Source organism: Frieseomelitta varia, unplaced genomic scaffold (assembly GCF_011392965.1).
Source record: "Frieseomelitta varia isolate USP_RPSP 00005682 unplaced genomic scaffold, Fvar_1.2 scaffold_862, whole genome shotgun sequence".
Lineage (NCBI taxonomy): Eukaryota > Metazoa > Arthropoda > Insecta > Hymenoptera > Apidae > Frieseomelitta > Frieseomelitta varia.
The window spans coordinates 151,048-223,136 of record NW_025110659.1 but is presented as its reverse complement, the minus strand read 5'-3'; the positions used below and the strand labels follow the sequence as shown (position 1 = coordinate 223,136).

The 72,089-nt window shown below is 26.0% G+C and overlaps 3 protein-coding genes across 5 annotated transcripts in view; 2 read left to right on the top strand and 1 right to left on the bottom strand.

Annotated features, from left to right (window-relative positions):
• The window catches only part of LOC122536663 (probable serine incorporator), a 5,685-nt gene extending 5,042 nt beyond the window's left edge, over nt 1-643 (top strand). For both annotated transcript variants that reach the window (XR_006308452.1, XM_043669172.1), the window contains one exon: nt 402-643. The gene's annotated coding sequence lies outside the window, so the exon portion shown is untranslated. The remainder of the gene's footprint in view (nt 1-401) is intronic.
• LOC122536662 (nose resistant to fluoxetine protein 6-like) overlaps nt 1-28,875 on the bottom strand; it is a 29,072-nt gene extending 197 nt beyond the window's left edge. Inside the window, exons 1-12 of the mRNA XM_043669170.1 lie at nt 28,233-28,875; nt 6,945-7,100; nt 5,650-5,870; nt 2,073-2,281; nt 1,682-1,937; nt 1,422-1,582; nt 1,172-1,340; nt 887-1,080; nt 669-798; nt 387-579; nt 164-309; nt 1-93 (exon numbers count right to left, since the gene is read on the bottom strand). The exon at nt 1-93 is cut by the window's left edge and continues 197 nt beyond it. Coding sequence (XP_043525105.1) covers nt 1-93; nt 164-309; nt 387-579; nt 669-798; nt 887-1,080; nt 1,172-1,340; nt 1,422-1,582; nt 1,682-1,937; nt 2,073-2,281; nt 5,650-5,870; nt 6,945-7,100; nt 28,233-28,497 — 2,193 coding nt within the window. The 5' untranslated portion in view covers nt 28,498-28,875. The remainder of the gene's footprint in view (nt 94-163; nt 310-386; nt 580-668; nt 799-886; nt 1,081-1,171; nt 1,341-1,421; nt 1,583-1,681; nt 1,938-2,072; nt 2,282-5,649; nt 5,871-6,944; nt 7,101-28,232) is intronic.
• A 10,192-nt stretch (nt 28,876-39,067) lies between these two features.
• LOC122536664 lies at nt 39,068-64,289 on the top strand. 2 transcript variants are annotated; one of them, XM_043669176.1, is made up of 4 exons: nt 39,068-39,504; nt 54,261-54,363; nt 58,684-58,968; nt 63,172-64,289. In XM_043669176.1, the coding sequence occupies exons 1-4, from the start codon at nt 39,502-39,504 to the stop codon at nt 63,237-63,239; spliced, it is 459 nt and encodes a 152-aa protein (XP_043525111.1). In that variant the 5' UTR covers nt 39,068-39,501; the 3' UTR covers nt 63,240-64,289. The 2 variants fall into 2 exon arrangements, with proteins under 2 accessions (XP_043525111.1, XP_043525112.1); XM_043669177.1 differs by having other exon boundaries at nt 39,082-39,504; nt 63,178-64,287.
• Nucleotides 64,290-72,089: the final 7,800 nt, after the last annotated feature.

Sequence of the window (72,089 nt, the reverse complement as noted above, 5' to 3'; positions counted from 1 at the left end):
TAAATAACTTTTAATATTTTGAAATGGTGTATCAACTAATAAAGTAAGAATTATTGATAAAACAATAATGCATAAAAATTCATTTAGGTCGAACTGTAAAAAAAAAAGAAATATATTATTAATAATTACATTTATCCATAAGTTTGTATTATGCTAAACTTACTTGCATGCTAAAGAATGCAAAATGTTCTGCACTTCGAGTTCTTCCAACATTATAAAAGTATATTGGAAATTGAGTTAAATATATTGCATAACTCAGCCTTGTGGTAATCAAAAATCCTTTCCATGCTAAAAATCTAGTGAACCAATCTAAAATTTCATTCATCAAATTCATGTATTTATTGTACATATTATTGTATGTATAGCAATTATTTATATTTTTTTACCGTTTGTATTTCCAGTATGGTACATTACAGTTGCCCATGCGAAAATGGCACACCAACCAATAGGTGCAAATGCATTATACATTGCTGCATCTATTGGGTTGTATATATAATTTATAGATCCCATACCTGCAGGTCCAAAAAATGCACAGCAGCACATTATTGTGCATAGAATCCAACCTGTGTAAAGAACTACCTAAGAAAAGAAAATATGAAAATAATTAAACGCAAAAATAATATTACATGAATTTATAGATTGTATCTTAGATCATAATCTTTACTTACTTTATTTATCTTATAATCCTTAGGTAAATGTCTTAACAAATATCCCATAAAAATTCCTATTATATAAACTGTCAGTCTATGCGAAGGTAGGGTATATGAAAAATCTGCAGTATCGAATAGTTGTTTTATTCTGTAAATATATAAGTTTATAAGTATTCTAATAACGAGATATAAAGAAAATTGCATTGCAATTGAAATTTGTAAACTTATTAACTTACGAGGTACCAAAGAAGATATAATTACTTAATTCTCTGTAATATGTTACAAAATATCGAAGTGCCGTTGAAAATAGAGCAAACACAGTAAGAATGATAGCTCCAATCTTTGGCTTTTTATAAAGGAGAAGCACCATTAAAGGTGAAAAAATGAATAGTTGAACATCTATGCCTAAGTGATGAGTATGTGTGAGGCACTAAAATTGAAAAATTTTAAATTTAAAGAAAATTATTTAGTTAGCCTGTCTCATCTGTTAATTTTATAAAATTTAACATGAAATACCATACCATAGATTCAAATCCAAAATAATTATGGATGAATAGAAAATTTCTCCACCATGTATTTTTACAAATATTTGCATGTTCAGTTATCACCAAGTTCCATTGTGGTCCAGAACCGATGTAAGGTATTACATAAGTGCATAACAATATCAAAGTTGCCAAAGGTGGTACTATTCTAAATACAAAAATCAATCTAATTAGTAAAAAATTTTAAAATTAAAGATAAGATATTCATTCTAAAATTATCTCTTATTACCTGATCAAGCGCGATATATATTCATCTTTTATATCCAAGTTGCCAGTCTTCTTTAATTTTCCAATAAAAGAATATGATGTCAAAAGGCCAGAAAGCATTATAAATGGATCTGTGTAAAGACTGGCAGCTCTTCCTATGACTGTCCATGGTTTACCAAGATACTGAAAAAGATTAATTTTATTTTTATTATATCTCAGACGTGATTATAAATAAATCTTTATTTTATTATAAATTAATTTCTTTAAATAGCGCAATCATACTTCGCTCATCTCCGTTCTGTTTGCATAAGGATTAAAAAAGAGAGCCATGCTTTTATGAGCCAAAAGCAGCATTAGTGCATTTATAGCTCGTATGCCATGAAGTGTAGCTATGTCATTCTGCCTTCGTTCTAATGATACAAGCTTTTTAAAATTACGTTTCAAAGAAAACGATAATAATAGTTCACTCGCTGGTATTTTGTAATGATCATAAAGTGCTGCTACGATTGTTAAGACAAATATAGCCATGACGAGCAAGCTGAAAAAGATATTAGTTACCACTTTAATACAATACTAAACATTATTCTCTGAACGTCGAAATATTATATTAAGAATTTATTTCCTAATTTTTTCTTTTCTTTTCTTTTATAAATGTCTTTCTAAGTATATTCACCTAACAAATATAGTTTCGTTTGGTACAGGTTCTTTATTCTTTACTTGACACATATCTTTGTTCACCTTCACTGTAACTTTTAGACCAGTTTGTGAAGTGTATCTAGTAAGCATTTCGTGAATAGACGTTTCAACGTCTTTGAAACTACATGATGCTGGTGTACAGACTGCCCAATTTACTATATTAAATCGAGGTACACGATGTCCAGGCTAAAACCAAAAAAATAAATTATTAATAAAAGTATAGATAAGATATATTTTAACATACTGATTAGGAAATATTTCATTTTTAAAGTGTAATGAAAGCGTATATTTAATAGTATTATCTAATTATATCAAATAATACTAATATTATATATTATATATATTTAAAATTTCTTTATGGATGATCTTCATTTTATTTTAAGTGTTTTAAAATATTTATAAATATATGTAGAATTAAGAAAACAGCAGTTAATTAAGAGAAATACAATGTTATTTGTAATATACAATTTGTAATATAAATTCTTTATTCTGGAACTTTAATTAACTAATGATATTTTATTGTATATAAATTTTCATTATACTTAATATTTAATTATTTATTTTGTAGGTTCAAACAATTTTTAATTGTAGATATAAAAATACAAATTATTATAGATAAAGATACAAATATAAAATATTCTTATACTTGATATAAGTAGAGAAGTGTTATAATAATTAGATATATATATATATATATCTACAACATTTTTAATTTGAACATTTCATCACATTGATTTCTTTACTGCACGAGAAACAATAAAAATTTAAAATTAATTCATTAACAAAGAAGAGATTGCATCTCCTAATTAGATTCAGAAGAGAGCAATTCAATATTGAAGATTTTGTTACATATCCAATTGAAAATCTATATAAAAACACAATAATGCGTAACAATAAAAATAATGTATCATCGTATTTTGATATTTTCGTCACACTCTGAAGTACAGAGTGTAATTCCAATGCGAGACGTGTTACAAGTAAGAACACGAATCACTTTCTCGAATTACGTTACGTTGTCTAAAAGTATTGTATTGATTGTTAAACTTGTACAAGTTGTCGCAATGAGAAGATAGTTTAGAAATGATATGATTCTGACATAATATCTTCATGAATTTTATCATGATAGAAGTATGCAATTATTTTACTAATAGCTTTATGTACTATGTGAAGAGCATAATTGAACATCGATACTTTAAACTGTTATAACTTTGTAAAAGAGAATCATACAACAATCTGTTTGATCTCATTTTAAAGAGTAAAGTTTCTACTTTGATAGTCTTGAGTTCGTGTTTTACAAAGATGTTTTTATATTACAAAAAAAGAAAACGGGTGAGAAAGTACGAATGCTTTTATTCTCGAAACTTGTAAGAAAACATTGAAAAATTTTTTTCATGGTAAGATTAAGCTCTTCTTTACAACAAGTCCTTAAAATTTGCTGTATGGTATAAAATCAGCAGATATTTATAGAATTTCATAATTAAAGAAATAGAGGCTAAGCAGAAATTTGATTCTCTTTCATTATATTATATATATTCATACTATACAATATACTCTACATACTTTTATATTATTATATAAAAATAAATGCATAAAAATCTACGATCTAAAAGTCATTAAACAAAAAGTTGCGGAAATCTTTACAACTTTTTTTAAAAATGAAATCAAAAACGTTCGAGAAATTAATATTAATATTTTTACATTGAAATTGTTAGAGCTAACAAACAACATGGCATATAGAATGACCTGATAAAATGTATTTGGTGTTACTATAAAAATACACAGAAGTATATCTAGAAGTATTAATTTTAGAACACATGTTGACTTATTTTCATTTTTTTTTTTTTTTTTTTTTTTTTGATAAATACTATAAATTTTTTATATAATCATGTGATACATGTAAGAAGTAAGCGACAATTTGATAATCAAAAATTGTTTCCATAAAGCTTTTGATTCCGATTTTGGGTTTTCAGTTTTCAATTGTAGATACACGGTTTCTTATTAGCAATTGTTTGCACGTTTCACGGTGGCAGATGCCTTCTTTGAAATTCATAGTACATTCCTGTTTTCGCTGCAGCTGCGAAATTAAATAAATTTCTTTTTTTTTTTTTTTACTCTTTGACAGATTTCTTCTAGCGTATCTCAATTTACATAGATATTTACATGAGAACTGCTGATCAATTGTGTATTCGTTTACAATAACATTCGTTTACATTCGATCAGCATTCTCACGATGTAAAGTCTCAAACGCAGAGCTTCTCTCTGATAACTCGCGTCTAAATTTAAGGAAAGATTTATATTCACCTTCGTCATTGTTCTCTAAAGTGAGTTTTAGAATTTTCTATTTTTTTTTTTTTTCGTTTCTGAGAAACGAATGAAAAATGCTAATGATTCAAGAATACATTTTATTATATAAATTGTACAAATAAATTTTCGTTGTAATACCTACTAGTAAATTTAATGTCTGATATTTTAATTCTTTTCCGAGTAGTAAATTTTATGTCTGATACTTCAATTCCTTTTCCAAGATGCAATATTTCAGACGTTCCTAAAATCGTGGACCATTTCAAATTTTCCAGCGTTTTAAAATTTTATGCGTGAAGATGGATTATGAAATGAAATAAATGAGATAAATGAATATGAAAAAAAAAGGAAAAATTTGAAATATTCTTGGATTACATAAATGAAAAGAAATGATTTATTATATAATTGTAAGCCATGAATTTAAAAAATGAATAAGTTCATTTCTTGACATTATACGTATGACTTTTTCGTACGAATTTTTCCAAAACTCAGATGTTTTATAATATTTAATTAAATATTTATAAAAATCTGAAAAATTCCAAAATTACAAGATTTAAATAATTTTTTAACTAATTTCTAATAATTGCATCTTTAGTGCATATGTTGTTGTATGTATTATTATACTAAAATTCGAATTTTTCATTTTAAATTAATTATTATAATTTTATATATATTTTTTTTAAATTTGATGCTTGAATAAAATTGAAATAAATCAAAATTTTGATATTGTTACAATTAATTGCAGTCTATTAATATTTTATTGTATTATTTATTTATTTACTGCATGTTATACTTATATCTATTATTTATATGTTTACCTTTTTTTATAATTATATAAATATCCTATTTTATAATTCTTTCATTAATTCTTTAAATATTCTTAAATATATAAATAATATGTAAGTAATACATAAGTAATGCAAACAGCTATACGCACAATTATTTTGTAAATATTAAATGTTTATGTACGCATGTAGTGAGATACTTGTAAAAGATTTTACTTCATTTAACTCAATGTTAAGGAATCAATGTTCAATAGGTATATATCTTTAATTATGATAATTCTTCCACAATGTGATTTTAAATTTAAAAAAAACATACATGTACCTTCGTCGACTTCACTGATATTTTCATTCTTGTATGCAAAAACCGCAATGTTAAATTCGAATACGTCAGCATCGTAAAAATATTATTGCCTTTTGCTTTTGCATTATTGCGTTGTGGTTGACAACCACACGTACCTACGTACTTACATCGGTAATGTTGCTTCTGAACGCGTAATGAGAATGTATCAGCCGATGAAGATGCTTCAAATCCAGACGCGACTCGTCGACGCTTAACTGAAGATACGCCAAGCAGTATTGTCCTTGAATCCCGTCGTTTCCTTCGATTTCAACGCACTCGTCGTAGTCGCCAAATTGATTTACATTTCCGTTTAGAAGGCCAGACGGTATTTTCGCCGTTGCATCGTACACTTTGAACAAAGGGAACGATTACTGAAAACGAATACGGCGAATAGAGTTTCTTCTTTGATTCTTTTTAAATGCATTTTAACACTGGAACTACCGACGACCAAACTATTGTATAAACATTTCAACCAGAGAAATCAGAGTGCTTTATTCACATGTTTTGCAAAAATTCATTGTGAATCATTGTAAATGCAGCATTGTAAAAATGCAATCATTGTAAATCTGCCAAACTACTCTAAAAAGGAGAAATAAATTAGTTATAGCTTTGATGTTAAAGAAATTTATTTCTATGAAGTTTAAAGAAGAGAATTATGAAAAGAACATAACAAATGGATCTCGTTGATTTTTTTTTTATTTACTTTAACTGATATGAATATTTATATTTAAAAGAGAAGGGAATTATTGGAAATGAAGATTACAGAAGAAAAAGAACATGACGAGTAGATTTCCTATGATGTTTTTAAATATATTCCAAAGAAACTTACTTTTGTAGAATTCAAAGAAGAAAATTATTGAGAATGAGGATTACAAGGAAAGGATATGACAAATGGATTTTCGATTCTTTAAAAGGAAAACAAATTATTGAAAATGAAGATAACAAGAAGAGAACACGACCAGTTCTGATGAAAATCGAAACAATATCTAATGATACTAACAATAAGAAGAATGTTTTAAAAATTAGAATTGCGAAATATGTGGATATGAGGATTTATGGAAATCTAAATAATGCGGTTTCCAGTAGAATGATGTAACAAAGTAGTAAAATTGGAAAGAAGGTACGTTTCTCGTTTCTCAATCTTCATTGAACATATGACAATAAAGTACAAGTGAAAGTACGCTTTAATTGAAAAAATTCTATTGTTTAGATGATCTACGATGTTAGAATTGTTGAGAATAAAATGAATATTGGAAATGAAATATTTTTTACTAAATGTAAAATATATGGGATGATCTACGCAGTTGGATAAGTTGAATATATGTAGGTATAACAGTGATAATAATAATATTAAAGTTTATATTAATACAACTTTTCTAATTGCAATACAAAAACAGATATGATATGATATTATTATACTTACTTTTAAGGGCCCATAAAGTGAACTTGGCAAGCTCTCTGTGAAAGATTTCAGTGTGCCTCTTGCATTCTGGACTTACTCGTCCAACGCCAGAGTCGAAAGCTGGGAGAACTTGCAACAATCTCCTTGCTTCTCGATCAATTTCCTCGGAGTAATCATCTAAACAATAAATATCAATGCTCAGTTAACGTATCTACGTGTATTTTCAACATTTTCATTATTTTTTCATTATTTCTTAACTTGGATTATTTATGATTTATTAATTTAAATAAATCTATTTCAATATTAGAGCTATAAGAGACAAATATCAATGCTCAATTAACGTATTTACGTGTATTTTCAACATTTCTTAACTTTATTTATGATTTAAATAAATCTATTTCAATGTTAGAGCTTCAAACGAATTAAAAGCATAAAATTTCCATCAGAGACATTAAAGATGGAAAAACTTTAGAATTAATTAACAAAATAGAAAAAAATAGTACGATAAAGTTCACTAAATTTTATTTATGCATTTTACGAATAATCATTTATTTTAAATCTTTAAAAAATACACAAAATACGTATTTTGAAATATAATGTATTTTAAAAGTCAACTTTCTTGGAAACGAAATCTTTATTTCAAAAAATTTTATTCTTTATTTCTGATCTTCATTTTTTTTCTTTTTTTTTTTATAAGGAACTAAATTTGATCGTACTATAGTTTGCGGAATAGTTTCGTACATGGTATACATTTGCATAATCTTAAAGAACGTTTTACGACTACTAATATTACATTTAACGGTAGATGTCGTTATAAACAGGTTTAAGCGATCACTGCGAGCTCGAGCGACGTAAGAATTTTGTTGTTGAATAAACAGATGATGTCTGCGTTACGTGAATTTTTTTTACAAAGAAGTTTTATTCAAATTTCGTCGTATATTTTTACCTAAATAGTTAAATAGTTAAATAGTTAAAATTTTAACAATTTCTTTAAAAAAGTACATATAACGAAATTGCTACTAGAGGATCTTTATTTTGGATCCAAGTCGAATAAATCATTTTCAAATTTCATATTTTTCTAATGTTTTTTCTTATTAACTTTTCATCATATATTGTGCCATTAATGGCTCGAGGTAAACATTTTTGTTCTTCGACAAATGCCTCCCTTTAGCATGTGCATTTTCTAAATAAAAATTTATTTTTGTTTTTAATTTTAATTTATTTTTATTTATTATAATTTATTATAATTTTTATTTATTTTAATTCTAATTTATTTGTATTTATTTTAATTTTAATTTATTTTTATTTATTTTAATTTTAATTTATTTTTATTTATTTTAATTTCAATTGATTTTAATTTTAATTTATTTTTATTTATTTTAATTTCAATTGATTTTAATTTTAATTTATTTTAATTTTAATTTATTTTAATTTTAATTTGTTTTTATTTATTTAACACTAATGACAGACCATTTTATCCTTTCTACACAACCTTCGTTTGCACTTACAAATGGCTCTCGCATATTAAGACAAAAATGTCCACAGAATCCTTTATATAACATCATTTATATTATAAATTTTATAACGAGTGAACTATGTAGTCGAGGACAATGAACTTATTACTATATACTATAAAATAAGAACTTATACTATAAAATAAGTATATCCACAAAATTTCATTTAGATATTCGAAAAATGGAATAAGTTATATTTTGACAGAGAGTAAGAATGAAAAAAGTTGAGTACTTTGAGTATATTATCAGAAAAATAAGGTCATCATGATCTACGGGTTTTTATTGTGCATGATAATTTTAGCGAGGACTGAAAGATTAATAATAATTTTAAAGTGAACTTGTAAGTTTAAGATGATAATAACAGTATTATACAATAGTTAATAGTTAATAATAATTTAAGTTTAAAATGATTAATGATAAATTAAACACACAATTAATTTCTTTATTTCCTCTTTCACTACGGTCCTGTGAATAATTACATTGACAGTATACCAAAAGTTATCAAATTACGCAGAAATTTAATAAAGAAAGAGAAAAGAAATTTAATTCCAGACATGAAGGGTTAAATCAAGCTCTTCAATAAAAAAAATTTAAGACATTGGAAAGAGAGCAAGTCCAAGTTCAGCCCCCGTCAGAATTTTTCACACTCTTTCGACACGCGAAATCAAGATCGAGGCAAAGTTGATTCAAGAAAGACTTTCACTTTCCTTCTAGTCGTCTCGAGGATACAGGTGTATCGCAATGAAGTAACGTGTAAAATACGTGTTTCGCGTGCAAACAGAGATTACAAATTGAAACACTTCACATCGGGAACTTCATTTCGAGTGGTGTGCCCTGATTTATGGGGGACTATAGTTTTGAATAGAAAACCCAGCCTTGCCGGTTCGTTCGAACCAGAGGGTCGTGTTGACAACAGAACGTTATGTCCATTTCAATAGCATAACTATTGAGACGAAAATATTTAAACAAAACGCGGAATTGACAAACGATGTCAACGATTTGTAACCATTTTGAGGTTAAAGAATCTCCGAAGCTGATGGAAAGAGGAACAATGGACTCTTTCCCAATTTTCATTGGCTCAGAACTCGTCTGACGTCGCAAAATAATCTGAAAATTGCGTTTTTTCGGACAAAACTCGATTCTTCAAGTTAATATTTTGATCAATAGAAATAATTGAAAATAATAGAAAAATTTCGATAGAAATTTTTTTCTATGAAACAACCGTTAAAACTCTGGAATCCAAGATATTATTCATTTCAGATCAATTATGCGAACAAGTACAACGTGCTGAAGAAAAAATTCTGAGAATTAAAGTGAAGCCAATTCGTTTAATTATTAATTATTATTAACAGTAAATAAAGAGTTCAAATTATTGTTTTATGCATATCAATGGTGGCGTGTTTTGACTATTCAATTGTATTTTAAGCATATTTCAATTCACGTACAAGCTTTGAAAAGAGTCTTAAAAGAATAATTAACACTAGAACTACCAAAATTAAGACTGATTCTACCAAACCAGTCAAAATGACTGGTCTTTAAAAAATATGCAATAGATTATTTTATATACTTATTGATTTGTTACTTTCTTACAGAAGCAATTCCATGTTATGTAGTACGTTTTTGGTTAATTAATAGGATTAACGAAACGTTGTACCTGTTTAATTTGGTTGTGTTATACAAATTTTTTTGACAAGTACCAGTCATTTTGACTGATATTGGGATAAGTAGCCACGATACATTTATTTTGATTTTGAGCAAATAAAAAAAAAATTCATTATATTATTCCTTTAGTTATTGTTACAAAAGTCAATACATCAATGTGGGTAAAGAATGTAACATGAAGTAGGAATTTCAAGACAATTGTCAAACCATTTTAAGACAGTTGTCATTTTAACTGGCGTGGTAATTTTTGTGCTAACCTTTAAGCTTTCATGTAAAATCTCTATGTCGATCACTCTTAACACTAGAACTACCACGCCAGTCAAAACGACTGGTTTGACAACTATCTTAAAATTCCTACTTCATGTTACATTTTTACATGTTACATTGATCCATATTTACTACAAACATATAATTTGATAAATCAAATTTCTATTTGCAATATAGAAGTTCCAATAGCTCCGTTTCTTCCATTTTTTTAATTACATTCATAGTAGTGTAAAAATTTAAAAGTGCATAAAAAATCGACAGTCTATTACACAATATTATTAATTCCTCATTAATCTTTTAAGATTCACTTCTGTAATATTGATTGGCATTCATAGTTGTATATTCTTCAAAGTATTTCGTACAAATTGACAAACATCTACAAAATAATAAAATAAAAAAAATCTAAAATAATAGAATAATAAATAATAAAATAATAAATCTAAAATAATAAAATAATAAAATCTAAAATTCCTTTCTGATACAGTTTTATAAAATTCAGAAGAACTTACAGGGATTAATTATTATAAGTATCTTGAAATGAATTAAACATATTTCGATAACCTCTTGAATGTTAAATTATCATGAATATCTAATAAAAATTCAAAAACTCAGTTAAATTCTTACGATTATAGCCGAAGGTGATTAACCATTTGCTAACATGCAAATGACGACTAATTCAAAGTGCAAAATATTTCTTGGAATAGCTTTATTTCCACGAATTTCTTTTATCTCCTTTTGTATCCTTGAACGAAACCATCGGAACGGTTAGAAACGGTGCTTTGACCTTCTCCAAAATGCTGAACCATCTTCCGTGATAGCTCGTAGCGTCGGTCATTGATCAAGTATTTAAGTGTATAGTAGATAAACGTCACGTTTGTAGAAAAATTCCTGAACGTGAGCAGCACATCAATGACAGAATCTCCGCGAACTTTTGATACATACTATATATTTGTTCGCGCGCTAGTTTGTTAATACTTTTACAGCGGGTGTCACACAATATAAATTAAAATAAAATAACAAAATGATCTTATAAAACTTCTGTAATTCTGATAATTTCTACATAAATAATATCTTTATTGCCTTTTATCAACAAAATTTTGTAACATTATAAAATAAAATTACATAAAATTTCATTCATAATAATTCATCTATAATTCATTTATCACAATCCATAAAATTTTATCTGTAACAATCCATCTTGTTCGTCCATGATCTATCCGTTACAAAAATTCAATAATCTTCGAAGGTTAATCAAGCTCGTTATTTCAAGCTTAACTTTTATCGCGAATAATTATTCAAACTTATCTGAATTTTAACTATCGCCCGGACGAAGTTGTCGCTACAGATAAAACCTAACCTAAACACGTGACAAAATAGTAAAACTTATGTAACATGATCGAATTAAAAAAAAAAATAAAACGTCTAAAACAGGTAAAATAGGCGTAGCATATGTCATGCCACAAAATCTCTCGAGGTTTTGCATTCCGTTTTCTGATACTTTTTTTCACGTTTTTGTTACACGAGAAAAATCGACGCAAGCATCATGCGGCGAAACACGTTTATCGGACTAGCATCGATTAGGACACCTGCCTCCGTGTATTAATTATCAGGTCACTCTCTTGCAAATCTCGAAGCATGCAAATCAACCGTGAGTGAAAGTCATAGCCGTTTTCGCAACAGTCTGCTTGCGAATATTTATTCGGGGTTTTAATATGATCGAAATGACGAGGATGAACTAGATTTCCGTCACTTTTGTTGCAATAGAAGGTTGGATCCAGACTGATATACTGATAACGATTTTCTCGATTCAATTAACGATATTCTGAGTGTAAAATGATCAGAGAACGAACTGTGAAATTTCAGATGTTATGAATTACTGCTAGGGTCAATTTCTAGTTTAGCAAAAGTTTCCCAATTTCGGTTATTTTGCTGGCTTACAATTTTTTTAAATATTTTATATTAATTATTCAATATTTTAATATTCTTTTAATATTTTTAATTTTTTCAATCTTCTCCGATTTCTTGTTTTAGCGACAGAATGAACTTCCTCTTAAAGAAACGGTAAAAAAATAGCCAAAATTGGGAAAAGCCGGTAAACTAGAAATTTACCTTATCGATTCTGTTTGGCTTTTTATATTAATTGAGATATCTATGAGATTTTTAAGTTTTTTATGTTTCTTATGAAATTTTATTAACTTCTTTATGTTTCATATGAAACATTGGAGACACAAAAATGTGCAGAATGCAAATAACGTGAAAAAACATATGAAATATCTTTTATAACATTTAACAGGTAAAATAATTCTTCACCTTGGTCCCATTTCTTTAATTGTTTTCGTAGAAATGTAACATTGCATAAATATTCGCTACAAAGAAAAGTAAAAACTAAGAAGGCAGAATTATATTGGCATTGTTTGATTTTAAAAATTACTGATCACAAGAAGATGAAACTTGTTATTATCAAATTCATAGATTAATCAAATAAGTCTACAAGGAATGTTACTTGAAATTTAATATTATTAAGAATTTAATAAATTCCATGTCTGATGGAATTCAGAAATTGCATAAAGTTAAAGATTTAAGCACTAGGGATTAAATGTCTATATTTTAATAATAATTTTTTAATTTTTCTAATAAATGATAGATTAATAAAACAAATGTTCATTTTATTTTAATGTAGATTGCCTTTACTCAATAGTTGTTTTTATGATATTCTACAAGTTCAAGATAAATCTTGATATCTAAAACTTTGAAGTGCATTTAATGGACCAGGACAATTCTGTCAATGCAATACCAATGAATGACTAACTGTTCTGATTCTAATCAAGAAATTCACAGTCATCAATTTCCCAATAATTATACTATTGAAAAATGCAAATGAAAAGTCTTTAAACATTAGACGTGGCTTTACAAATCTGTTTATAACAATGGTTAGCAAGAAATGAGAATAAGATCGGATACATATTGCCTGTGACCATTTATTTCTAAATAGTAACTATCGTTTTAGCCTTGAACGATGTTTTTAATCGACATTGCTCGTGCAAGTTTTGCTTAAGCAAAATAGTTTATGCTGATCACTAATGAAGTTCTGAAGTGTTACAATTCTAATCTAGGATATACAAAGATGTAATTACTTTATTTTTTTTAATTTATGACCTCGTTATATTCAATTCATATTACGCAGAATACTCCAGTTTTTACTGTTATTAATCCTGCAACAACAAACATTTCGAAACGGAGTTACACGTGCATTGTAACACACATTCATTTTATATATCGTTCTTTTTCTTTTTTCCTTGCTTTAGCTCTTTGATAATGATTCTAATGATACGCTTTTACCTTTATGTGACATTCTTTTTTTTGCGGATTTATACCGACGATACTTAACTGAAAAAGAAACTGGGACACGCTGCGTAAGTGTTAGAATATTGCAATTTAGCCGTGTTTAATTCTCCACATCCTGACGATACTTCAAAGTATCATTTTATACGAACGTTTGTTTCTGTATCGTGCATTTTATCATCAATCTGCTCTGTTTTCTTATCTTGTATATGCAGCGAAAAAATGATAGGACATCTCTGTCAAGGATTTTTCGTATTTCTAACAAACAACGTTGTGAAAAATATCTTTTCTTCAGTATGTCTGATTTATTCAGACAAATATTGCTATTTTATTAATTGTTGAAAATATGAAGGAAAGCTTCAAACAGTCCAAATTGCCTTTAACCTTTATTAAAGATGCTAATATCTAACATTACTGATTAGGATCGTAGTTAATAATAATACGTTTTATGCTTCGTATCACATTTTGTCAGTATTTCAATATTATAGTTGCAAAAATATAATTCAACGAAGTATTTCAACATTTTAATATTATAATATTATATTGTTTATTACTTATTTATTTCAACAGTTACATGCGCACGTTGTTCAAACTGTTTTGCGATTATGTTTGCTTCAATGCAGCTATATACATTGCAATATAATACTTTCTAAACAGAACTCGATCCACGAGGGAACAAAATTACAAATTAAAAATATGTTACGTTACAAATTAAAAACATGAAGTTAATCTTGATTGGATCTTCGAAAGATTTTCCTCGGTTGAATACGAATTATATCCATATCCTGTTTATTTTGTATCAGAAGTTTCTCCGTACGATCTCAGAAAATTCTTACATGTTCTTGCATGTGAATATGTATTTATTTTAATTTAAGTTAATCACATGACTGCGTTGTCTACCGACCGATTTTATACTATCTCGTTATGTAAATCCATAATATTATCATATAGTATTCGAACCTGTGTGTTACTTGAACATTGAAAAATAATTAAACAATGATTATTTAAGTGGTGCAATGAAATAATTGAAAAACGATTATTTAAGTGGTACGTCATTTTATTTGACTCGACGTCTTGAAATGAACTTGCATTAATTTATTTGAGCAATAACAATAATTATCTTATTACTTGGTCATCAAGTAGAATAATCTTTTGCCACATTTTCTCTCGTTCCGTTTTGTAATAATATACACATAATTTGCAATTAATTAACAATAATAATATAATTAATCACAAATTAATATTATATTAATTACATCAATTAATAGGGCAAAATAACTTATCACGTTAACTTATTTTCGCAAACACAACGAAAAAAATTAAGGAATAGAAATTTGTTTTCTGTATAAACAGTCAACTTTATATACTTTTATGTATTTCTATACTTTTCTGTAAGTCTATACTTTTTTTTTTTTGCATCGTTTACTATTAAGCTAATTTTTACTTCGCCGAAATCTTCTGTTTTCAACGTAGGTCGTTTGTATCGTGGTCAATTATTTTGATATTGTAAGAAATTTTATATATATAATAATAATAATTAATATATTACATATATTATAATAATAATGATTATATATATATATAATGATATAAATATAATATATAATATATATATAATAATATTATTATTATTATATTATAAGAAATTATATATATAATAATAATTATATTAAATAACATAATAATAATATCATTATTATATTATAAGAAATTTTATATGTACAATAATAATAATTATATTATATAAAGTAATAATAATAATAATATTATATTATAAGAAATTATATATATATATAATAATAATAATTATATTAAATAACATAATAATAATATCATTATTATAAGAAATTTTATATATATAATAATAATAATTATATTATATAATATAATAATGANAATAATTAATATATATATTATAATAATAATGATTATATAATATAATATAATAATAATATTATTATTATTATAATATAAGAAATTTTATATATATAATAATAATATTATTGTTATTATATTATAAGAAATTTTATATGTACAGTAATAATAATTATATTATATTATATTATATTATATTATATTATATTATATTATATTATAATATATTATATTATATTATATTATATTACATTATATATTAATTATATTATAAAATAACAATAATAATAATATTATATTATGAGAAATTATATATATATATATAATAATTATATAATATAATAATAATATTATTATTATATTATAAGGAATTTTACGTTATGTTGTTACGTTACTGTTAGTTCTTCGTCCTTTAGTATTTAAATGCAGTTCTGATCGTCTAGCAAGCAACGTAACTATTGGCAAACTCGGGATAGTTGCACAATGGGAGCAGCTGGCTGCCCGATGTTTCTTCAGTGTCTCTATTGCGCTCGTTAATGTGTTTGAATAATGAACAGTGTTACAATCGCGTGGAAAACCGATCGCCGTTCATTCACACCGCGGCTTTAGTATTCACTTGAAGTTTTATTGATCAGGAATCTCAGGGTGTGCAATATGTAAATTGGGAAGCATATTTTAATAATACCGGGCTTCATCACTGCTGAGGGAAACGTGTAATACGGTATACATTAGATCACCATAAATTTTCAAGTCAGATTGGCAACATTTTTCTTTCGATTGCGATAGTACAATAATTTCTGGTGTAACCGGTATTTCACCTGCCAGAGAAAAGGTTTGTAAACTGCGGTTTCTCGGTTGAATTTCGAGGATTAAAACTTGATTACCATTGGCGCCAGTGTGTTACTAGAGCGACAAAATAGAACGGTGAAAAAAGAGAAAGTAAAATGTAATGATTGACGTTAAATTAAATAACCGGAATATATTATGATTAGAAGATCAATTAAATAATTGAATAGAATGATGAATAATTGAAGTAAGATAAAATAAGTTGTCTTATGTATTTTCAAAATTTACAGTAACGTTTCTGAAAAATTATTTAAATATTATTCGATTTATATTACTCTTTAAATGTTATAATTATAATTGTTTATAATGTACAATATACATTAGAAAATCTCCATTCGACCGATTGATTAAAAAGAATAAAATATGTAAGACTTAAAGCAGCTATGTCATATTTAGTTGTGAATATAATAAATTTCTATGATCGATTTTATGCTTGACCAATTGACAGAAATAAATATCTAATACTTTTACTGCTTCATTTTAAAAAGTATAGCTTCTTTTTTACCTCTGCTGAAGCATTTCACTTGAAGAATATTTGATCAATTTTTATTTTCATTATTAAATGACAAAAATAAATATCATTGATATATAATGTACACCATATCAATGTTATTAATAAATATAATAATTTAAAAAATATTTTGCATACAAATTTAATAAATTTACTCGCTAAAGTATAAATAATGTATATTATACATAGAATGAAAACACATGAGTTTAATTATATTTAAGAATAATGAAAAGATATAGTATAACACTTCAAAGTAGAATATTAATATATCTAGTACAAAAGTGGCTAATTCTCAAACATACCATATCATATCTGAATATCTCACAGATATTGATTTCAAACTTTCTTTTGTCTATTACTAGTATTTTAATTGTCATGATTAAACAAACGATTCGTTTCAAAAAATTTACTTTGATTCAAATTAATTTAAACTCAATTACTCTAATTCGAATTTAATTTTAAATTAATTTAGTGATATAGCTTCATTTTTTAAAAAGTTCTTTTACAATTTTAAAATATCTAATTTTTCGAATATCTAATAGTTCTTCTATAGCGAAATAATGTATTTTTACGTTGATGTGAAACTCGAAATTTACAACAATATGCTTTTTTTTTATTAAAAGAATAGTGTTCATTTGCTGATTAATGCATTCTTAGGATTAATGCATAATGCATGCTTTAGGGAAAGTAAGTTGAATTGGAATTTCAAAAAATCTGTCAAGCTGGCCGCGTATAAATGAAAACTGAGAAGTTTCTGAGCTACCGTATTTACAACAGAATATTAACACAGCTAGTTAAATAGTAAAGTGTATAAAAGTTAAGCAGTGATATGCTTCGCTATGCATATTTCTAACATAAATAAATCATGAATAATCAATGAAATTTCTCGTATATAAATGCGGATAATTTTAATCATACTTATATATGTGTTGTATATTTCTTATTAGTTGTTTGTCTCGTATTATAATAATTATTATTATATTGTAGTATTATTAATTATAATGATTTAATTATAACTATTACTATTACATTACATATTTATTATTATTTTAATTATTATTATATTTATTGCTTAATCTCTTATAAAAATATATTGTAAAAATGCTTATTACAAAATAATTTGTAATTATTGTCAATTATTTACTATAATTTTCTTTAGTATCGTTTCCATTTTTTCGGGACCACTTTATTTATCTTACATTTATCTTCCACGGATTCACTTATAAAAATTTGTAGCTCGTATACTCGTATTTGTATTCGTATGCTCGTATTTGTATTATTTATAAATGAAGTTTTTACAGTTAGAGTTTAAGTTGAAACGTGTTTGACATACAAATAAATGCAAATATTATCGTCTTTCGCAGCAAGTGCGAAATACCCTTGATCTTGTTGTGCACAGCAATTTTTAAAATTAACGATTAATACCAAAGTGAAGATTATACCTGGGATCATTAAATATAATTTTCGTGTACATCACTTCAATACATTGACAAATATGGAATTTAATCTTGATATGTACATATGACACACCAAAAAAAAAAAAAAAAAAAATTTCAATTGAAGATTTTACTTTTTAAATCTAAAATCTAAGTTTAAAAGATTTTACTTTAAAATGAATTTATTTGTTTTATTTCGCGTAAAATGGATTTATTTATTTTACTTCATTTAAAATTAATTTATTTATTTAACGATAGAACAACCGAGCTAATTAATTAATGCGTATCAAAATATTCTACACATAAATAATTCTAATTTAAATGACAAGAATTGAAGTGAATAGATCTACATGTCTAAACAGCAGTGTCAATTTCGACAAAAATTATAAAACTGTAAAAAAGAATTTGAATCCGGTTATTTCAGTGTTAATTTAAATAAATAATAACATGTAAATTGCACGTATATTTCGTAATACCTGTACTTTATAGATTTTTCGTTATACAAACTATTATTTTACATTTCCAGTTTTGAAATAAATATGATACTTGTTCTAAAACTATGTATTATATACATGTACGAATATTATGTACATGTACGCATATTATGTACATGTACGCATATATCATTGATAAACGAAAAGTAAAAGGGTATTACGATATTAAATATTTGTCTCATTCTGTTTCACAAGAAAATTTCTTTTTACCAATTGTACATACAACTTTTTACAACTATGTTTATTATTGCATTTATTATTATTATATATAATATATATAAAATTATATATAATATAAATTAAACATAAATGTCTATTATTAAACTAAAATCAAAATGAATTTTAAGAAGCCAATTAAGTAAAACAAATAAATTGTAGTATCTCTGAGAAATGGTTCTAAAATGTATCCACTGATAAATGTATCCATTAAAATGTTTGAAATGTTCAAACTTTCGAAATTTACGTATATGTACACTGTCGCGACAAACTATTATTTACAACTTACAAGTTCAATCCTGTCACCGGACATTTATCGAACTGCACACATGGCAATTGCTCTGCGACGGAAAATTATAACCATTTAAAATCGTTATCCTTACACTTACACAGTCACGCTTATAACAAGAAAATTAGATCAGTTACACAATATATATTCTCTGTATCAAGATAGTTTTCATGTCTCTTTAGGCTTCAATCAACATACTATGTTGAAATCTAACGTACTATGTAGAAACCTGAGTGTTATTCATTATCGAACACAAACACTTAACATAATAGCACACACCCGTTACATATGCATTTACATGTCGTCTCTCACTGACTGATAACAGTTACGGTATTTTCACTTATACTTATGACAACGTTACATAATTTCCACCTACTATTTGCATCTGAGAATCTTTCAGTAAGTTGTTTTTCAACTTCTCGACTGTTGAATGTATCCGTGGCCTTGGTTGTCATTGACTTCTCACAACCTGTTACGAATTCCCACGAAAACTTCTACGATCACATAGTAAGTATAAGGGGCATTCACCTTTTTCCTTCACCATTCTTTTTTTTTTTTTTTTTTTCTAATATGTTTCTGATTGTGGACTTACTAAAGACCGAGCAATAGTTTATCATAATTAAACTGCGAATTTGCGTGCATCTGTAAGTGATTTTAAAATGCAGGAAGAAGAATGATACAAACAATTATACAAAGAATACAACACCTTTTATAATACTTGATATTGTAATGATTTTCTATCGAGATACTACTTTCTTAATAGTTACGCACGTGAACTTTTGAAATGAAAGTATTCATGTGACTGGACTGTATCACGTGACATCTGTGAACTTCTGTTAGTTTATTATAGTATATTATAGTATATATTACTATTAATTTATACTATTAGTTTATACTATTATAATACTACTATTAGTTTATACTATTAGTTTATACTATTATAATACTACTATTAGTTTATACTATTAGTATATACTACAATTAGTTTATACTATTATTAGTTTATACTACTATTAGTGTATACTACTATTAGTATATACTGCTATTAATATATACTGCTATTAGTATATACTACTATTAGTTTATACTACTATTAGTATATACTACTATTGTATATACTACTATTAGTTTATACTACTATTAGTTTATTATAGCATGTTAGAGTATATAGTATGTAGTATATTATAATATACATAGTATTAGTATATTATACATATTACACATTTTTTTTTACAAACAAATACATATATTATATTTATAAATTTAATCTCAAACTTATATACAGTTATAAAATAAAATAAAATACTTGTACATACATATATATAAATGACAAGCTGCAATTTTGTAAAAGAACAATTACACGCTATAAATTACACACTAACAATATTAATTAGTTTCGTCAGTTTTATTACGTAAGCAGTTCATTCTAAAACTCTAGTGGACGTTGATTCAGCGGTCATTGAATTTTCGAATTATTACTCAACTGACCTTGACATTTACAGTTGTGGACGCTCTAGGGTGAGAATTTTAGAACAGTCTCAATGTCTCGTGTAGCTTCACAGCATTCTGATTGACATGGTATTGACATTGGTATAATCAAGCAGAAATGATTCGTCATGGAACATAAAATTCTTGCGTAGGTGCAAGGTTTCGTTTCCAAAAAGATATTATTTTAAGGAAAATTTATTGTAGTAGAATTTTTAGTATCCGAAATAATAAGGAGACATGACTGATTGAAAGAATTTTCAGATAGCAGAACATTCTTATTTTCTCATCACAATATGAACATGGATTCTATGAAACTAAATATATTAATAATATATATACAATAAATATATTAATAATAAAATATATTTTAAATTAATAGTTTTATCAGATGTTAAATAGGTTAATACTTTTTTTTATAGAAAATAAAAAGACGCATAAAAAATATTTCGGTTTCGTTCAAGAGAGTTAAGTTGGCCTTGATATTCCTCCACCTACAAACAATTCAACTTATTTATTCCTTAAAACACAACAAAATTTATCTGAAACACGTTTTCGAATAATGAATAATTTAGATGATAATTCCATTGATAGATCAAAACTGGACACCCTGTGCCAATAAAACAAAAAGAAGTATGCATTCTGAGTATTATTTTTTACAATTAAATTGATTCTTTGAAATACAGTATTGAACGCTGAATTATCACATGTTACATGTTGCATGAATGACGTAAACCCGAAATCTTATAGACTTCGAGGCACGAATATTTGTAGTTATTATCGGCCTATCGATAACATTGTTATCGTTATCGTATACAAAATATTCGTCTGTTTAATCATTACGTGTCTTTAATAAAACATGTTGAGTCACGATTCGTGAGTATCATTATCAGAAATATTCCCACAGTAACAATTAACGATAATTAATTTTGTTTCTTTGAACTATTGAATTGAATTGCAAACTATGTGTTAACAAGTATGTAAGTATGACTGCATTCTATACTGTATTATTCATCATTATAGTACGAAATAATTGATTTTAATTTTATACAACTGCCCACGAAAATATTTGCAGGAACTTTTTATGAATATATTATGTATGTTGTTACAAGACATAAAATATTAATAATTAATATTAATGGTACCTGAAATCAGTGGATACACGTTTCAAATTTTAATGATTACCAGTTAATTTTTAAACAAATCAGAATTAATTGTTTACAAGTCTATTATTTATTTCATTATTATTTTATAATTTCATTATTTATTATTTTTTATTATATATTTAAATAAGATAAAATATAATATATTATTATATATTTATAATATATTTATTATTTTTTATTATATATTTAAATAAGAGTGATAAGCATTGATATTGATTATTATTTTCTTCTTAATCTATATCTACATTTTACTGACATTATTACTATTATTATTATTACTACAAATCAAAGTTAAAACATATAGCCATTTATAGTCATTTAAGTGATTAACTACCTATGTCATTAAATTATGAGATGGGCTGAGTCGAAAGTACAAAGAAGAATTTCTAAAAGTGTTGAATCATTTTCAAAATAGCCAAAAAGACTTTGCTTGATGAACTAGGCATGTTCTGTATCGTTTAATTAACGAGTTCTAGTATTCTATATATAATTTTTATCTCGTTTCATAATTCTAGATTTCTTCAAGTTAACTTTTATATTGATGTTTAATTGTTATGTTAATACAATGATGTTAGATTAATATTAATCTCTTTGCTTTATGTTAAACTTTTCAGAAGATTTTATAATTCAAAATAAAATAAATATCTAAAGTAGGATTTCTCAAATGAAATTTCTCCAATATGGGATAGAAATTTTAGCAAAATTAAAGAATTATTATGAATATTTGACCTTGTCTTTGATATATGGTAAAATATATTTAATACATGGGAAAATATTCGTATGTATACCAAAGAATTGCTTTCGAATAAATTTTCTTTATGATTTATGTGATAATTATGATTTTCTTGTGATAATCAAAGATTAGCTAAAATCACATATTTTGATAAATTTTAAAATTTAATTTGCTCAAAACTAAAATGCAATTTTGCCTTCCAATGCAATTTTCTTGGTCTATAGTTGTATATTATTTATAGCCTGACGTTGCAAGTTGAAGTATAAATTACATTCGTTTCACAAATTTAAAGTTGTAGATGTATGAACGTATATGATATTAATATGAATATAAGATAATGATAATAATCATACAATTACTTTTTTAATAATTGTAGTTGTATCAAAACAATTTTAACAATATCTAAATTTTAATCTCATTTAATTAAACACCTGATAAAAATGAATATTATATATTATGAAACTATACTGTGATTTATGAATAGTAAATTTAAAATAGTATTTTAATTTTATTTTTAATTGCAAAGTATAGAGTTTCTAATGAGTGAAACATACAATAAAATTTGAACAACATGTATATATTATATACACATATATATGTGCGTAATTTGTACACATTATATGTTATATATATGTACGTAAAATATAACATATTATATATGTGTCACATAATATACATTAATTTGTACCTGCATTGAAATAAAAAACTGTACACCTTATATCTTGCTTATACAATTAAATTTATGATTAAAATGAATAACATTTAACTATACATTAAACTTGATCGAATATGTAACATCTTCTAAGTAATCTAGTTTCTAAAATAATCTTTTATATATATATTTGATATATTTAATATATTTTTATACTTATATACTTTACATATATTTTTATATTTAAATGTATTTTGTAATTTTGTATATTATATTATATTATATTTTGTATATTATATATTAATACGTAATCATTTAATAAATGATCATTTCACAAGCGTGTAATTTATCTCACTTTTCATTAAGTTATAGTGACGAAAGAAACGTGGACTTGTCAGGAAACGATTAGATTACTTGTCTAAACGACAAGTTTCGTTTTATTATTTCTTTTTTGGCAACTAGTTACAACATGTGGTGAACTTAGATGCAGCATGTGATGAAATTGACCGCATATTTCTGGCGAGAAATTCTAGATATGATGAAATATGAGATAGTAATCTATATTTTTTATTATTTGCAATATTTCGATTGTGAACGGGGAATCGTGAGCAATCTCTGTTAATTCTGCACAAGATTTTCGAATTTCTATGTTTTGACCTTGTTCTTACTTTAGCGAACAAAAAACGGATTTGTGATTCTTATAACATTAATGAACTTTAATTTGTTGGTTCTCGTAATTTTAAACTGTTAATTTAATTTTTAATTATAATATAATGTAGAAACGCATTTTATTGCCTTTAATATATCTCTGATAGTTGTATGGTGGGCTTCGTGATTCTTTGTCCACAATTTTCGTTTCTCTCTAAATTTATCTGACTTTAAATAATAAATAGAATATTCAAAATCTTATTTTTCATTAAATGTATTACATACGTATATATTACTACCATATTATTTAATATATACATTTATATGTGTATCCGTAGACATTAATTTACGTTAATACAAAAATCATAAATCATCATGTTTAGGCTCTATTTCTGTAATTGTGTTCGCAAAAATGTGAATCTGCATAAACATTCATAATCCATTTATTGGCAAAATTTAAACATGTATTTAAATTTTGTTTCAAAATGTATAATGTTTAATACAAAATTAAAACGAGAAATTATATTATATTAACATCATGTAACATTAAAAAATATTCAGATTAAAAATAAAAAAATATAAAACTAGACAGTTTTATTAACATTCGGAAGAAAAACCAATTAGATTAAAAATGACCGAAGAAACGATAGCAAGGTTGAACTTGATGCATTTTTGACACGTTCGGTTTCATTGTAACGACATGCACGCTGTAACAAAATCGTGCGAGGTATACAGACACTGTACACGAATGAAAATCAGACTTTCAGTAGCGTGCATTTCGAAATATCGAAAGTAGTTTTACTTTTTTCTGTCATCTGATCGATCCGCGCTCGACTTTACCTCACTTATGTACTTCTTGAACGAGTGGAAACAAAAAAAACAATAATGTTCTTCTTTATATTAATCGAATAATAGAACCTCGTTCTCGTGTCTTTTTTTTTTTTTTTTAACATTGTAATAGAGTGATTTACTTAAGTAAGACCATTGAAAAAAACTATTTTTTACGTAATGTGAATAAGAGTACTTCTTTGCCAAGTATTTATCGCAGGTTCGAAGAGATATTTAAATGGCCTTATTTAATTAAATGGATTATCTGTGTACTATTTATACAAATAGTAATATACTCCATACAATGATAAGTATTAAACTGCGGATTTTTATGCATTTATAGGAAATTTTGAAAGTGCGAAATTTGTGCATTCTATAATATGTCAAATTATTGTACATTGTATAATATCTGATATGTTAAAAAGATTTTCTATTCAGATTTTAGTTTTTTAATTATATTATATCTTTTAATTATATCAAAGATATTATTATATGTTTTAATTTAATTATATTATTTATATAATTATAAAAGTATGAATATCCATAAAGATCGTTTTGTTAAATTTAGGTGATGAAAATTCAAGAGAACTCAACATTTTGTCTTGAGTCTAATATTCAAGGTTCAATAAAAAGGCGATAAAAGAACCGTATATTGAATTTTAAAAGATGTAAAGGATGTAAAGATAGACTTAGCCAGGAGAAACATTTCTGAATGCTTTTTTTTAAATATTTGAATTTGGCATTTTTGGGGAAGAAAGCGACGAAGACATTTCTAATAATAAAACTGTGCTACTTAAGCAGAGAGTTAATTCAACAACAGTGAATACATAAATAATTAAAACAATCAAGAAAAATATATTGTAACACCAGATCTGTCATTTTTTTTTATGCATTTAAAGGATATACATATATCCAAGATATAAATATGTATATGAAAAAACGTAAAACATCTAGAATATAAAAAGATATGTAAAATATCTATAGTACAGAAAAAATATACAAGATATCCTAAATATAGGTCGCCAATATAAAGCAATTTGCATAAAAAATCTAGTCATTTTATAATATAAAAAAATACAGTAAATATAATAAATATAACAAAAAATAGTGTTTTAATATTGATCTAAATCAATTATTTAGATAAATTATTGAGAGAATTAGATCAATTATCAATTGTTGATGTAGTTAATCTACGAATTATTTTTTAGAAATTCGGACAAATAAGAAAGAAAATAATAAGGGAAAAACAACTTTCTTTGTTAAATTGATACCTCTTTAATTATAAATAGAATTTTTGGACTAACTCCATTTATTTCTTTATCTGATATAAGGTATGTAAGTATAAACTAATTTATTATATAAACATATGTACATACAATATATGTAATATATATTATATAATATATATTAGAATATAGTACATTTATAAGCTTATACATTTATGGAATTTCAGATTTTTCTGAATACAACTAATGAAATTAAACTTGAACAGAGATTGCATACCACAATTAATATTATGCTATAGATATTTTATATATTATGCTATTAATATTAAATATTTATATTATAGTTATAGATATTTTAGATATTTACATATATTAATAATTATTTATTAATTATAATAATTTTTTATGCCATTAAAAAACATTAGCATGGTGTTAAATTGTTATTGAATTAACATCTCAGATTTTTGTAGAATCTTTCAGACTGATTTCATTTATACAATAAAAATAGATACCATTTCTTTAAGTAATATAATCCACATATAATATAATATAATCATATGAAAAAAAATAACTATGTTTCATAATCATAAGTATATCAAACTATTGCCAAATTAACATCTTTCGAATTGTATAATCAATAATATATTATATTAAAAATAACAATGTACTTTTAGAGAAATTTAACTCGGAATATGCCTGCATGAACATTTATTCTCAGAGATAGAAATATTTTCTAATACACGGGTGATCATAAATAATTCAAAATGTGAAGAAACACCAGAATCACTTGAAATTTTTAATTTTACAAAAAAAGTGAATACGTGTAATTACAATTTATAATAGTCAGTCGAAAGATAAGAAGAATTCCTTCAACGATTGTGCAAACGAATAGAAATTGAATGTATTCTTTCGAATGTCGCGTCCTTCCGATTAATATAATTAAACGATTGCAAAATTGTACAAATCACGTGTTGCACTAATGGATCTGTATGGGTATGTATATTTGTTTGAAAATCGTTTCTGTTCGGTAAAATGTTTACTTAGTTTTCTATTCACGTGTTGATACTCGTGTTCTATTAGCCATTAGTTAATCTACCGAACAGTAAAAAAATAATGAATATTAATAAATAGATTTACCTTCATTAATATGTATTATATGAACTCTTTAATTGACCTATGTATTATATGAACTCTTTAATTGACAAGTGAATTATGTAAGTCTTTTCTTAATATTGTAAAAATTCTTTCGTATAATACTTTATGACAAATTAAGAAGAAATTAACTTTGTAATTATAAAAGGAAAATAAAGTAAAAAAAAATAAAGTAAAAGAATAGTAATTATGATAACATAAATTAAAAGAAATATATTTCTTTAAATAACAATGAATAAACAACTTGCAATGTAAAATTGGTTTTTATTTTTTATTAACAATCGAACTATCGATATAAAACTTGCATCAATTTAAATCTGAAAAATTTCTTTAAAAAGTTACAAATTGATCATTTGGATCATTTTGGTGATTTTGGCGTTAACACACAAGAAAATTAAATTAATAAATTTATGTGTTTATTAAATTAATTAAAAAAACGTGTATTCTTAATATTTATTATTTTTATAATAAATTTATTTTTCTTAATTTTGAATTTATTTCAAATTAATATATATATATAATTGTAATTAGACTACGGATTTTTATAGGAAGTGTGAAATTACACAAGCTGTACACAGTATGAAAGGACATGTAAAATAGTAGCGCTTTCTGTGACATATATTTAATATTATAAAATAATTCTCCACCGGGAATTCTACGTTTTTAATTACGTTCTTGAAAACATGCATTCGCGTAAAAACCCGTAGTAATATATGAAGTAATGAATTCATAATAATTAAAATATATATTTATATATACATAATTATATATTAATTATCTTTTATCTATCCAAAATGAAAACTTTTACCCATGTATCGTAATCAATAAAATATTTCTATTTACGATCTATATCACACGAAATCAATTAATCTTCATTCGTTGACATAATAACGACACGCTTTCTGACAAATCGAGGTTTAACAAACAAACCGGATATTTGAATATTAATATTCCTTCAAAAACTCACCATAGTAGAAATTGGTGTGTGGAACACTCAGCTTTTCCTCGTGCCATGTGTCCTCCGTCTCGATCGTGCGATTCCTCCGGTTGTCGATCAGCTCGATCAGCGTGAAATTGTTCACCGACGTGCTCTCATTTTGCGACAAAACTCGAAGTATCTCTTCCTCTTCTAGGGTGTTCAAGCTGCTGGACGTTATCACGTCGACCGATTTCCCGGCGTACGAGAGTTTCACTAGCAGAATAATCGTCCATGCTTTAACAAATATTCCCATTTTTGTAATAAAAAAAAAAAAAAAAAAAAAAAAAAAAAGAGCTACGACTCAAGCCGATAAATTTCTCTGTGTTGCTCGACTTTGCGAACGATCAGCGATCACAGTAACTCTACGCGATTTCTTCAACAGTCATCTTCGATCTTGAAAATACGAAATTGAACAGAGAAGTTGCTTCACAGACGAACTTCACAGTATCGCGGTCCTGAGTGCAGCGTAAGTTGCAGTAAGGCGTTTCTTTTTTCTTGTTTCGCGGAGGAGAAGAAAGTGCGAATGATCGAGAACGAAAGACAATTTTTAGAAGTGCGCCACCGAATGTTTCACGGACTCTGTAATGCTTGATCGTCCGAAGGCGAGCTTTATGAGTGATCGTGAAACGACGGAGTCACCTGTGGTCACGAATGGGGCGATCGAAGAGGGGTGAATGCCGCGTTCTTCCTCTCCCACTCTGGAACCGTTTTCGAAGGACCTTGATAACTCGATATCAAATTGATCAGACTAATTGCATAACCGATAGTTTCTCATATTTCTTTTTTTCTAATGTTCCTTTCCTCTGTTTTCCGTTTAACTCTGTGTGATTATTTTATTTTTGTCTTTGATTAAATGATGTTTAACTCTGTTTACTTTGAATTAGCAAAGCTTTTAGCACAGTTTGCAGATTACGCTTGAAACTATGTACGAAATGATTTTTCATGCTTAAATAACTTGCTTTAATTCATTTAATAATTTGATAACTCAACAACTTAATAATACACGAAAATGAAAATTGATTTAAAAGTGACTGTAGCATCTGAAATTTGTATATTATGTATCATTTTATTTATTTATTTTATCGTTAATGTGTATATAATTATTTAATAATAGTATTCAATAATACGACTGTTGTTTAATAAGGGATAAATTTTCAGTAGAATGTTAGTTGCAAAATAATTTATCGGTTTTGAAAAGAAAATTTTAACACGAGAAAGTTTATAAATATATTATTTATATTTGTATTTGAAAATTTTCAAAAAAATACGACTTTTTTCCTTTTTTGAATTAATATCGTATCATTATTTTATTTATATATCATTAATAATAAAAACAAACGTTAATGTAAACCAGAGATTTGAATGATAAAAATTTATATAAATATTCTTGAACATTTTGTAATAAAATTAATATTTCTAACACTTTCAAATGTGAGATGTTTCTTTTTTTCAAGTTTTGTGATGTTAATAGCAATGGTCCATAAAAATGTGAAATATTTTTAATTGCAACTGAATAAAAAAATAAATGTATAAGAAACAGCGAATGCAAAATAAACAACTAAATCATTATTATATAGAATCTAAATACAGAACGAAATCGTGCAAATCTTAAGTAACATTTAAGTTTAGAAAGGAACAGAAGATAATATTCACATTTTTTATTGAATTGATCAAGTACCGGAAGATAGTGAAATGACACAAATTCTGCATCTTTTCGCAGATTTTACGTTTGATACGTTGAATTCCACTGGCATAAGTTATCTACTGTAAACAATAAGAGTATTGAAAAGAATTTTAAATGCCAATAAGAGTATGTTTAATTCCAAAATATCATTATATCGTCACATTTTTTTTTCTTTTTATATGTTTATCATGTCTGAAAGAACGAAAGAATTTCATATCAAAGTTACGCATAAACACGAAGTTACGTGTGAATTATTGAGATATCTTATTGTAGCTTATATACATAATTGCACGTTTTAGTACGTACCTTATTTCATATTATTTAACAATCACACGTAGATTTGTTTAATTTAATATTCCTCATCCGTCGCTCTTAAATAAATGTAATGTAATTACTGTATCATTAAATTTAATATTTCGAAGAAAGCTGTGTTAAAAAAGTAAATAAATAAAGTGATGCATAAAAATAACGTTTACAATTATTTTTCATAATATAATACATATTAATACAACTTGAGTAATTAATTAATTAATTAACTAGTGATATTTGTTTTCGTTTCTTTAATTAAAAATATTTTTTCTAAGTATACTATACTAGTATATTATTTCCGAGACAAAAGTTAGGAGCAATAATAATCAAATTTCAATACATCGATTGTACAAATTAAAAAATTATAGAAGATTATAATCTACTATATATAATATATAAACTATATAATAATTATATAGATTATAATTAATAATTATAGAACTTGTTCTAGCTTTTAATTTTCTTTTCCTTCAATTTTAATTTCACATATGACTTTCCATATTCAATTAGATAGTTACTAATTTAATGCAATTTGCATTTTTTTAAATAACTTAATTATTACTCAAAAATTAATCAAATTATATCGTTACTACGTGTATGATTTCATTCTTATGAACGTAGATTCTACGTATTTAATTCATTATTTGCTTTACACCTGCTGCTTTTTGCAATTGTGCACACGTGGCGTTTAAAATTAATTAAATTATATTATTGTCACGTGACTTGTATGGTTTTGTTCAGTATTTAGATTCGACGTCGTCATTATTTATTTGCTTGGCACTCGTTTCTTCGCAATTACACGTGACATACCAATTCACCTTTGTTCATTTACAGTCATCATTGTAATTTAATATTTGTACGATTAAAATTTTATGAAAAGAAGAATTGCTAAAAATATTCTATAAAATTTAAAAAATACACATATGTATAATTTGATCAAAAACCGTGAAAGACTTTACGGTAAAAGATATTTGATTATAGAAAAACATGTACTAGTTGAATTTTCCATTTTTATTCATAATTGTAAGAAAAATCTGCTTACGTATCCAGAAAAGAATCTCGATAGATATACAAAATTCTAATATTCTACATATATAATGAAATAATCTTTTATTATGATATGATGCTAACAATAATATTTTGTAACTTATATATAAAATAATCTTTTATTTTATTCCTATGTAACATCGTGCGTTTGTGAATATTATACTTTCTGTAATTTTACGAATTTTGTACTAAAAAATTAATTTTTTGTTATTTCCTGTTATTTATTTTTATATTATTTTTTCTCCTTGTTATTTGCTTTTGTTACTATTTTGCTATTCTTCTTGTAGTTCTTTTAAAGAGATTCTTCTCTCGGTTATTTGCGTAGTTTGTTACAACGATTTTCTTTGACGAAACCGATTGTAAATCATACATTTGTGAAGAGCACGCTATCTTCGTTATACACGTGTGAATTGCAATAGAGAGTGGGTCGGGGTCCTTTGTGTGTTGCATTCTTTAGTAATCGTTACGACACGTTCTATGCGTGCTCTCCATGAATTACGTTTTTGATTCTTCATTTTCGCCAGTCTGAACTACAATTCCTTTTCTAAATACTTTTCAATATAACATCCCTACATTATTGGTTTCAATTTTCAATAATTTTACAATCTCCTCTTACAATATTAATTTATAAATTAATTATAGAATTTTTCTACAATATTAATTTCACTTTGCAACAAGAAATATTTACTTTTTTAAATAAAATTGTCAACTGTATCGTAAAATATATGAAACCAAATTTACATTGAATTAGAGTTTAACATGAGTGTATGATTTGTTACATTACATGATTATTCATATAGTTGAATGTATGTTTCACTGATAAGGAAAAGGAAGTAGCTCATTGTTATAGAATACCATCCAGACGTCCTTAAACTTGAATTCATTCATACGGTGAATACAAATAAAAATTCAGGCATCCAGCTGCATTTTAATTGCTACTTTTGAGCGTACGAGTATGGTATAGTCTATTGTACTGATGCTCAAAAGTATGTAGACACTTGTTTATTTGTGACACGATGTAATTTAATTAGAAAACTATGATATAATCCTTTATTTAAATCGGCTACGTTCTTTGGATCATTTTCGATACAATTATGATTTTCCATTATTAGCATTAGAACTACTACACATTAGTCAAAATGACTAATATAAATTTTTTTAGAAATTACAGTTAAATTATCTTTTATTTTTCATTTTATTTTTATTCAACGTCTCATGTTTACGAAAGTTGTATTTTTTAGTTTATTTACACAATTTACTGCACTATTACTTTATTATTGTTTGTAATATTAATGAAACCGAAATATGATTATATAATATGTAATATTGGTTAATTGGGTAATTTCGAATAGCAAAATGCATATATTATAAAATAGTACGTACAGTATATATATATATATATATATATATATATATGAACATTATTTTATATGTGGATAACCTCTCGTTTTAATTCTGACTAACATATTTAAATATGTATTTAAAGTGAGTAATTCTAGTTTCAAAAAATGCCTTTAGTTCCTGAAAAATGTACAATCATTATGTCATGATTTCTCGTTTTCATTTTAGTCCTGGTAGTCCTAAGTGATGTTAAGTTGTAATATATTCACCTAACGTGCAAGAAAAGATTTAGCATCTAAAGGTTAAATATTATGAAATAATTTCTATATTTAAGGAAATCCTTATTCTTAGCCCGTTTATCCATTTATATAAGATAGAGAAGGTTCTTTCCGATCGATAGAAAGACTATCATGATAAATTTAAAACAGATTAGTAATCCAACGAATTTCTATATAACTTCTATCTAACTTCAATATATTATTGATAAAGTTTCAAATAGACAATTTAAATTCCATATAATATGAATCTAGTGTTAGAAGACAAGACGATAGTAATTACTGCTCATTAGTTTTTCACTAATTCATATATTTTGGTCATATATTTAGTCACATATTTGTGCATCAAAGTGTCCATACATATTCACATTTCGATCAGATATACATATATTCATATATCTAATATTAGCATGGGGACACCCAATTTTTAATGTATACTTAAATACACTGTATACATACAAATAATTATTATTAGTATTCTACAATAAAACTAATATAGATAATAAATATAGATAATAAATTAATAAATAATATAGATAATAATATAGATAATAAATTAATAATTGTTTAATTATTAATTAATTTCTAAATAAATAATTAATAATCGATTATACGTTCAACGTTCCATGCAATTGCAAAAAATAATTGGCACTAAAATAATCAAATTAACAAATCTGCCATTTTTATATAGATAAAAATATTTATATTTATAGATTTTTAGAATTCTTTAACAGATATTAGCATGTCTTTCTTTATTTTTCGATAGATTGTACCTTTTATTTTGATTTCATTAGTAGAAATTTTATATATACTTTTGTTGTCGGTAGTTCTATTATACATACATGTACAATCAGAGAAATACATATATACATTTTTTAAATTTCAAATATTTAAAATAGAAAGATAAAGGTTTTAAATATTTTACAAATCTAATTAGTAAATAACATATAGTGAGTTAAAATGTATACAACATACTAATATTTAATACAACATATACAACATACTATAACTATGTAATATTTTATTACTATTATAATTTGTGACAAAGAGTTAATTATTAATCAAAAGTTTCATTGATAAGAAGCTTTATTATACAAGAAAATTATGCATAGCTTTTAGTATCATTTTATGTGATTTTTAAAAATCAGTATTTTTCAGTATTTTATAGTGATTCTTCATTATCAGTATTTTTATAGTGATTCTTAAATTTATTTTAGAAAAAGAGATAAAACACGATGATACGAAAATTTATATATAATTTCTACTTGCATAATAGAATGGATAAAACGTTTGATTATAATAATAATAATAATAAGAATACATTTACACTGTAGTAATTGTATAATAAATTTTATGATCTATCGTACCAATTTTATATTTTCCATTAAAAGAATGTTAGAAATATCATCATTTCTTCAAAATTGGCTTTAACAAATAATTATATTAAAATTTGAAATATTGTCTTTTTTTAAATATTTGAAATTTGCAGATATATGTAGATTTTTGTGATTTACTATATGTTTATTAACTCGATGCAGATATGTACCAACGTTGCCTCGCATCAAAATTAGCAATGAAATGAGCATTTATTATGCAAATAAATCCATTTTTTGTTATCAAAATTCATTACTTTTCGTAATATTTCTTGAGACTACAAACAAGGAATACAAATGCGAGCAGGATCGTTCACAAATAATTCATGTAACAAATGGTTAATTCCGGGTGCATTAGCTTGCAACGAATTATTTGAAGCAATACGAACGACGCATACAAAATTCTCTACCGGGACTGATGAAAATCCCCCAATGCTCTTTATGTGTCAATGGATCAGTGATTGCTCGCCAAAGAAAAGTGACAATAATTCATTGTCGATTCACATAACGCGACGCTCGCAAAACAGCCGGCCTTCTCTACACTATAATGTTACGCACAGCACGTTAGTTATTTTAATTAAAACTGGCTGCATCATCGTGCACGTAAATGCCACGTGCGAGTTATTGAACCTTAATACAGTTGATGTCATTCAAGCGCTGCAAGCTAGCTGCTAGCTACTAGATACACGTGCAATATTCGAAATAAATCGAACTGTCAATATGTGTTTCAAAAAAATTCCCTTAATTCTTCCGTGATCTTAGACTTTTTATGTTCTAATTTCGTTTTCAATTGAGAAAAGGATTTTTAATATGTTACGAAAATCATTAGCATACAATTGAAATTGGAGAAATTATGCATATAAATATTGATTCTTTTATACGTAATTAAATAAAAAATAAATTATACTAAATTTAAATAAAATTAAATCACGAATCGTCAGTTCAAAAAGGAATTTTCTAAAATTATCAAAATCAATGTTATGTAATATTATACAACTAATGAATTAAAAGCGATTTGAACTGAATTTAATACTGAAATGGATTCTATCTGTACAGAACAATAACACAGAGTGTAAAATATAATACTATAGAACCATAATAAATATAGACACTATAATGATTTTGATTAGGAATTATTAAAATTGAAGTTGTATGTAGAAAATGTATATTAAGAAATTAAATTAAAAATTATTTCGTAAAGATATTTTCATAACAAAGAGAACAGACTGAGAGATAAAAGAAAAAGTTCTAATTCTTCAAATAAAAAAAATAATAAAATTTTTGTTAAATGTGTACAGAAATAAAATTGTTAATTACTATATTATAATTACTAATTATTTACAAAATAAAATTTTTTTATTCATTAAGCTTTCAAATGACTAATAATAAATATATATGTTTTCAAAATCAGAAACTTACTTATAAGATATGAAAGTTCAAAATTCATTTATAATTTTCAAAAGTCATTAATCATGATTCTCTTTAACTAATTAAATAAAATTTGCTGTAAAATAGCTACTAAAAAAAATAAAAGCGTAATAATTGTATATTGCTTCTTAAAATAATATTAATAACAAATACTTCAGAATAACAATGAAGAATTAAATATATTAAAAACTATGTAGTAAATATCACTATAAACATTAATTGTTAGTTACTAACGTATTTATATATCTTTAATTTACTCTAATAATTTAATTAAAAGTTTCATCTAATAGTAGACTGAAATATCCTTCTGATTAAGTTATTCTGTGATATCTGTTGTGTAAAAAATTATGATTGTTGTGAGTACTTAGCAAATAAATTAAAAAATAACATTACTAAACAGTACATTTCATAAAATTAATTAGCATTAAATTAATTTGTATGGAAATAATAAATAAAGAAATTAATAAATGTTGTAACATACTTTCAGATGCATTTTTTTTAAATTCATTTCTCTCTTTATGTTAATTCGTAAGTATAATTCTAAAATAATTAAACTCGTAAAACATTTACGATTCTAATATTGTCTAAATTCATAATGAGAAACCTTAATCGACTGTTATGATTAGAAATTTGCAAAGAATTTGTTAAATGATTCAAAATATATTTTTCAAGAAGTGTTATGTGCACTTAGAAAAATAATTATGAAATATTCTTCGAATAGCATTAAATTAATTTTAAATTCTGCTAAAAGTTTTGGTCTGCTAAAAATGTGTAGATGTGAGCGTAAAACATTGCAGGGATATGATTTAAAAAACAAACAAGTTGAAGACCGAGTTGCAAAAGAAAAGATTAAGCATGTACATACATATACGCGTAATAACTAGGCTACAGATTTTTATGGATTTATAGAAAATTTAAAAATGCAAAATTGTGTAAAGTTGCATAAAATGCGCATAATATGGAAAAATATGTAAAATATCTAAAGCATAGTGTTTTCTACAAGATACATATGGTATGTAAAATAATTTTTAATTTTTTGTTCTTTTAATTAATTTATATTTTCAAAAATATGAATTTGCGTGAAATCTCGCAGTCTAATAATAAATAATAACATATTCAGAATATTATAAAAAGCTCAAAGTTTGAAAAATTATTCAAGATTTAAAAACTTGTAATAATTTATTAATACGTATCTCTTTTTTTGCGCAGTACCTTGCTTCGTTTTCTTTGTAAAGCGATATAAAATTTTCAAGTAGCCACACGCACTTGTTCAAAGCAGAAAAATTCTGACGAAAGTATCGCTTACGTAATTATTCGTTGATGGCATGGCCTCCTCTGTTCCGCATTATTCAGCCTGAAATTTATACAGTTACACAAAGTACGTGACGCTTATTAGTAATGTGCCGAATCTTCTAAAAGGCGGCACAAGAAAAGTTTTTAAGAAAGTTTCTTTCGATTCGTCAAACGAATAATTTATTCAACACATTAACAACCCTCATTGTTAGAGTGTTCCACATCCGAATTGTTCCACTGATTTATAAATAATCAAATTATTTCAAATAATAAATAAATAATTAATCGCTTGCTTAAGAGGATCTTTATATAGAATTTCTAGTAATATCTTTTATTGAAAACATTGAGAAAAAAAGTAAGGATATTGTTTAGCAATAGGTGTGAAGGTCTAGCGTTAAACTCGTTGACCTCGATTGCATGAATAATTTCCTCTTGTCAAATAGAAATCTAGATACAGATTGCGTTAGAATTCTATCGTGTGCAACAAGATGCATATTGAATATTCGATCAAATATTTATAATAATTCTGTCAAAGCGTTTTGCAATATCTTAGTATAATTTATAATGTACACCTATCATTAAGAACCAAGTAGTAATTTATCATAGTATTATATTTATCATAGTATTATATTTCTTTAAGTTTATAGGAACTTTAAGAATTATAGGATTCAGATAAAGGAATAACGTTAGAAAGACATAAAGCAAATTCTTGGAATTTCAAAGCATCATATTAAGAAACAGAATTTGATAATATAAATTTAATAATATAAATTAATAAATTGATTGAATGTAAATTGAGATACGTATGTATATGTTTTATGAAAATTCTTTCTATATTATACTAATTTTGCTAGCAGATGTCATATGACGTTTGGTTATTTTTAATAACTTTTGTGAATAATATTTTTCAAATAAATTAGTTTTGTTCATACAATTTCCAACTGGAATGTTATATAAATATACAACATACAAGCATTTCAAACATTGCAAATACATTGCAAATACATACGTATCTAATCACACGTATATATATGTAATATGACATATAACAAATATTTCTTTAAAGGACAAAATTAATTTTTCGTATACTCGCCATTGAAATATCGTATTTCTGTCTATTCTACTTCAATCGGTTAATATTTGATTAATAATATTTGATAGTAAAAGCACTTCGTTGCTTTTTGTCTATGCTCACCGTTTCTATACATTCCTACAAAATGGATAAAATAAAAAATTACCTTATTTTAATGAAGCAATAGTGATATTATATTTATAATAAACATATCAACTGAAATCTTTTGTAAACTAATTGATCGTGTATTTTTGAATTATTGAATGTTGTTTGTAATAGTCATTAAGCATTTTTAAATTGACTGTGTGCTGCGAATTCGGAAGTAACGGCTTTTTGAAAAATTGTAGCTGTTGTTGATTCTGATAGATGGCACTATGTTCCAACATTCGCATTATTTATTTGTCCGACTGAACAGAGAGGTAATTTGCTTGACTTCTGAATTCTAAAATAGGGAAATGAATATTTTTAGATGAAATTCCTTATACAAAGTAAAATCGTATAATTATATATAATATAATTTCTCTGTTACAACCATGAGATATTAATTACTTCTATAAATAGTCCAGTCGAAGTTTAAATTTTCGTTAGAGCGAATTCATGCTTCAAAACTTATGCCTCGACAAATGTAACATTACTGTGAAATAGCACAAAAATGAAATTTTTCGGCGTTTCTAATTTAAAAAAAATACACATGAAGTTTCTAAAATACCGCAAAAATTGTTCATGTTGGAGCCTGCAGTAGCTGCAAAATTCAACTGATCCTTCGGTAAGGATCGGCAAAGTTCGGAGGCGGTCGGGCGGTTGTCGAAGTGCGCGACACGTACAACACAAAGAAAATCAACGTCGCAAGCACACCGTGACCCATTCGTTTCATGGGCAGACCGAAATCAGACAGCGATGGTTGAGAAGCTATACCGTCTTTGTCATAATCATTCGTCTCTCTCTTTCTCTCTCTCTCTCTCTCTCTCTCTCACACACACGCGCGCGCACACACATACACACTCTCTCTTTCTCTCTCGCACGTTTGGTACTGCGTTACTGCGATTGGCCGGTAAGTAGCGGACTGACGGTCGTTGTCGTCCGGCTCGTTTCGATGACGCGTACGTCGTGCGCGTAATAAGTGTACACACACAGACGAAAACTGTTTGGCAAATTTCCCAGGGCGACATCTTGTCCGTCGTCCTTCTCCACGCAATTTCCTCGTTGTTTCGTGCATCGTACGGCTTTTTTTTTTCTCACAAGAGAAACGACCGTTCGTGCTTTTGATTCGCGCAGTATCGATTCGCCAGGCGACTGGTTTACAACCGGCGTGCACACTGCGTTATAGCACCCACGCTGACAGTGAAGCTCCGACTGCAGACGCGTGTGTAGTAAAATCCAGTGACCAGCGACACCGAGCTACGCACACGGAAGAGGAACGGCTATCAACATCTCGATGGTGAGTTCGTGAATTGCTACGTCACGCGTCGCGTCATGATCTTTCTTTGTCGCTGTTTCTCGCGTGCGATGTATGTACATACGTACGTACACACTTCGAGCACTTTCATTCCTCCAGTGACATGTTCCCGATCATTGTTCTCTACTATTTGTACACATCGTTGCGTTCCCCTTGCCTCATTCGATCATCCGTCTTTATCTGTCTTTATATTACAAGTACTACTTCAGTTATTGCTTGCTATCATTTACGCATGTTACCTTGGACGCGTTGTCCGTGACAAATTGCGTTTACAGATTCGGATAGAACTTTTTAAAATGTAGCAGTTCTATCGGTTCGTTGATTACGAAACTGTAAACCTGGGTATCCTTTTGTATCGCAGACAAATTCTACGTCGAAACACGTGGTACTGACGTAAGATATACATATTTTGTCGTAACTATGTACGAGGCATACGTACGAATCGATCATTACCTTTTCAGGGTTATTGTATGAGTAAGACCGCGGATTCGAGAAATAGTATCGTTAATAAGTAATACATCGATGTCGTATCCTAGTATTAAATCATTTCAAATAATTCTATCTACACATATATTAAAATTTGTTTTCTTTTTTTTTTTTTAAAGACACAGTTCAACGACAATTATAATAAAATTCAATTTGTTCAAAATTTATGTCGTTTCAAATAATTATCTTGTTTCGTTTAAACTCAGATCTTTTTTCAGATAATGTTGTTTGAACGTTCTGCGAACATTTTCCATAGCGATATAAACGTTTCATACTTTCACGAAGTCGTACGATATTTTATTTGTTTTTAATTACTTGTGCAATTACAGTGCAATGCTGTTTGACATTTTTCACGCAATATACGTATACAGGGTGTATTGTAAATTACAAGTTATTTATTGAAAATGATTTTTTTATTATACATTGTGCATTTCACTTTAAATTCATACATGAGACTTTATCATTAAACATCATGACAAAAGAAGTCATGTCGTGGATCATTCTTTCAAAAGTGAATGTTTATTAACAAAGAAATTTGATATGTTTTATATGTGAAAGAACGTGAGATAAAAACAAATGTATTAAATTATAAGAATAATAATGATAAATGAAAGCAATACAATAATAATAAAGCAGACATAATATACTTACATAATAAAGTATAATATATTAATATAGAAATTGTAATATAGAAATAAATGTTAATCATTTTTGAAATATTTATTCAAATATACAAGTATCTTTTAATTTTATTTTATATGAAATGTAAGTAGTAGAACTTTTTTCTTTTATAGAAATTGTCAGTCAGTACATTTCGCAAATTTGATAAGTATATTTGTTTTTAAACTTTGTTAGCATATATTTGTATCACTAGATCATCTATTTTCGTCAGAAGATTTAATCGAAATGTTACATGGAGAATAAATAAATATTTAAAAAATACAAGAAAATTGTTAATAATGAGAGTGAGAAAATCGCTATATAACATTTTAAACGAAGCTTTCGATGGGCTTCTTTTTCCATTTTTTGAAAATATTCGTATCAGATGTTTGTTATAATTTTATACACGTCATATGTGCATATTCTTATTAAACATATATATTCATTGAAAGAATTAATATTTGTTGCTAGGAATACTTCCTTTCAATTATATATATATATATATATATCGATACGCTTGAATGTAATCGAACACTTATCAGAAATTTTTATATATCTACATATATAAAATATTTTAAAATTTCATTAATATTGTAATGAAAGATGCTTAAGATTATATTGGTAAAATTTAAGAAAAATCTAAAAATAAGTATAGAATTTACGAACATATATTTTTCATGAATCGCCGTGAAATATTTTCAATTATCTATTCTTATATAATATAATTATATTATCTTTTAATATTAATATTATTATTATATTATTGTTATATAATAATAATATTTAATATTATATTAATATTATATAATATAATTATATTATCTCTTAATATATTGCTTCTGTCATATTTAACAACACATGTGTAATAAGGACGCACAAACTAATATGAAATGATACTCAATTGTAACAAGATAGTGTAGGAAATTGTTTATAATTACGTAACAGATAAAGTTGACTCATAATTTATGTGACAGAAAAAATTTTTACATACATTTAATAGATACACATGCCTACAGTGATGGATAAAGGAGAATTTAACATTTATTTTTTCTGTATTAATTCGCAATAATAATATTATTATATTTCTCTCGCTAATCACAATTCAATTTTATATTTTACAGTATGCACATACATACGATCAAAAGAAAGTTTAAAAAGGGAAAAATATAATTTTTGTGAACTTGCTTCTTTTTCGTCGCTCATATTGTACAATATATTCGCCCTTCGTTTCGAGAGAAATTGTCAATATTAATATATTGTACTGAATTGTATTACAAGTAGATTCAGTCTATCGAATTTTCCTATATTATTGGAAATTATTATATAGGTCGAGATTGTAATGAATACGTGTTACAGATATATGTATACATTTAATATTTACATAAAAACTGGCTTATTAGAAAAGATACATTGTATTTAAAAAATAAGTGATAATAGTTTTATCACAATTTCATTATCTTCGGTATTGTCAAAGTCATTATTTTGTATTTACATTATATATATAAATATATATATATATATATATATATATATATATGTATATTATAATACAATAAATATAATATAATATAATGTTAAGGTATATTTATTTTACATTTGTATTATGTATATAATGTTAAATACAAAAGATACAAACAAAATATAAAATAAAGAAAATAAATACAGATTATAACAAATAATATAGATAACATCTTAAGATAAATAATATACGTGTGTTAAAGTTAACGAAAAGATTTCCCACATTCAATAGCATTTATGTACACTAGTGCATCATATTTCAACCAAGAGTATTTTGAAATCATATTTCAACTAAAAATGGAATTAAACGTATTCATATGTGTTAGTATACCTCAAAAAAGTACAGTGAAACTCAGTTTATATAAACTCCATTTATCTGAATTAAATTTTACTCAGTATCCGGTTAAACGAACTTTTGCTTGTTAAATCCATTCACTCGAATGTGACCGCCTACTACATAAATGAAATATTATTAGTAATAGGGATTTCTATTTGCATGAAACGTTAAAAGGAAAATTACACTACAGGTATACTCATTAGAGATTAATGCAAAAAATTTGTAACACATTTACTGAAATCAAAGAGTATCAAGAATAAAATTGTTGAACGAATTCAATTTGTGCATTTCAATATTGAAATGAAATTGAATTAACATAAATCAGTACCAAATCACCAAACTGTTTCTTTTCGATTTTCATTATCTTTTATCGACATTTTTCTTTTTTTCATTTTTATTTCATTTTTATTTCATTTTTACTTGTAAATTAGTCGATAACAATTAATATACACCAGCATTTAATGCAAAAAATACATATATCGTGAAAATCTTCAATAAATTCGTAATACTAAATTAAATGTTTCAGATATACAATTCAATTTCGAACACGGTATTTTATTTTTAGTTAGACTGCAGATTTTCATGCGTTTGTAGAAAATTGAAAAATACGTTTAATACATAAAAATACAAAATATCAAAGGTATTTATTATATTATGCAGTACTAAAAATAAATTCTCCAGCTCGTAAAACTTTCAAAATAATAAAATAATGTTCGTTGTAACTTTCTAATTACACTCTCTATAAATATAAAGAATTATAATTCTCTAATAAAACATTCACGATCCAATATTTATATATATATATATATTTTCTCATAGAAAATGCTAGTTTCATTATAGACTTTCTATAAACATAAAGAGTTATAACTTTCGTAATAAAACGTATGTTTTTCTTGTATCTTTTATTCATAGAAAACGCTGATTTCGTTTTGCAGGAAATATCTGGGACATCCGATATACTATGCTCTTCATAAACGGTAGCAATTTTAATTTTGTTCAACCTTTACGCGAGACTTGTATGTCCCATTTAAATACTCGATTTGCAGATGACGTGCCAGATATTTTTGGGAGCAGTTCGATATACATATATGTATGATCCATTTGAATACTGGAACTCCATGTGATGTACCAATGTATTGATTTTGTATTTTTTCGTGTAGAACTATTTCTTACAAAGAGTACGTGTTTCTCGTTTTGACGTTAATTTTCATACTTTTGCATTTCTTCATTTTTATGAAACATACACGTAAGCAAGTAAACGTGCAATAAACATTTGTAAGTGAGTTTCTCGTGTTACTTTACGCTTCCACTTTTTAAGATTGCTTCAGATAGTAAATTTTGTTCTGCATTCTACTTGTGCCCTTTTGAAATTCGAATTTAATTCCTCATCAGTTATAAAATTATTTATCAGCGAGCAACAAGTGCATGTTTGTATTTAAACATTTCCTATAATTGTATAAAAATCCGCAGTCTTATTCACTACAGTGTTAATAAAAATTTTCATAACACTGCGGTGTTAGTAAAATTTGGTACAGCAGTTAAATATCTATTTCCATGCATTATTCATTGACTTATCTATTATTATGTATCTTATATTCACCTACTTTTCACCTAGATTATATCGAGAAATATAACGTTTGCCTGTAACGCAAACATAGTTCACATAAAACTGAGTATCGATTTATGCTCCTTTTCTTTCGTGTATCTTTTGTTGGAAATATATAATATTGAAAGCTTTTCAGTATTTCATTCGTAAGAGTGCAATAAATTACTGGGTAGAAATGAGCACAGTTTTAAATTTATCAAGGACTAAAATACATGTAGGTTTTGGGCTGTCGATACATGAACTGCCAAAGCAAAAAAATTCGTAATTATCTTCTTTTCCTGATAGAAATTTTATATTGTGTACTTTCAGAAATCTGTATAATTTTTCGTCAAATATTTAGACGAGAGCTTGTATTTTTTATTGCATTAATTCGTTAATCTTATAAATAATTCACTTTCTCTAAGTTTCATAAAATTGTAGAATCATAGCAACGAAAAAAAATATATTAAGCGAATCTTAGTAATTTGCTGTCGATGATTCAAACATTAAAAAATAAAATTTAATAACGTAAATTCATTGAGAAGAATTGCGAGTGAAAGGCAACGTTGGTCCTTAATGGGTTAAAAACTTTTTTCCCGCTTCGTGCAATTTAATTTCTCTGATATAAGTTTTACAGTTTAGTCGTCCGTAGTTCTGGCGTTAAGGAATTCATGCTCTTTACAGATCCGCGTAATGTTTGTTTTAGAAGTTTGCGTTCTTAACCTTTAACCTTTCGTACATCGTAGGTAATTGTTATTGGGCGAGAAACAATACACATAGCGTAATGAAAAATTGTGAACAGAATATCAATTCACAGTCCAAGATTTAAGGTAAAAGGATTGAAACTTTTATGAAACGCGCGCTATTGAAAATGTATTTTCGTCAATAAGTACGGAATGGAGTAAATAATTTAAAATGCATTATGATACTTGTGCAAAAAGTATGATCGTGAATGCGTGAAGTCCACCTTGAATCATTTATCTCCGTCCTCTAATATTTTTTCATATCTCATTTATATCTCTTTATCACTCTGTATAGCGTATATTATACCAGAAATTAAAATTTATATATATATAACGGCCGCTAAACTTTAATTTCTGGTGTAATATATGCTAGACATTATATATTATCATATAATTATATATATATATATATATATATATATATATATATATATATATATATATATATATATATATATATATATATATATATAAGTGGAATTATTCGGAATATGAACATTCCAAACGTACAGTGATTGTCACTTGAAAATCGTTCACATTCAAAAATTATCAATGTTTAAACTGTTACAACTTCTTGAAAAAAAAGTCGTACAACAATCAATCAAGACTCGTTTCAAAGCGTGAAACCTTTATTTTTACAATGCATTGTTCATTTTTTTTTCTGAAATGTTTTTACATCGTAGTACATGTAGTTTTAAAATTTTACAACAACCCCTTAAAATTTTTCACGTACGATTCTTTTTGCGCTGTTTTGTACCGAACACAAATGAGGTACAAGTAATTATATTAAAGTATGTCATTATATATTAAATTAACGTATGATTTTCAAGTGAAACTCACTGTATGTATGTCAAAGTCATCAGTACACCGCGGATTTTTATGCAAATTCATATTTTCGGGAATATAAAATTATATCACCTATTCATATTTCGAGAACATAAAAAAATATCACCTAGATAAGAAATTATTTTAAGAGATAAATATTATGCTTTGGATATTTTATACTCTTCCGTACTGTGCAATTTTGCAATCTTCTGCGATTTTCAATTTTTGCACGTTTCAATTTTCTACAAATTTACAAAAATCCGTGATCTAGTCATTACATTAGAATTAATTTTCAATTAAAAATTATCAGTTAATTAATAATTTAAAAAATATTAATTATTTAATGATTAATAAAAATATTAATTAATTAACCGGATTGTTCAATTGGATATTCAAATATTTAGTAAGATATTGGCTCGATTTGTTCTTCGAAGCTAATTAACGTCTATCATTAAAGTTACTGTTTATCGAAAGCATTCTGGAGAACAAGTCCTTCTAAACACGTGGCCATTGTTCCAGTCTTTTGATAAAAATGTGTACCGCGTGAAGAACCACCTGACCCGCTAAAAATAGCGAACCCACTTCTATCTGTTCTGTCTTTGAACAAAACCTTTTTGTCTCAGAGGGTTGACGAAGTTCGACTAAAAGAGATAAACGTCGACTTTGTTGTAAGTTGAATTCTGATACTGTTGAAGTGAATATACAATGAGATTGAGCATTAATATCTAGCTTTTTAAAAAAAAATAAATGACATTTTCTTTGGGGAATTCTTCTTTGATATGAATTAATAGTTGAAACCTTAATATCAAAATTTATGAATTATCAATGAATTTTTAATTGTATTATATTTAATTTGTATATTTACGCGTGGTTATATTATATTTAACATTATTAATATCATTTAATATTATTATTATAGTAATTGAATTTTTTTCTTCATTTTCTTTCAATTTGTACTTATTAATATTTATATTTTTATAATTCAATTTATATTATAAAGTACAAAGACAAGAGAGTACATAAAGAGAGTTGAAATGAAAATAAATCATGCATAGTATCTACAACTCTGAGTAAACTGTGGATATTTGCAAAAGTTCATATTTTTATTTTGATTTGTTTTAATCGTTAGCTCTGAATTGCTATCGTTAAATATTGAGCCAATGATAATTTGGGATTAAATTCCTCAATTTTGGAATTTTTAATGCAATATAATTTAATTATTAATCTCAATTAGTAAATAAAATTAAATATAAAATACAAAATTTCAGTAAACATTATTACAATCATCTATAATCAAACAATATTGCTTGAAAATTAAATATTATAATGAACTCTCAATATTTTTGTATATTTTCAGCCATATATGCATTTTGATAAAAAAGATATTAATGATATTTTATCATTTTTTGAATATTAAAAATCGGTAACTAGATATTCCAAATACAGTTATTTCATCGAACAATTTGGTTAAATCAGTAATACGTAAATGAATCCTTCGAATTTCTTGTTAATCTGTAGATTATTTTTTATTAATTATTTCATTAACAATGGAAACGTATCTCTTTTTAGGAAAAATTTGGGTCTATAATATAGCTTATTTAATTAATTAATAGCTTATAAAAGTGCAATGTTGCGCATGCGAAACGTCGAGCATGAGACATAATAAATTAATGGTTGAAAGCGATATTCATTATCATGAAATCAACATGTTATGAAATTAAATTATGCAGACTGAAACTGAACAGTATCGTCATTTAAATCAGTTGCAGTATAGAAAGTATTTAACTAACAAACAATACTTTCGTATAAATGTATAATAGTGTAGAAGATCTTTCATTGATATAAATTTTTAATATAGATTTTATTATATTATAATATAATATTTAATATAGATTTTATTATATATATAATATAATAGGATATAGTTTACAAAAGATCGAAGATAAAGATCTTTTGAAATAATTAAATGCGTAGTGACATAAAGTTCGATATTCATGAATATTTAAAACTGGACTTTAGTCACCTCATAATATTCTGTTACAAAGAATTAATTACCAACCGCGATATTTATGCAAATTATATTTTTTATATTTTACTGCATTTACATTTCAGGTTCTTAGAATATGTGCATTTTGTACAATTCTGTAGTTTCAAATTTCCTATAAATGTATGGAAATTCGCAATCTAATTAACACGTTGTTTATTAATTTCTAATGATTTTAACTATTAATAATTAATAACAATTAATAAAATAATAAAACAAAAATTAATGATTAATAATTTATATTAATAATTTTAATTATTAATTATAACACAGGTATATGACACATAGATCACATTTATAATAAATTATATTTGATCACATTTATAGTAGATTTATAGTAAATTATACTTACTTATAAATTATACTTAATTGTAGTTGGTTTAATTATTTTTAATTAGTTTAATTACTACTAAATTATACTTAATTTATAGTAAATTATAAATTATAACCATACGTGAATATACACATGTAACTTTATTTTTTCAAAATTGATTTCTATTGCACGTGTTTTTGCCATTCACTTGCATCATCACGTATTTAATGCTTATGTGTACGAGTTAATCGACATTCGATTAGAATGTGCTCTTTTCATTGGACAAATATCGCGGGCAAACATTTTTTTCCAACGTAAGCTTTCAATACGGTTTTGTGGCCTAGAATAAAATAGTCGCGTGAAAAAGTCATTGCGAAAACCATGTCTGTTTGTGAGTAGGTCAATAATTATGAAGGTCTGTCATGTAATGTGAAACGTGGAAATTGACATTCTTCATTTTTTTTGATTGCTATGCGAAGTAATTCATGGTGTAAAATATTACACGAATGATGCAAAGTATTATAAAACGCGTGTAAAATGATTTTTAAAAAACTCTGCACTTTTTTCTGTTTTACATGTTGAATATATTTTTGATCAAAATTCAATTTATCACGTTTTTGTGTTATTATTGTTGTTATTATTTTTAGTGTTGTTATAACATTATATTTTATTATATTATAATTATAACAAAAATTGTAAATATAATAAAAAAATTATTAAATAAATTATATAATATTGGATAAATTATATAATATTAATATTAGATATATTATATAATACTAGATAAATTATATAATTATAATAAATTATTAGTTACATAAATTAATATTATCCAAATGCAATAATTTGCATCCTTGAAAAACTAAAAATATATTATCAGTGAAACGTGCTATGAAATATGAAATAAGTTTAAGTGATTCTTATAACTTAACCAAGACATTGTCGTATCATTCTTATCATGTATTATTTATATACGATAACTTTAATGTAACTTTAATATTTCATGTTATTTATATACGATGAGTTTATGACTTCAACAACTTTAATTTTTTTAATTGTATAAAATACAGTGTATATATTTTTTTTTTCACTAAGAAAATGTTAGATTGATATTTCATAAGGTTCAAATTTAAATTATGCAGAAAGGAAGATAAATAAAGAGCAGCGAATATAATACAAAAGTTTGAAATTACGTAGAATCATTCGTGACCGCGAGGTACTTTATTTTAACGATATATCATAAACAACTGCATTAACTATGCGTGATATTTATGTCGAATTTGATAATAAATTGAATCTGATGATAAACTGAATTGCGCTGAATGTTTTCGAGTTGGAGCAGATGTATCGTTAATAAACAAGCGCAAATGAAACGAAGTTACAAAGCTTGGTGAGTAGGCGGCAGAAAGACGGATAAGCTAGAAAACGAGTGAAAAAATAAAAGCCCGTGGTTCGAGAAAAACATTTTATTATAAAAATATCAAATAAAACCGGGAGAGGGAGTTTGAATCGAAATAAAAAAAATATTGTATTTTTCATGCAGGTGTCTGCATTTAATTCTTTTTAGGCGAACTTTGCAGGTAATATTAAATACGTTTGCTAAAGACATGAATTTAATGGATAAAACTTTTCTTTTTTTTTTTCTTTAATTATTTTCTTTCATCAAAATCTTTAGGATCGATTTGAGAATCAAGAAGATATATTTTTAATGTATAATATATTATTTATTTATTATTATATCGTATTACATGTGAGTTATATTTAAGTTTCATTTGAAATGAAGTTTGCTTAAATCTTAAATTATCATATTTTACGTCGTAATTAGAAACAGAAAAGAATGATATAAATATTAAATTTATAACTTGTATGAGAAATGGAATAGTTTCATGCATTATCATACATTGTTTTCAATTCTTAAATTCATTTATAAATTCTACGTTTGGCTTTATTTAAGCAGAAGAATGCTTGACCTAACTTTTCTTTGCTTATTATTCAGCGTAAATATTCATTGGCTCGTAAGTCCTTCGATGATAACAACTACTTTCGCAAATATTTTCTTTCTTTTTTTCTTTTTTCCATAACTGCATTCTTTAAAATTATTTGTCATTATTAATCAAATTTTGTATTTGTGTAAATTTTCGAATGGATAAACTGTATTATCTGCGTTCCAGTTTTAATTAATTTTATTGCCCTAGATCTCAAGAAATTTATTACATGATAAATTTTATTTATTACAATTATTAAAACTTTTAAGATAATTGTATTAAATGTAACTTACAATTATTTATTATTTATTGTTTTATATATTTATTAATAAGTGTTAATTATTGTAATAATTTATACTTGTTATTATATTGTTATGATAATTCTCAGTGTTATTATACATACTGTTGCATTATTAGCAATTTGATTGAAATGATCGACAGCTTTTTAATATCGTAAATAGTAACTTGGTAACAAAATATAGAAGATTGAAATTTTCTTGGAATTATAAAACGAGCAAATTTGTTGGTAGAAGATAAAATTTTACGATTCAATTTAATTTTTTATAAAAATTTAATTTAATTTAATTTAATTTTTAATTTTCTCCTTTATGTTCCTTCAAAAATTTTCTCGTGAAAATTTATTGAATTAAATTGAGTAAATTGATTATACGAATAAATACGAATTGAGTAGAATAAACACGTATAATATTGATCTCCAGATATTAAAAAATTACAAAAAAACATATTATAAAGTATATAAAAGTAAATAAAATTCATTTGAGCTGAATATTGCAGTCGTATGTAATAATATTTGTTTAATTGGAACATGTTGTTGCCAACTGTTTCGTATTTCAATTAAATTTTAATAAGAAGTTTCTTTAACGTTTTATTAAATATTCTTTTTAAAAATTATTATTTTACAAATTTAAGAATTCGTGATGACACGAATCAATATCTTACAAACATTTCTTATAAAAATGAAAGTATATATTCCAAAAAATAATTAAACGCAAGTTACATTTTACTTTGAACAAAAGTTACAATTGTAGTTTCTCATATAAAGTTTCATTCTTTCTTTTTCTTCGAATCTTGCAAACAATAAAAAAAAAAAAAAATCAGTGATTTACAGATGTTGAATTCATGAATCGAGAAAGTTTACAAACCAGATGGATAGTCTTCAAACAAATTTCTAATTTCCCATCTTTATTCAGAAGTAAAGAATCAGAGTTCGCTTTCCTTGAGATAAATTTTCATGAAAAATACTTCTATAAGATCAAAGACATCATGTTTTGAAAACATCAAGATCACGTTTCAAATGCAGTTTTTCCTATGTTGTTTTCTTCCTTTTTTTTTTTTATTTTATTTTATTTTAAATTCATCATGCCAGGTTTTGTGAAAATTACTTCTCAAAGAATGAAAGTGTCACAGACGTTGTTCGCATAAAGTTATAATTACGTTTTCTTCCTATTTCATGTCGGATTAAATTTACTGCTGGAAGCTTGATTACAGCAGTTTTATAAAAGATCTCAAAACACATGGGTGACGTACGAAAATTGCGAATCAAGTCACGTTTGGAAGCGCTTAAAAATTAATGAGTTTCCTTTTTAGTCAATCTTTTCCAATATTCCGCTTTCAGCGCGGAATTATAGTAAAGTGGCAAGCAGAGAGGAAAATTGTTACGGATAACAGCGCGTATTAACATTTTTATGGCTGATATTACGCATAAGTCATAAATATAACAAATGAGTAGAAATAGTTGTTAAGGTAATAAAAGCGTATGGTTGTTATATCATAAAATTTATGTAATTTTAATATAAATTAATAATTATTAATTATGTAATATATAATATACAAAAAGTATCAGTAAACCTAATTTTTGGCAATATCTTTATGAAAACAAATGCTATATTAGCAAAGTCTGTTTTTATAAATAGTTTATTATATACAAAAATCATGTACATAGTAGCAGTTTCCAATAATGAATTATACAGCAAAAATTTGTAATGATAAGTAGTATAAAAAGTAATATAAAAATTCGGGGATCAAATAGATATTGACATACGAGGGGATGTTTTTTGCAGCTCTACCATGTATTTGAACAGAAATATTTTTATGATTCTAGCCTGAAATAGTAATACACAAAAATATATAAAAAATATTCGAAGTATAGTAATTTTTAGTAGAAATTTTTAGCAGAAGAAATTTCTATTTGAATTCCTTCCTCTTTAGAGTTACGCATGATACAAATTTGCATGATGATCCGAAGTCAGATTATTAGCAAATGTTCGTATAATAGAGAATAGGGGCAACTTTACCAAAGAGGAAACTTTTGTAAATACATACATATATTACACGCGTTATAACGAACTTTCTCGAACTTCATTAACATTGTAGAGGGACACGTCTATTATGGTTACGTCGTTACGGTGAAGTTTGAAATTATAAGACGTCTCTGCTGCAGACATGTGTACGTATATTTGTATAACTGTTGCGAAAATTGCGTATTTGTATAACGAATAACCATTCTTAACATACAAATTGCGGATGTTTATGCATTTTTGGAAAAATCGAGATTCCAAACACTACGGAATACTATTTAATATTTAATACATGAAACAAATTCCTATTTAATTTTTATTTCCTTGAAATAGTTTGCCCGTAATTATCATAGGTGAATTCTACATCTTCGATTTGATGGAAATACATGTAAAGAACTTACCGCAAAATTGAATTTCAAGGACAAAAATTTTTTTTGCTTTGTATTCTACTTGTCACGAGGATAAAATTTTCCCAAGGAACCATAGGTCGCAACCTAATAGTTCTTTTGAAAAATGGCAAAAAAAAGTTTCTTCATCATTCAACACGCGTCCTAACAGCGACTTTATGGTTCTGGACGCGTGGATGTTTCTACTACGTAATATTTATATTTCGAATAATATCAATGGTTAGTTTTATCATTTGATTATTTGGATTCACACTGATGCTACAACTATGATAAATCGAATGTTAGTGAATTATAGTAATGCGAAAATTACGTGAAATAGACATCTACGCGTCCAGAACCATAAAGTCGCTGTTAGGACGCACGCGTCCGCAGTGTTGAATGATTGAGAAAGTTTTTTTCGCTATTTTTCAAAAGAACCTTTTTCATTTGCCTTTGTAATAAATTTTTGAAATTGTAAAGTGTCTTTATGGATACCCTGTATATTTTATATACTGTAATAAAAACACGGTTTTCGTCCGTTTCGTTTTGCGAATCGTAATAAATCAGCTGCGCGTGAACATCGGTCCTTCGAACCGGATCAACTGTGTCAAGTGGACACACAGTTCCGCGAGCGAACATTGGTCCAGATTCGGCGAATTTTCGAATAGAAAAAAAAAAAAAAAAAAGAATTGCGCGATACAGTCAAACTTTTTTTATAACACGAAAACATGGTTTTCATATGACACGGTGCAAAGATTATGACAATCCTGTAACAGGGTATTCTGATAACACGGTTTCCATATACATAACATTGTACAAACACCGGGATTGTGCGTCACTTGTAAAATAGTGGTTAGCAGCCGACACGTGACGCATTTGCGATTTCAATTTTGACGTTTGTTTAAAACACTTTAGTATCATATATTGTTAGGGAGGCAGACATTGAAAATTCTGTACACATTCTAGCGAAAGTTTTTTGATTGAAAAAAAAAAAAATATAGCAGAATTTTTACATTTTCCAGTTTAGCTTGCATGTGAAATAAACAACCCTTTGTACCGTGCTTTGTACCGTCAAAAACTTTAGCTTTCATAAACGTGTTTGGCTAATAAAAGGGGATGTTCATTGCAACATTTTAAAAGAAATGCGATTGGTATTTGTTTATGACCAAGTATCTTTTCTTGGTGCACAAATACACGCCTGAAATTACTTTTAAATTGTGCATCATAATGAAAAATCGTTTAATCGAAAAGTTGTTGTATGGTTTCAAGACAGGCAAAATATGGCGTCATCAATTTTTCAGTGTTTGTTGAGAGGCTTCGAAATTTTCAAATCATCTTTTTATTTTTTCTTTTATTATATTATTTTATTTATTGTGTATAATCATATAATTTTATTTTCTAACTATATATTCTTTTTGTATGTTTAATTATTTTTTATTTTACTTTATAATTTACATTTCATTTCTTTGTTTTATTTCGGATTAATATGATTTGTCATCGTAAACAATAGGTTGTAATTCTGAAAAATACTTGATTAGGTGAAGCTGCGCAAAGTGTCGGCGGCAGGGAGAAATTACCTTGCCGTTTTCGGTTACTCCACGTTCAAAGGCTGCCAAAGAAAACGTCTCTTACGTGCAAAAGGTATTTTTTTTGCTCAAGATGTTCGAATTAAATTTTCTACTTGATCCTAACAAAAGTACTAACAAAAGTAAATACACTAACATTCCTATTAACCTTGGTGTTTTTGTTTCATTTACAATCTAAACTTATTAACCACGTTATTTCATTTGTTTAGTTCAAAACAATATTAATTTATTTATGTGAATTTATTAATAATGAAAATACAAGATACAAATAATAAAATAAATGATGTAAGATATAAGTTATGAATAATAATAAAAAAAATAAGATTTAATAACAATATTTTATAGAATCCAAGTGTAATATTGGGTTAGATGTGTAATATATACAATATATTTAAATCCGTGACTTTTCTAGACATTTATCAAAAAAAAAGAACTAGAAAGATTCTTTTGCAAGTATAAAAAATACTTACATGTAATAATAGAATTTATTATTGATAATTTATATTTTATTGATATTATATTATATTTAAAATATAATTAATATTAATATAATATTATATAAATAATAATAAAATACTAATGTAATATTAAAGAAAATTCATAGTAGAATGTTTAAGTACTAGAGTATATATTTAAATATTGGAGACTCTACTATATCAATTTTAATTTTTATTTCTATTTATAAAAATATCTATAGCCTTCTCTCGTTATAACATCGAAATTTCAGAGTTTCAGATTAAAAAAATTGGAATTAAAAAGTAAAAATTAAATTAAATTTCTAATCAAATTAAATTATCGATGATTTTCCATTATCATCAGTACAGTTATGCTCTTCTTTCTGTAGTTCTGTATTATTTATTAAATTTGCTTCGTGTAATAAACTTGATTGTGAAGTGTAAACCAGAACTATATTATATAGCACATTATAGAATTTATTTTTAATGTAACAAAATATTCAATTCGTACAAATATTAAATTTCGTTAAATTTGCTTTAAATGAATTTTTGAATGAACACTAAGAATGCATCAATCTTTGTCTCTAAATTAAAGAATTGTAATTGTCTCGCAGATGGAATCTTCATTTAATGAATAAGCAAAATTTTAGAATATAATTATTTGACTAAAAATTTTCCAAATATTTTATAATCGGACAAACTCTTTGAAAAAGTTTCTGATCTTTCTGCGATTGAATTGATTGATCTCTCACATCGATTAAATTATATTTTAATAACCGATCAGTAGACTGTGCATTTGCATGATTTGATGAATGTAATTAAAGAAATGGAATCTAAATGGCCAATTATTTACTCTGCATTGAATTATAATTGATATTCCTTTTTTGAATATTTTATACATTTTTACATAATACGTGCATTAATATCCATGATATTGCATTTCTCGATTCTCAACATTCTACGTCAAATTAAAACGTCGCAAATAACGTTAACAAACATATTTGTTAGTCAACACGTTCAACGCGATCGATCAACGTTGCAAATTGTCGAATATAAAAATTCAAAGATAAGATGAAACATTTGGCGTTTATTTTTAACAAGAGAAATGCTTTCTGCTTAATGAGCAGGAAGTTAATTTACAAAGCTTCTGAACACGAACTTTCTACGATTGGATTCATTGATCTCATATAATATATAATGTTGACATCATTAGTTTGATATTTTATATAAACAATATGAATATTTTTTTTTTGTTTATTTGATATTGTTGTTCTACAGACTTTGGAGAATAGATGTGCCACGTTTGTTTAAAAAATATTGTCTAATAAATATTATAATATTCAGCATTTTAGTCGTGATTAGTCACTGTATGAATACTTTTTACACCCAATGGAAGAAACAAACGTATGTAATGTTGAGAAGAAAAGAAGGGAAACAACGTGTTTGACAATCCGAGAGGAAACATATCCTCAGCAATCGCGTTCTGTCGACATCGAGGTCCTTTCCTTCCTCGAACTGCTTTAAACTAGATTAAAGTCGGATTAAATACAGCAGCAATATAGAAAATGCGACTACCCTCCTCAACTTTATTCTTCTTAGTCAAATTGGTATCTCTGTTGCGCTGTTATTCAATAATTCTGTTATCGAGAGTTCTGGACTCGAGGAGATTCGCACGTTTCTGAAATGCGTTCTCGGAAATTTTCATTGCACGGAGTTTGCGTTTCAGAAGAAACATTGCATTAATTATACGTGTGTGATATTGTAAAATTGCATGTATTTTATTTATTTCTTTGTTATATTTATTTATATTTATTTATATTTATTTATATTTAGTTATACTTATTTATATCCAGCGTATTAACTATAGTATTTTTATTAGATAAAATGAAATGACTTTTGGAGGAGGAAAACAAATTTTCAAATAATTTTATATACGGCGAAACTTTCCTTGGTTGAACTACTATTTTTTGAACGTTATATCATTTCTCAAATATTGTTGAATCGAATCCAAATTTCTGAAGGTCATTCGAAGGTCATAGTATTGCACCTCTTCGAATTTGTCCATCTTTTACAACTATACCAAGTCAAAAACATATAATACTTCTACTATACTTCTAATATATAATACTTCTTGAAAAAAAGTTAAATGGTTTTTTAATTTTTTTATCTTATATGAAGAAGGATTTTTTTTAACAACTTTTACTATTGCTAATTTATAATTGATGCAAGACTGGTTAATTTTTGTCTGAAACATTTTTTGATTACATTATATCAGAAGTGTTTGAAAACTCGTATACATCCTGTATATTTGTAAGAAATATTTTGCAACTTCTATATATGTATATTTTCAGATTAGTTAATAATTTTAACAATATAATCCTGTGTTGCAGTGACAATGAGATTTCAAAATGGTTCAAAATTTGATGAAAACATTCGTGATAATTCTATTTCATAACGGTGCTGGTGAAATTTTAAATTATCATACATGTGTTGTACACACAATGTATACAGGGTGATACGTAACTCGCGCACCTGAAATAACTTATAAATTATGCGTCTAATGAATAATTTTTAATAAAACAGTTGTATGGTTTTGAAAAAGGCAAAAAATATAGCGTATCGATATTTTGTGTGTGTCGAAGGGTTTCGAAATTTTCAAGGTCATTTTTATTTTCTTTAATCGGACCATATATTTTTTTCATCATAAATCGAAAGAATATTAAATTCCAAGTAAAAAAGTATTGAACCACATTCTTTCTAAACCTAATAATTAAGGGGATATTTTATGATAATTTGTCTCGAGGATGAAAAAAATATATGATGCAATTTAAAAAAATAAAAATGACATAGAAAATTGATACGTCATATTTTACCTCCTGTAAAACCATACAACTTTTGTATGAAGCAATTTTTTCATTCGACGCATAATTTAAAAGTTATTTCAGGTGTACGAGTCACGTAAATCATCCTGTATTATTTTTTTATGGTTCAAACATTTTCGTGAGCCACTGCGTAAATCCATCTGATTCAATTATCTATGACAGTATATATGACAGTATTATTTATTAAGGTATTAAAGTAATTCCACCTACGTGCTTCACCCTGCATTCTCCTGGGTAAAGATTGCACGCATGCTGGTACTGTTTGCTATCGAATTATAAAATGCAACATGACACGTCTAGTAAGACATTACATCTTTCAAATTTGTGCTCTTTATATAATTTTTGGATGTAATATCTTCGTCTTATGTTTTGTGTATGAGAAAAAAAAACACAATTTCTATTTATTTTACGTGTACATTTAATTTTAATAAATTTCAGTTGATTCTAGTAAATGGATTTTTATATCTTCTGACTGCGGAATATTTCTTTTTTTTTTTTCCATTGCATTTAAGACTAAAAGAAAATTTTTATTCTATAATTAAATTAAATGTTATAGAAAAATATAAACATAGTATAATAATAATAATATAAAATCATTTGTAGAAAAAATAAAAAAATAATATAAGATCATTTGTAGAATTGTAGCAGATTAAATTTATTATCTACAGAAATATTACTGCAGTATAAAACTGATTTCTTCGATGAAAGAGAAAAGAGATACGATTAACTTGGTGTAATATTGTTAGTAAACCCTCTTTTAGCAAAGCAAATTTTATTCCAGCTAAACTTTCATAACTTTAACTTTATCGATGTAAAGAAACTTAATATTTATATAGAGTTATAAATTCTGTATAAATGTATTTATATTTATATTCTATATATATATAAATTCATTTATATAGAGTTATAAATTTTATATAAATATTTATATTTATATTTATATTTTATATAAATAAATTTATTTATGTAGGATTATAAATTCCGTATAAATTTATAAATTATTTGTATATAATTGAAACAATTTGATCTGTTGTGCAGCGTTGAAAAAGATGCTAACACCGGGACGGTCGGAACCAATCAGTCCCGATGAGATCGGCAATGGACCTGACACGAAGGATCCCGGAGCAACAGAAAATGGCTCAGGGACGTACGTGCGTGGTGCACGGGCCCCAGGTTCGTACGAGGGCGACGACAGGGCAAAAGAGTTCCTTTCGACCGGGAGAACCGGAAGAAGGAACGCTTTGACGCAAATCTTGGGCTGCCACGCTAAAACTGGAATGCTGGATTTGCCGGATCGTTTCGAAAAGCTTTCGATGGAGACAGGTTAGCCATATGAGTAGTAACTAGAGTAATCCCTATTTCGTAAATGTAGCAACATGCACCCCTGCATTTCAATTTGTACGGATGTTCTGTGTATTTTAATAAAAAAAATTCTTAAAAAAACTTTATTTTTTCGAATTTCCGAAATTTTGTAAAATTTGATTCTCTAAAATTTCGGTAGACATGTAACCTGAATTCGAACTAATCGGATTATCCTTGTATAAAAATATATGGATAACTAAGTCCGTGTACACGGGGGATAAACTACATAATTGCATGTGTATTAAAAACACGGATATTCAATTCGAGAATACATGGATTCCGTGTACATATGTTGCTTTAGTACACGTGCAAAAGCGATAATAGACTCTAGTATTATATTGTAATAATACAGACTCACGAAAAAGTATTTCAATACTTTCAAACATCTTTAAATACTGTGTATAAATATGTCATTAATTAATTAATAAGTTAATTCGAATAAGCGTATGTCATCAAAAAATAATTACAAAATAATATAAATTAAATAATATAAATGTACAAAAAAATTTGATAAGTGGCTTTAGAAAGAAGACTTTCAATCTTCAAGCATCGATAAACAATCAGGCATCGATTCTATATAATATATATAAAAACTATTTTTGTGTTATTTGGCATATATAAATGATTTAAGACGGCAAATTTTTATGCAGATTCATATTGTTTTAGAATAAAATTAAAAATATAGATACTCGAAAGACAATTGTAAATATTATATAAAGCACTATTGGATATTTAGATATTTTATATATCTTTTCATCTTACGTCTATCTCATGCAATTTTACACTTGCAGATTTTCTATAAATGCATAAATAGACTCCGCAGTCTATTTATTATTAAGAGAATGTAATTTGATAGCAAATTTAGAAATATAAATACACACCTTTGTCTTTTTAAACGAAGGTCGCATTTCTTTCACAACAAATGTTGTAAATAATATTCAAATAAATTCGGTATTAGTTTATTGGTTATTAACCAATTGCTGAAGGAATCCTACGATTTTATTAATATAATAAATATGTAATATATATAACAAATTCAATAATATTATATGTTATATATCATTAATAAAATAATAAATACAATAAATTAATAATAATTAATAATAGATTAATGAAATTAACGTAATAAGATCTAATACATATGTAACTATTTGGAAAAATCGTAGAACAACATGAGTTATTAAAAAAGATTATTATTCAATGTTATTTAAAAAATATCCCCTGTTCTTTAATTTTCTCTGTACGAAGGTATTCAACATGTTACCTCCGAGCTTCAATATACATATGTCTGAATCTTTCTCAAAAAAGTATTGTTGTATAAGTAAAAATGTCAGAATAAATTGAATTTGATGAAAAATCATGTTTTTCACATAACGTCGTAGGACGAAAGCCGAAAATCCATTGAAAAGTAAAGTCAAGCTATGCATAAAATTGTTAAGCTTCTTTTCACAACCCTAATCTTCTGTCAGATTTGGACACATTTTGAAATGTATTGAAATGTTCTCAAATGAATTATAATACAATACATTAGTATAATTAATATTATATAACGTATTATCCGATTCATCATTTTTTTAAATATATTATATTATATTTAAATATTACTTATTGTATAATACCACTGTCTAATACCACATTTGTATTCCTTGACAAAATTGATTTCTTAACATTCTGAAATAGTACATATTGAATTTACTTTTACATCGGTAAATTCATGAAGAACTCTACTTTCTTTTTCTCTTCGTTTCGTATGAATCGATTCTGAAAACCGATATTCTCTTTATCTATATTCTTTCGCTAGAAAGGGGGGGGGGGTGGGAGGGAGCGAAAGAATATATTGTTGATTCTACCAATTCTTCAAATTCAAATTCTCTTTCTTTGAATTCAGATTAGAGAACATACGCGCTACGTCTTCTTTCAAACTATCAATGGACACAGTGGGATTTCAAAATTTTCATATGCGTATTATAAGCTTTTCTTCGGCGAATTGCATAGTGTAGTGTAGCTTATCTTCGCTTTCGTCCTACGCTGTCATGTAAAAAACATGATTTGTCAGGTTCAGTGTATTCAACTACTTTTGAATACATGCACTACCTTTGAATTGTATAACAATAATTTTTTGATGAAAAGATTTGAAGATATATTGACGTTGGAAGATGGCAAATTGTTAAATCTTTTAAATCTCGACACACATAGAATCGTAATGTATTATTTAATTATTTTAGAAACGTGAAAGACACGTACATTTATCATTTTACTATATTTTAAAAAAGATCATCTTACTATTTTAAAAAATAATGAAACTACAATATGCAGGTGCAAGAGAAATATAATTGTCGATATGAATGTAACATTTTTCTAGTTTCAACTAAAAAAAGATGTGACTTATTAAAGTTACTGTATATTTCAATAATATATACAGTAGACAGTTATTTAATTGTTGAACTAAGGTGTTTGATATTAATTGAGATCAAATTAATAATAACATTATAGTTTGTGTGATATATGTATTGATTGTCTCTTTATATTCATGTGCCAAATCTAATTTTAATAATAATATTGAATATGATATAATGAAATATTAAATATATAATCTATTATATAATTGAAATATATAAAATATTAATGATAATAATGATTATATCTTAAGTAAAGATAATCTAATTATTTAATTATATTTTATTTTATTTATTATCATATATTATGCATATATCTATTATTATTTTATGTAATTTATTACTATGTAATAGAAATTTATTTCATGACTCTTTTATAATCTATTTTATTCATATATATTATGTTATTACAAGATTATTATTTTATATATTATATTATATTGTATAATTTTATAAATATATATATTATTTTATTTTAATTATCTAATTATAATATATACTTTTGAATTGGACAATTTCATCGATCAAATCGAATCTTTAAAAAGATAATGAAAGAGCAAAAATATTTCCATTGTGATAAAAGCAAAATAACATTTTGAGAGATAATTCATTTGATTGATTTGTAAGATTTTGTTACCAGTTTGTGCAATAAATAAAATGTCTATTGTATATTAAAATTTTAAAAAGATAATATTTAATTAAAATTTTAAAGAGAATAATAATTTTTAAAAGATAATAATTAGAAAGAATAAAAAATAATCAAATAGACTAAATTAGATATTAATGATTTATTATTGTTAATAAAGAGATTGCAACGAACGAAGCAACTCATTTTATTATTAATCATCTATCTTACAAGAATCTTCCAGTTCTTTCGAATTTCACAAAACGAGCTTGAGGAACAAATAAAACTTCGATAACACGAAAAGGAAATGACAAAATTTGTATTGCAAATTGCACATTAAAATTTCGTACATCTAACGATACAATTTAAATTTTTATTTCTTCGTGAGACTTTCTACATTTCACATGTTAATTATTCTGGTAAATTAATTATTCTTGCTGATTTATAATTTTTCTAATATGACGTTTCTTTTTAAAAAAGTAAAAAGATTTTTTTCGATCTTCGATTGATAAAGTCACTATTAAAGAAATAGTATACTAAATAGTGAAATTGCCAAAATTCAGAAAAGCAGCTAAACTAGAAATTTATCGTTACTCTGAATGTTTAATTTACAGTTCGTTAATCTTTTGGTTATCGAATTCATTATTAATCAAAATTTCTCATTCTTTCTTTTTTTTTTATTAAACAATGATCAATTGAAATTTTTTTATAGTTATTTGCCCAGAGAATTTTAGACTAAAGGACGTTTTAAGGCATATTTAAATATTTTTAATATTCAGATTTAGCTCTATTCCTCGCTCACTTGTTATGCGTGAGACATTACTCGCATTATTGAAGTTACACTAATATGAAGATATAATGGAAGTAGCAAGAGTGGGGATATTCTTTATTGCATTCCAGCAGAAGATGATCATTCTCTATTTTTAGCTAGTAATTATTTCAACGTAAAGTTTTGTCATTTTACATTTTTATGATTTGAAAAAATATGATTGTAACTTTCTCTAAACAAAATCCTATTAAAATCAATAGTGGTCTAACCACGATTAATTCTATTTATTCCATTAAACTCTATCAACGATTAATCTTGTACTTATTTAATATTCGTATTATTATTCTATTAATGATCGTACTTTCACGAATTAATTGCAGGTCAATCGAGCAATGGCGGGCAAGAGCCGAGTTCGCCGGGCACCTCGAAACAACAGGGTTGACATATCCCTGATTTCCTTTTTATGAATCAGTCGCAACATCGACGGAACATACCATTGATGTAGAACGCAACAGCAACAAAAAAAAAAGCCTCGTTCGAAGTTCCGTGCGAAAAAGAAGTTACTGAAACACGTGCATCATCGGAGCTGTCATTTAGGTTTCAAACTTTGCGCGCGTCACTTATTACGCCATGTTGGCGCATGCGCAGTGTGGTCGCTCCCTGACATTCGGCTACACAAGCGCGCCAGTGTAAGCTGTCAAGCATGCTTTGACACGTGTATCGAGTACGTTATAGAAAATGAGTTATCGCAGCTCGTAGTTAGTCACGAACAGAAACGTAAATACAATATGCATTGAAACGCGCTCAATAGTATCAAGTTTGATATTAAAGCAGTACTATCGAAGACAATTTAGCAACTTTTGCAACACGTCGTTAAGTACGTGTCGATTGCTCGAGTTCCGCAGGATGAGAATACATTTGGCTGTCTCACGGAATGAATCTCTCATGCCGACGTCATGAATGTTGTATACAGATTAGATTGCAGCGTGTTTGTATACGTGTGTAAGCTGATGGACATCCTATGAACTGTGAATACGATTAATAGAGATAAGTATGACTCTTAAAAAGATAACGAGTACGCATTGCGTTTAGGAGTACTCGTTTACCTGTGAAATCTTTTTGCATAAGTTCTCGATATTATCTTTTTTTCTTTCTCATTGAAACAAATTCTTGGTTGAGAATTCTGATTTATTTTTTGCTTTGTCTCTGCTGATGTCTTTTTTTTTTTTTAATATGTCTTTGTATTTATATATCATTGAAAAGTATGATTAGAAGGATATTGAAAATTATTTGATAATGTTATATTTTATTTCTCACAGTTATTGAATACAGTTTGATGTAACTGGGTTGTTCAAGAAGTTCGTAGCAAAATTCTCGTAGATAACTATAGAATAACATGTCTCGTAATGTGAATTGTAGACTAAATTATTTATTATTAATATTATATATATTATGTTATTAATATCTATAAATAAATAACAATAAATATTTCTCTCTCTCTCTCTATCTATCTATTTATTTATTTCTCTCTTTCATTCATTCTCATTTCAATTCATGATAATAGAGTTCATAACAAATGATATTTTTCGTTTTCATTAAATGCCTTATTAAACATAGTATCAATTATTGTATATTTGCTACGAATTTTATGAAGAATCCAATATAATTTCTATAAAATTAATATCTCAGTACTCGTAAATATCATACCATTTAAAGTTTTATATGGGATATGGATTTTGTATAAATATTCATTACAATGTTGGCCTATTGACGAGTACGTGCAGAGATATATTTTTATTTATGACCAGAAGTCATTTTGTACAGGGTATTCCTTGTTGTCTTATTCACATGTTATTGTCTTCGTTATTTTTATTGATACAAAATATATATGTAACAAAGTTACGTATTTGTTTAAGAATGACAAATATTTTAAACCATAATTTTTCCTCTCAGGGTTTTTCTTTTTTAAGTTTTCAGCACCAATGCCATTTTTTAAAAATAGGATTACTATATATTTTTTAATACATTAATCAATGTGTTTTTTTTTTATTCCCCAAAAAAGCATATCATGTAGCTGTGTCTGAAAGTGATTACTGATTAGAAAATATTTTAATTTTATTGAGCTGTAAAATACAAGGAAGATACGAACACTATTATTTTGTCTTTCGTAGATATTAAATTCTTATTTTTTGACGAATTTTCCCTGAATGTAATTATAATTAATTATATTTATATATATATATATAAAATCATAAATAATTATATTCTCTATGACATAATTATCATAATTATTCTGAACGAATTGTTTGTATAAAAAATACATATAATATGCAAATGTACACAAAGAAAAATACGTAGTCTCATTGAAAAAATATCAACTCGATCTTGAAAACTCGAAAAAATTTTAAATCACATAACCCACCATTTGTTCTGTATGTATGTATGTATGTATATTTTTTCGTATCAGCAGAAATAACGAAGATATTAAAATGGATGAGAAAAGGGAACACCCTGTATAATAATGAAGATTTGTGATAATGAAAATTTGCAATGAAAAATATTTTCTTAATATTTTCATAATTTTGCAAACACGTATGCTTTATTCAAATGTCTAAAAATTTTTTCTAGTACTTTTTAATCATTGCAACGAAATTATTTTAAATACACTTTAACATATATACTCTAGATATGCTTCGAATGCATTCAGAAATACTATAAACAGAATTGGCTATTCAAATTTAAATTATTTTTCTAAAATTTTATAAAAATTAAAATTGTGAATGATAAAAGTGTGAACGATGTGATTATTGGTATAAATATAGGGTGTTTCGTTTTAATTATTATATACAAAAATTATTAACAAAGTTGAGAAATATATAACAGATTAAAATGAAAAATTATATCTTTTGCATCAAATCAAAAATATTTTGCAAATTCAGGACTAATTCCCTTAATTTATAAAAATGTGATCTAAGTATCATTTATTTCTGAAATTGTCATAAATACAAATAGTTGTTTATTGAATTTGAATTTTTATAAGAATATTGTGCAATGGTTGTACAAATTTTGTGTCACTTTTTGAATTACTATAAAATTTTACACCGGGTACTAATTTATTCATTTTCTTGGTATATATTAAAAATTAAATATATATTTAATATATATTAAAAATTTAAAAAAAAGTCATCAAATTCACCAAATTACACTTTAATCAATTTTATTGACTATTAAGATCTGAATTTACGTTCTGAGTGGAGTAGATCAAAGATAAGTGCGCCAAGACAACAATTTTTCAACTTTGAAGTTTTTAGAACAGAAAAATTGAAAATTGCACGATCTTTCTGATCAAATCTCGTACGACTATGAATAATTGACACAAGTGATTAAACTTCCGTTTCTATGATTTTTGTATCTTTTTTAATCAGAGTCTCGAATGTAGCTCCAAACTAAAACCAAATTGAAATTTTAAACATTCGATGGTCCATATATATGATTTCATTTCTGTCAGAAATTGTGCTAAAAATACATATCCTCTTCTCGAGTTGCCGCATTTCTGGTGATTCTTGAAATAACATTCACGAATCATTTTTTAAAATTAATAATTAATTATTAATAATATTAGAACTATAATATTAATTAATATTAGAATATTTAAATTTTTAGAATTAATAATTAATAATTCTTTTAAAAAAAGGGATTGCTTTTTTTAAATTTTTTGCTTAATTGTGTATAGTTACCGGAGTTCTAACATTTGCAATATATTTTACAAAATTAAAATTAAAATATTTACCAATTTAATGATATTACCAATCTCGGCATACATACGATCTCCAATTTTTCTCGATATATACAAAAACATATATAAATATATTTATTAACTCGTAATATTTAATTTTAACATCCTATGCGATTCTCTTATTTTGTATGAAAAAGTAACAAAAATTCACTATATTTACATTGTGTACGTATATTTCGAAAGTTTTAAATATATCAAGTCTGCATATATCACTGTAAATACTTTTTATAGTATATAGACTTATGCTTTAAGTTTACTTCATAATATTTTCTACGCGTCCGTCTATCAAAAAACTATTAATATCAGGTTATTTGCCCTTCGACATTAAACAGATTTAGTCTGATGCATTTTCTTTTCTATCAATAATAATAACCGAGATAGTCTATATTGCGCGAAACACCCTGTATATATCTAGTGAGTATCACTTGAAATCGTACACCCAAAAATTATTCATGTTTAAATTGTTATAATTTCGTAAAAAGAAAAAATCGTACAACAATCAATCAGAACTGGTTATTTGCTGAATGACCATGTTGTTTAATCATTGTGTTTCATTTACTTTTCAATATGTTCAATATATTGTAACATATGTTCCTCTCTCAAATTACTTTCTTTTTTTTCAAAGAGGTAGTTGTATTAAGAAACGTAACAATTTCAAAGATTATAGGTTTAAAATTTTTTAATCTTAGTATCGTGATGTAACACTAGTATTACACGAATTGAAATCATTGTGCATTTCTTTTTTACAAACAGCAATTGATATATTTTTTTTTTAATTTCACCACAAAAATTTTGATTTCACTTCATTTCAAAAATATTTTATTTAAAAATTAATTTCTATTTTAACTATGATTATTTATTTTTGAATATAATAATCTACATAATGTTAATGCAACAATCGAGCATCGATGTTACATTTATATTTTTTTGTTTATGTAAAAAATAATTACACTAGAAATTTTTGTGGGTAAAATAAAAAATCATGATACTAAGATTATCTATTGTATTGCCAGTTTTAATTAACATAAATGCTCAATGTAAACTGACAAAAACGAAGCATAAATATATTAATTTGTTCGATCTGTTTTTCAATTATTATTGTTCTATTGTTGATTATATTCTTGATCTAGATTGCATTCAGTTATATTATATGTACAGACTATGTTCTAGAAAAATGAATAATTTTAAAACGTGATTCAACGAAGAGAAATGAGATAGAAAGGAATCATTGCAACATTAAGTTGAAAAGGAATAATTCATTCAAAAAGAATGAAAAAAAGTACACCGTTTTCATTTAACGATTAGTATTACAATGTGATTACCTGCGATTATGTGAATGACAGGGTAAAACAGAGTGAATCACCACAAATCATTCTCTTTACGTGACACCTCGATTGTTAATTTAAGAAGAGCAAGATATTTTCTATTTGAAGTGGCATTATCGTTGAACATATATTTGCATTATACTTACAATCGTGTTAATATGATTTCATGCTCTTTGTACGACACTTGTGCGTTATACTCGTTGATAGTATGATTCTATAGTCAATAAAAATACAAATCCAATCATGTATGACAGTGTGATGCTATGTGATTTTAATTCTAATGATAATCTAATGATAAGGTAATAATATTTAGTATTGTTTATCAAAGTTTACTCGATGATTGATTGATTTGAAAAATTAAGAAAGAAGATAGTTAATTAATCTTTTTTTAATTAATTGATTAGCTTGAGCAACCAACCTTCAAGATAGCAAAAGTATATTCTACACATAAATTTTAATAATTTAAACGATGACAATTAAAACAAATAGATTTATACGATTATGTTTTTGTCTAAACAGAAATCAATATCAATTTTAAGCAATCATAAAAAAAGAAAATCTGAAATTTGTTAAATTGATGGTTATTCTAGTATTAAATAGAATAATTTATGACGTTCATATATGTAAAATTAATCCTCTATAATGTCGTAACTCCAAAATTATATATGACTATATTTCAAAAATTTTATTTAGTCTGCTTATTGTTTCATCGTTGTACTATCCTGATAGATTTTCAATCAAACATAAATATTCGAAAATATTCAAAAATATTGAAGTGGAATTGCTAAGTTTATTTTCTCATGTATTGTGAAAAAAATCTAATTGTGTTTTATAGTTTTTTAATTTTTAACACTAGAACTGTCAATGACTAAAGCCTAAAATTTCCACGAGAGACATTAAAGTAAATAATACAATAGAATACACTTATACATTTTACGAAAATCATTTAAGTCTCCAAAAATACACTGTTTTAAGTTTTTTTATAAAATTTCGACAAATAATTAAAAATTATAAATTTTAACCACTTCAATAGTTCTAGTGTTACCTTCGAATTATTTATATTTGACCGAAAATTTTTTGCCAGGAATGAATTTCAATGTGACATTAAATACGATATAAAGTACCAAATAATTTAATTATGATAATTTTTAATTTCCAAATTTTAAATTGAAGCAGATAAATATTCATAATTTATTAGTATTAATTTATAATTAATACAAATGTTCATAAATTATTAATTTATAATTTATATAAATATTTATAATTTATCAGTATTAATGAAATTAATTAATTATAAATAATCTTTTTATCTTGTAAGTAAATGAAATTCTGACTTTAGAGGGTTAATTCCATATTATCACTTACTTCTGTTCTCTTCGTTTTTTTTTTTTTTTTTATAACAAACGTATCAAAACACGTTTCATAATTAGATTTAAAAAAATAGAGTTCTCAATGAAAAATGTTCACAAGTCTGTTATTGTTAAATATTGTTAATTATTTTTATCTTTTATAACAAAATATTAACGATACAAACGAATAATATTAAAAACAAAATGTTCATTCTGAATCTTACGCGTTCCATTTAAAACACAGAAAGAGAACTTTTTAACATAAATCTAATGTACAATATCAGATTCATTTCCTTTTTATTTATTATTAAATTGGTTATAGTTGGTTAAAATGGTTATAGTTGGCTACTCATTAGTTGTAGCTGAATTGATACACAAAGTCATATTTTTTTAAAATGAAACTGTTTCATAATTTTGCAATCATTAAATCCGAATCACGATTAAATGTCATGAAAATTTACAATAGTTACAAGATGCAAATAAGTTACGAATGTTTTACATTCCACAGTATTAAAGTATAGCGCAAAGTATATTTACTCGTCGCTCATGTTAATATGCAAACTTCGCCGATTTTACCTGCAAATAATGAACACATTTCGCGCCATTCATCTACACATCCATCAATTAAAATGATTATACAAATTACATTTAGAAGAATTAAAAAAAATATGTATAAAAAGAAAAAAAAACCTACTTGATTAATTGTATACCCAATATTGAACTTTTGCTATTAAACAGAAGACTGAAAATATTCGCAAAAAAAATATTAGAACGTTATTATAACTAACGAACGTATAATTACGAGAATAAATGAAAATACATAATTAGATGTTAAATCAAATAATAAAGTACAGATAAAAGCGTATTTTTATGTGGACAGCGCGAAATGTGTTAACTTTTAATAAACATTGTTAATAGATTTCATTTGTTATATCTAGACTGCAGATTTTTTTAAACATTTTTTATATTTTTGGCAACGGAAATTTCTTTCATCTACTAAATGTTATAATAAATACTCCGCTTTACATTCTCACTCAAAAATCTTGGGATACTCTTTATTTTTAATACTCACTCAGTCAGTATTAATGAAATTTTGAATTGCACGCGTATTTTGTAAGACAATTATCAATATATTGCAAATTTTTATAATTGTAATTTTATATTTTATAAATTATTTAATTTTTCCAGGGTCAAAAGAAATGCATTTGTCCTAAGACTTTTGAACGAAAGTGTATATTAATTATAAATATTAACTACATTAAATTAAATATTAAATATTAACTGTATCAAATTATATTATTTAAAATTACAATTCAATTACCAGTTAAATTATATTAAATTTAAACTACATATTTTTGCATCAAGAATCCGCAGTCGACAGCAATTAACAATTCAGATATACAAACCGTAATAATAAGAGTAATAATAATTAATGAACCTCGAACCATGATGATAATTGTCCAGAAACTTTAATTGTTTAATAATAACGAAAATTTCTGTTCGAGACGATGTACAGTACCGATAAATTGTGTACAAAATACGTACTAACGTTTAGCTATGTTAAAGTAAGAGCTTGTACAAATAATGTTTAACAATAAGTAACGAGTAATAATATATCTTTTCACTATCGAATTGTAAATACGTGTACTACTACGAGGGCAGAAAAATGTTTAGCACGTAACAAGAAACGACTGACGAATGATCTCGTGTAAAGAAACTGTTTGTTAGCCTTACGCTGTACTATTGTATAAGGTTTTAGCATTACAGACATGTCGCCATATTGTTTCACTAGTACAGCGACTCAAAAAATTCGTCGAACCAGTCCAGCTTACTTTTGACTTTTATTAAAAAGGAAAAAGGAATCAAGTGAAGGCAATTTTTTTCTTAATTCTTAGCCACTTGCGCCTGGCAACTGATTGCGGACCGTAACGAGTGACCGAATCATCGTATACAACAATTTGTCGCTTTCTTTTTCTTTTGAACTCGTCAGTATGACGTCACTGGATAGAAATTATTAATAAGTAATAAACTTATCATTTGTTTCGCCTATTTGTTACATTTAAATATACTTAAAACTGAGAAAATGTTGCAATTTGGGACAAAAAATTCTCAACGTGCGTGACACGTCATTCCAGCGCAAGAGGTTAATGTCATTTTGTAGTGATAGCATTTATTAAATTCTAGCTTGTAGGCCGTAGATTTTATAGATCATGTCATTTAACTAATACACATCCGTCCACACATTCGTTTTCATTTTTTTCCACCAATTTTCTGAATCTACTTCAAATTTTTATTTAAAATTGTACAATGACTCATTCAAACTACATGGTTCACCTACATGGTTCACTGTGAATATCTACATCCTCGCAACCTAATCTTTCTAAAATTTAATTCACTTTGTTTCCATTTCATTTAAGCATTTTCCAACTCTTTCTTTCTTATACATTATTCATTATTTCTTATTCTCACTCATTAAGCGATCTTCATTTTAACTCTTTATTTCAATAACAATTGTCTACATAATCATGTAATTCATTTTGAAGGTAATACCGTTTGAAATTTCAACGCGTGCGATCAATTTTTTGAGCCGGTGTAACTTGTGTCGGATTTTTGCTACAATCGAAACACGAATTATTAATTATTGTTAGATTAAATAAGGATGGAAACGCAAGTAAACAGCATTTGAGCTCCCAACAGTATTTGTGTATGCAATTGATGATTAATTAATTTAATAAGTAAATATAACGTGTAGGTAAAGTAAGACTAATGTAATTTCAATCCTGAGAACTCTGAATACTAATGTTTTGCATTTGAATTGCATT

What these genes read in the sequence shown, in the direction of transcription:
- LOC122536664 (XM_043669176.1), top strand. An exon ending in ACGTCTCTTACGTGCAAAAG is followed by an intron (nt 54,364 to 58,683) that starts GTATTTTTTTTG and finishes TCTGTTGTGCAG; the next exon opens with CGTTGAAAAAGATGCTAACA. An exon ending in AAAGCTTTCGATGGAGACAG is followed by an intron (nt 58,969 to 63,171) that starts GTTAGCCATATG and finishes TTCACGAATTAA; the next exon opens with TTGCAGGTCAATCGAGCAAT.